Here is a 72,089-nt window from a genome sequence, read left to right on the forward strand (position 1 = left end):
GATGATATCCAGTTGGGAGGGGATCTATCAATGAATTTGGACTTTAATTGATGGAAAATAGAAGAGTTAGATGAACAGACATATTGTCTAAGGTCAAATCAAAAGGTTGAATTTTTTTATAGAAGCCGATTTAGGTGTCGGAGTATTCACAAGATTCCTATTACTACTCATGAGCTTTCGAATGCCATGCGACATGCATAAATCAAAGGTTTGACGAGGAAGTTATGACATGTGAAAGTTTTGATCAAACTTAAAAGACTCAAGATTTGGTGTCGAAAGTTTATTTTTTTTAGGATTAAAATTAGCCTTAGAAGTCTTCATTAAAGTTAAACTTCTCTTTATAAAGGTTCCAACCCAATAGACATGCTCAATTCTGATGTTGAGCAAAAAGTTATGGAAGGTCAAAGTTTCGAGGCCGCCTACATTCCTCTGAAATCCTCACCAGCTGCAGCTGGGGAACTACGGAAGGCATAAGTCGTGGCTGGTCCCTTAAAATACTTGGAAATATATCAAAGTTTAAAATATTCCCATTTTGGATGCTACAAATTAGCATTTGAACCCTCACATCTCTGGAAATCAGTGTTATCTAATTAGAGATGATTGGGGTGCATTCAAAATATTTTGTTACTTGATTCTTGTCCTTTTTTCATCACCATTCCCCTAAAAATAGAGGAATACAGTTTTGAGGCAAAGGTTTAACAATTGGAGTATTTTCTAATTTTTCATTTCATTTTTAAGTGCTCTTAAAGAAGTCACATAAACACAAGGTCTTAAGAGAATTTTACTATGTTGTATGAAACTCTTCTTTATTAGCGATACCAAATGTCATGAGGCCATGTCTGAGCTAGGCCAAAATCTCGTGTGGCGCCTCGATTTTCCTCAAGTCTCGGCCTGCCAACTCCTATTGAAGGGGTCTATCCCCTTTAAGCTTTCTGTCAATACATATGTCGATATTCCATTTCGAATGGTCTTCTTGTGATTAAACCTTGCCCTAGAATGGGCACACACTATAGGCTCTCGATGGTCCCATATTATCCATAGAGCTCCCCTTTATGGAGACATCTATCTCCCTTCACGAAGGACATATGCTCGAATCTCCTATACCTAGTGGATGAGGGTGGATTGCTCAAGCTAGTTCCAACTACTAATCTAGGGGATGGCGAAGAACCAACGCTAGGTAGTCTTTGTCCTATATAGTATTGCTTATACCAACTCGGTCTCTACCATCAGTATACATTGATATGTCTCATCCGCCACTCCATACTAAAACCTTCTCGTAGCTTTGGCAATGCTGGGGGTTGAGTTGGCCTATGGTCAAAGTCCCCTGCGTTTCGTGTTCGTTTCCTAGCTAAATTTTCTTAGAAATAACGTTTTTCAGTGTCTGTTTACGTTTCTGTTTTAGTTTGCGTTTCCATTTCCATGCAACATAAGAATTCTATGGTAATCATATAAAATCTTATAATTAATCAATTCATCTAGGTGTTTTCTTCAGTCTAAGAAAAGCAATGACATCCTCGTCAATCTGTGGAGCATTCTCACCTATAGAAAGGTAAATTTGTAAGGGTAATTGATAACTTGCTGGATCCGATTTGATGATCTCCGCCGTAGTTACCTGTAAAACAGAACCGGAGATAGGATCTCCGGGAAAACTCTCCGACGATCAAGTCAGTTTTTGTAGGAGGGTTGGTAAATTGACAATAGTATTGTGTGAAAAAATGTGAATATACCTTTCCCCCTTTGGCCTTAGGGCTTTTTATAAGTGTTCTTAAGTAACCGCCGATGGCGGTTACCCCTTCCAGGCCATGTTCCGAGGGCGGTTACTCCTTTTTAGGTCATGCCCCCTCTCGTGGCTTTCGTGGCAACAAACGTGGTATCGTTTGTCCTGAGTGGGAGTTTTAGTGCTCCATTTAGGAATTCGGGGCGGTTACTCACTTCACCCGCTTCCTCTATTCGGGTCCCATCCCATCTTAGACCATGGATCTAAGTGTGGGCTGGGCCCGTGTAATGAATTCGGCCCGGTTTGGCTTCGCGGGTCATCACATGCCTCCCCCTTAGTTTGGCAAGAGCCCTTTAGGGTCTTTTTTTTATAGGAGACTCTTCGTTTTTGTCTGGATTTTCAAAATTCAAAAATTGTGACTTTCCCTTTCCCGTCGTTTCTTTTCCGGCATCCACCTTTTGCGTCGTTTCTCTTCCGGCATCAACCTTTTTGCGTCCATTCTTCTCTTTGTCGTCTTTCATATGTAAGTGTTCCTTTCCAGAATTTGTACCTCGTTCGATTCTTTGCTTCTGTTCATTTTCCTTCATCAATATGTCGAACCCTGACCTCGACTTCGCACCATTCGATGAAAATTACGTCCGCGAGGTCTCCCATGAGGTCGAGGAGATGGTTGATGAAGCTTCAACCAGCTCTCCTGGGTCTGATTCTCATCCCGCCGACTTCCTCCACCTAGCGAATACAACCGATGAGGGCCTAGGTTTTGACCCTAAAAAGTTGATTCCGCCACCTGTCCCAACCCCCCATTTATTACCGAAGAAGGACAGGTCGGGAAGTCTAGTTTGTCAAGAGACAATTGACGATTTGCGGGAGCAGTATCCTTGGCTCCAAGGCCTCGAAACCCTTATTCCCGGGGAGGATAAAGGACCGGGCGACTACCCAAAGGGGTATTTCACCATTTTCGTCGCCCAGATCATCTGCGGCTTCACGTATCCGCTGGCGGATGAGGTTGCCTCCGTCCTTGGCGGTTATGGAATCGCACCCGGTCAGTTGCATCCCAATGGATGGGCCGATTTAACTCTGGACAAATTTCTGGCGGATTGTCTGGAGGTTCCCTTCTCGCTCAAAATTTTCTCCAAGCTTCATCATTTCAAAAGTTCGGCGGGGTATTTTACTTTCATCCGTCAGAGCGGTTACTATGGTTTTGACGAGAAGCTTAACAAAATCCGCGAGTGGGACCGATCTTATTTCTTCATCAAGTTTCACGAAGGGAATCCGAACTTCCTTCGCCGTTGGGGCCGACCAAATGTAAAGAGTTTGAACTTCGGTTACCCCAGCGAGGAAGAATCCACTGTGATCAAGTTTTTGAAGGGTACTCCTCCCTTTGTATGGACATATGATCAGGCTTTCCACATGCTAAGGAGCCGAGTGGCGATTGCCTATCGCGAGGGGGATCACGTTGTCTATATCCCTTATCGCGTTTTTGTATAAGGTACTTTTTATTTCCAAGTTGATGATTTCTTTTAACCCTTTGCAGGGGTGATCCTTTATCTCAACTCGCTGCAGATCGGGAGGCTAAAGCCCTAGCGAGAAGGAAGAGGCGAATGGAGGGAAACACTTCAGTCGTAGGGGCGAATTCTCCTGGAGGGGCGATTACTTCTATCGAGGCGGCTTCTCCCGCAAGGGCCTCCATTTCACAAGGTCCAGCTTCTGCTTCCGAGGACCTTCCCTTAACTAGGAAGCGGAAGAATACTGCGGATACAGAGTCTTCTCGTCCCAGAAAGAAAAACGCTTCTGTGTCCCTCACTGTTGGCGGTACACCTGTATCCGCCTCGTCCAAAGGAAAAAGCAGTACACCAATCCACGAGGTATATTGATCTATTCCCCTTTTTTATGTTGTTAATTTTTCCTTAAGAGTTATCTGTTGTTCTCCTGATCTTTCTCCTTATGCATTCGCAGCCAATTCCCGATATCAGTGGGTGGTGGACTAGGACCTTTGGCATGGCCGTGAGCTTCTCGTGTAGGGACATTGTTTCTTCCATATGCAATGTCCTTGGGCGACTCCCCTCTGCTTCCCGCGTGCGAGAGCAAGTGCCGCTTCCTACTGCTATGGAGGGGATTGAGAAGCGGGCCATAGAGGTATATTGTTACTTGTGATATTCTCTTTCAAGGATCTTACATTTGTAGTAACCGCACATTTCTATCCGCTCTTATTATCTGCGAATCATCTTTTATGCAGATTATTAACTTCGCGGAGGGTGCTCTCCTAAGGGACGCTGAACGCGCTAAAGAGTTGGAGAACCTTGGTACTGAATTGGCGACTCAGAAGTCGCTTTATGATGATGTCCAAGGGAAGGTAAAGGCTCTTAAAGGCGCTTGTCAGAAGGTTATGAGCGAGAAGGAGGAAGCTCTCAGATCCCTCCAGGCTAAGTCCAACGAGCTGCAAAAGGTCCTTGATGATCTAAATTCATCCAAGGAGGCTCTGGAGATGCAAAAGAAGAAAGCTGAGGAGATTCTAGCCGAAGATGGTGCTCGCATCTATTGGTATGGGGAGCGAATTCATGCTGCTTATGAGCATGGGCATCCAGATCGAGTACTTAACCGCCCCAAGGTTCCCATCCCCGAAAAGGATCTAACTGAGAAGTGGGACAAGCTGGAAGCCGAGGATGCTGATATGGATGAGGTACTCTTCTTAGATTGGCAGAGTTTTCAGAACCCTCCAATTAGCTGCGAGATCCCTACTCAGAACGCGGAAAAAGAGGCACCACAAGACCTTTCTCAGCCTGAGCAAGAGGTACCGCCCTCTGAAGCGGTTACTGATTCGAGGGTTGAGGATTCGCTTGAAGCAGATCCGCCCACTAGAGGAGATGAGGGAGCCGCTGAAGGCGAGGAGGGCCATAGGGGTGAAGGAAAGGAAGCTGTAGCATAGTTTGATTTATATCTGGACTGTTGTATGTAACAAACCGCCCGTATATATATATTTTCTTTTGCTTGCCGCTTTACCTATACGTGCGATTGTTGCTTTATTCCTTATTGCCCTTTGTTTTCATACGTGACCCTTGCCCTTTTGCCGACTCCATATTTGTATTTCCTCGTAGTTTAGTTTCGTTTCCGCTAGGGTGGCCAGACCCTTTTTGCAATTTTTTGAGTACTCGTTAATTCGCTTAATTTTATGCCTTATCTTATAATTTTTCTTTCGAAAATAATATAATCATAAGGTTTTGCGAGTGATGCGTAATCATGCATCCGCCTTTCTTTAAGAGGCAACACATTTATGTGTTTTTAAGTTCAACCATAAGGTTTTTGCGAGTGATGCGTAATCATGCATCTGCCTTTCTTAATAGGCAACACATTTATGTGTTTTTAAGTTTAACCATAAGGTTTTTGCGCGATTTACCCGCCTTTTGTTTGTAGATAACACACTGAAGTGGTTGTCCTAAAAAGGATCCGCACTCAAACGCCGTATGCAACAATTAAACATCTTTATTGATAAAAGAAAAGACTTTTTGTTACATTGGTATATGAAATGTGCGGGATCAAAGCCTCATTAAAACCTTTTATCAGAAAACCCAGTGGGAAAAAACTCATAAAAGGAAAAATAGTACTCGTCATTTCCCTGAACTACCCGACCCGTTTATATAGGCACAGATTTTCTAGATTCCAGGTGCGCGGGAGCTTTTTTCCGGTCATTTCTTCTATTTCAAAAGTTGATGGTCCCAGCTTCTTGGATACTCTGTATGGTCCGATCCAGTTGACGCCTAATTTGCCTTTGCCATCTCTGGATTGTATTTTGTCCGCTTTTTTCAAGACCAAGTCGTTCTCGTTGATTATCACTTTTCGCACCCTTCTGTCATGATATTTCTTGATTCTATTGCGGTACAATGCCATTCGCATGTAAGCTTTTTCTCTTCGTTCTTCGACAGAATCCAATGCATCTCTAATGTTGATAGGATTTTGTGTGTCTCAATAATAAATTATTCGATCTGTAGGCGACTTGATTTCAACAGGTAGGACTGCTTCGGCTCCATAAACCAGCGAGAAAGGTGTTTCGCCAGTTGCTGCTTTTACAGAAGTTCTGTATGCCCATAACATATGGGGTATCTCATCCGCCCAACCTGTTTTTTTATCACCTAGCCGCTTCTTGATACCTTGAATCATGGCCCTGTTGGTAACCTCTGTCATACCATTCGATTGGGGATGGTTTACGGAAGAAAAATGATTCTTGATCCCCATGCTTTCGCAGTATGCTTTGAACTTGACACAGTTGAACTGGGTGCCGTTGTCAGTTATAAGCTTTTGCGGGATTCCAAATCGCATGATAATGTCTCTCGTAAGAACTCGATCATTCGTTCAGGTGTTTGAGCGGTTACTGCCTCCGTTTCTACCCATTTACTGAAGTGGTCAACTGCGACTACCAAGTACTTCCTTTTCTTTGTCGTTTCTGGGAATGGACCCACTATATCGATTCCCCATGTTGCGAATGGCCATGCCGTCATTATAGAGATTTGTTCGGCTCCGGGAACGTGTTTTTCATTCGCATGGATTTGACAGCTGTGACATTCCGCTACCATCTTCTGGGAATCCTCCATCACCTTTGGCCAATAGTATCCCATTAACTTGACATTTCTTGCCAACGCCGCGGATGCTTCATGTGCGCCGCACATTCCTTCATGGAGTTCTCGCAGTACGTAGTCTCCTTCATTGCGGCTAACACATTTCAACCATGGACATGTATATGATTTTCGATACAAAGTTCCATCTCAAATTGAGTATCTCGCCGATTGCCCAATTAGCTTTCTGGCTAGGCTTTTGTCATCTGGCAAATCTCCCTGCTCCAGATATTGGCGGATAGGTATCCGCCAATCTTCATCATCTTCCAGCTCTTCAATGACCATAATCTGATCGACTTCAAATGCCGGTGCGGATCTTATCTCCAAATTGCATGCTTTTTGATTCCATGGTTCTCTACTCACCGCTGCTTTTGCCAGTTCATCAGCCTTTGTGTTTTGGCCTCTTGGAACATGCACCATTTCCCAGACGACTCCCTTGTGTGTTAACTCCTGCGTCAATCTGCCGACTATCTGATGGTATTTGACCAGATCTTCTTGTTTCACCAGATAGTTTTTTGTGATCTGATTTATCATGAGTTTAGAATCGCTGTAGATCACCACTCTTTCTGGCGTAAGTTCATTAAGCAGCTTCAATCCGCATATCATTGCTTCATACTCTGCGGCATTATTGGTAGTTTTGAAAGTTAACTTTGCCGCATAGTACAGGCGAATAACCTCCGGGCCTTTGATGACGACTCCCAGTCCAGCCCCATCTGTGGATAATGCCCATCTGTGAACATGCTCCACTCTTCTTTTTGTGCCTTTGGACGTTCATCTTCATCCCACGTGAATTCATTCACGAAATCGGCAAGTACTTGACCCTTTAGTGCTGGTCTTCCTTCGTAGCGAATATCGAATTCCCCCAGGCGAATTGACCATTCCATTAATCGGCCGGATGTGTCAGGTTTCTGCAGTACCTTCCGCATTGGAATTCCGGTTCTCACAATGATAGTATGCGCCTGAAAGTATGGTTTTAGCCTAGCCGCCGTGGTTATCACCGCGAGAGCCATTTTGTCCAACTTCGAATACCGAAGTTCTGCATCCTTCAAGACCTTGCTCACATAGTACACTGGATATTGTTGGCCCTCTTCTTCTCGCACCATTACAGTGCATATCGCCATACTGGTGATGGATACGTAAAGAAATAAATCTTCTCCGTCCTCCGGCCTGCTCATTAAAGGCGGATAGCATAGCAGTCGCTTTATACCCTCAAATGCCTCTTGACAATCCGGCGTCCATTCAAAGGACTTAGATTTTTTGATGGCATTGTAGAAAGGTAGACATCTTCTAGCCGAGCATGATATGAATCGCCCTAATGCCACCAACCGCCCATTTAGTCTTTGTACTTCTCTTACGTTCCTCGGAGTTTTCATCTCCATTACTGCTTTAACCTTCTCAGGATTCGCCTCAACTCCCTTGCCACTAACAATGAAACCCAGGAATTTTCCTGCCCTTGCTCCGAACGTGCATTTTTCTGGGTTCAACTTGAGGCCATATTTGATTAGCACTTCCAGGATTTCTTTGATATCCTGCGGGTGGTCTCGCATCTTCTTGCTTTTGATGATCATGTCATCTACGTAGATTGAGAAGTTCTCGCCTGACTTGTCTGAAAATATCTTGTTCATCATCCTCTGGTATGTTGCTCCTGCGTTTTTCAATCCGAAGGGCATCACCTTGAAGCAATAAATCGCCTGATGAGTTATGAATGATGTTTTGATTTCATCCGCCTTCTCCATGGGTATCTGGTGGTAACTGGATTTCACGTCGGTGAACGATAAAGCTTCAAATCCTGCAGTTCCATCTACCAATATATCAATGTTAGGTAGCGGATACATATCCTTCGGACAAGCTTTATTCAGATCCTTGAAGTCGACACACATTCTGTACGTTCCATTTGGCTTTTTGACTAGCACCACATTGGCTAGCCACTCCGGATAGGTGACTTCTCGAATTGCATCTGATTTTAGCAAATCCGCCACAGCTTTTTCAATCGCCTTCTGCCGCTCTGGAGCGTGTCCTCTCTTTTTCTGTCGCACTGGGGTTGCACCTTTGTCCACATTCAAACGATGGGTTGCTATATCTGGACTTATCCCTTTCAGCACTTCATTCGGAGCGGCGAATGCCGACTCGCATTGGATCAACACCTCGGTAATGGCTTTCTTTGTTTCCTCGGGGAGTCCTGCCGCTATTCGTACATTCTTGTCATTTGAGATGGCGAATAGTTCTGTTTCTCCTAATGCTTCTGCCGGCAACTTCTCATCAACTTTATCCTCTTCACCTGGCTTTGGTTCAAGTGACAATGTATAGGCTTGTTGAGACACAAGTTGATCACCTTCAACTATGACTCGCCCTTGGTGTGTTGGCAAATGTAATGTCAAGTGCTTTATTGAGATGAGCGATTCCGTTTTCGATAGGAACGGACGCCCCAGAATTATGTTGTAGGCCAACGGGAGATCAACAATTGCGAATTCTAGATCACCTCGCCATTTTAGATTCTTATCGCCCATTTCTGCTTCCAACACCACTTGTCCACTTGTTTGAGACGATTGACCTCCAAAACCAGTTACATCCATGAAGGTATGTTCCACTCGCTCGTCATTAATTCCCAACTTGTTGAATGCAGTCCGAGTAATAACATTACAAGAACTGCCAGTATCAATAAGGACCCGCTTGACGTCCCATCCTTCTACAGCCATGTTAATCACCAAAGCATCCGCATGCGGCTCCGTGATTCGCGTAAATGAGTAATTGAGGGCATCCCCCCTATGCGTGTTGCTTTTTCGCTGTTCACGGTGAGCCCTTTTTGTTGGCGGCTCATAGATCCCGCCAGCTATCATGTTTATCACCCCTTTCTTCTGTTTCTTTTCGGGCCTTGCTTCTCCCTCATGCGGGAGCGTTGTTTTCTCATCAATCGTTTCTTTTCTTACGAATTGGCCTAGCTTTCCCCTCTCAATTAGCCTTTCTATTTCCTTCTTCAGTTCATAGCAATCGTTCGTGTCATGGTCGTTCAATCTGTGGAACCTGCAATATTTGTTAGGATATCGCCCCAAACTAGTTCGGCCTTTCGCCTCGGGGAACCGCACATCCTTCTTCAGGGGGTTCTTTTCGATCCAAAGTAACACCTCCTAGCGAGTCGTATTCAATGGTGTTTGATATCCTCCCCCTTGAAAGGAGCGATCGCCCCTGCGAACAAAATTACCCTTGGACTGGGTCTGGCGTCGATTGTCCGAAGTGGATCTAGCAGCATCTCTCTCCCTCCGGGTTTGAGCTCTATGTTCTCTGTTGACATCGTCCACTTCCATGAATTCCTTTGCTATCTTCATGAGTTCAGCCACTGTGGGCTTATTGCGGATGATTTCCTCCCGCATGCTCCAATCCGTGGTTCCATCCGCCATGATGTTGCGGATGCTCACGATATTCGGGTTCTGCAACCGCACCAGAATATCGTTGAATGCGACAACAAATTCCCTTAGGGAATTATAGTTCCTCTGTTTGATCTCCTTCAGCTGCCTATCCGTCACATCTGCCGCTTTACAACCCACGAACTTGGCACAGAAATCACGACTGTATTGATTCCAGTTGTGAATAGATTCAGCAGGTAAAGACCGAAACCAATCAGATGCCGCTCCGCCCAAAGTGGTCGAGAATAATCTGCAAATTATACTTTCACTCGCTCCCGCAACATCCATTAATTCTCTGTAGTTCCTGACATGAGCCTCATGATCAGAATTAGGATCCCCATAATATTTAGGTATCACCGGGGCCTTTATCCTGTGATCTGGTATAAATTCTCGCAACGACGGAGCAAAAGGCGAATCACTCTGCACCTCTGCTCTCGCCCTAGGCGTGTACCCCATTCGCTCCATCATGTTCCGTAGGTGATCTTCCAACTCAAGATTGGGTATTCGCCGAACCTCTTCCATCCGCTGCTGGTGAACTCTAGGTGGCATCCACCTGCCAATTGATGTTGAGATTTGTTCTCGCCGTGGTTCTAGCCGTCGTCCGGTTATAGGATCAAAGTTCCAGGTGTGCTCCTGCCCAAACGTATTCGCCCCAGACGCCATTAATTCTGAATGCCCGTTAACCAAGGGTTCCGTGTGTTGTAGTGGAAGGATTCCTGGCATTCCCGATGTCGGTTGGGATGTTTGCCAGGACGGATGGATCGTCATACTAGGATCGTGGTACGAGTAGTTGCTGGGATGGCTGCGTGGGTTCATGCGACTACTCTGACCTATCTGGGTTAGCTCTCGAGATGGCTGCGGAAGCGCAGATATGGCGGCAGTAGTCGATGGTTGTGTGGAGACAAAAACAGGTTGTTGAGGAGCAGCCGCCACGGCGGTATTATGATCGGCCATTGTGGTTAACAAACTAATCATTCGATCCCCCGCCGCTTGGCTCATATTTGAAGCCAAGACTTGTCCTGCCATTTGTACGAAATCGCTATTGGACATCTCCATTTCATTTTGCACTTGAACCTCCAATAAGGGACTCAACTGTCCCGAAGGGCTTGACGAGCTAGGCACCACAGGCTGCGTACTTGCAGGTTGCGAATTCGCAATCCGTGGACCCCTTGAGTTCATACTAGTGGATCTGGTTGTAACGCCGGTCGTTCGTGATGGTTCTGACATGTTCTTTGTGTACCTTTAACCAAATGTTGGTAAAAAAAGGTCCACGCTCACCGCACCAATGATAACTTGCTGGATCTGATTTGATGATCTCCGCCGTAGTTACCTGCAAAACAGAACCGGAGACAGGATCTCCAGGAAAACTCTCCGACGATCAAGTCAGTTTTTGTAGGAGGGTTGGTAAATTGACAATAGTATTGTGTGAAAAAATGTGAATGTACCTTTCCCCCTTTGGCCTTAGGGCTTTTTATAAGTGTTCTTAAGTAACCGCCGAGGGCGGTTACCCCTTCCAGGCCATGTTCCGAGGGCGGTTACTCCTTTTTAGGTCATGCCCCCTCTCGTGGCTTTCGTGGCAATAAACGTGGTATCGTTTGTCCTGAGTGGGAGTTTTAGTGCTCCATTTAGGAATTCGGGGCGGTTACTCACTTCACCCGCTTCCTCTATTCGGGTCCCATAAACATATTTCTTGTTCGATTTTGATTCATTTCTTTATTTTTGGATGTTTTCATCATTTTCAGTTCATTTTCTTTCACGAGTTTAGACATTAGGATATAATAAGTTTCTATTAGACTACGAACATGAAAAAAGGATCACATATCTTGAAAAATACATTTTTGACAAAGAAACAAGAATTCATAGGCTCTAGTAGTGACCAGCAGCTAGTCCCCCTTCTAGGGCACACTAGTTATGGCTGGGGCTTTTCTAGATGCCTAATTTCTTTTGTTCTCATCTGTTTTTGTGTTTTACAAAGCGTTTTTCTTATAATATATATGCGTGTGCGTGTGTTTAGAATTTTTAAAAGTTACCAACATTTGTGAGTGTTTGGAGGAGTAGAAAACCTTGTTTGAGGCCAAAAGGTGGAGGATAGGCCATATGGCATATCCCCAACCATGAATTGTGCCCTCCAAGGCACCATTAGTCACAACAACACCCTCTCCAAAGGAGATTTTTGTATTGTTCTCCATCATTTTGAGTTTCCTAACTCTTTTTATATATATATATAGAGTTATATTTAGTGACATGGAAGGAATGAAGGCTTAGGGAATGCCTAGGGGTGAAATTGTAAATGTCCTTGAATTTATTTTTTGGGGTTATTACTTATTAGTTCCTCATTTACTTTTATTTGTCGCTTCTAACGTGTTTGTAAACTGAAAATAGAGTAATATGCTAAACAACTCAGTAATTTTTATTTGAATTGAATTGTGATATGTCATATTGTTTTATGCACATCAAGCATTATTTTAATTGTCATAAGCTTCAAAAAGAATAACGTTGTTCTAAAAGGTGAACACTAACAAGTACATTAGGTACGTACCTTTTATGGTATTTTTTACTCTTTGTAGTCGTTTTATTCCCTTTGTGGCATCTTTTGCTCTTTGTAGTCTTTCTATTCCCTTTGTGGATTTTATATTAGGCTTTGGCCTATGTATGGGTAAGGTTTTAATCCTTACTATTTTCATATACTCGTATCTGATTATCTATTGAAATATATATGCATTATTATCAAAAAAAAAACAAGTACATTAGGTACAACTAATAAAATGATGAGTAAATTACCGTCTCCAAGGCGATTGAGTGAATAATTTTAAACACTTAATGGGTCGAACAATCAGTTCATATAGGGTTTTCATTAATGTTGGTTTAATATAAAACATGTATATCCTTATGAAGGTAGACTAGGAAGTAAATCTGAATAAAAAGAGAACAGGTTGATAAAATAACAGAGGAATAAACAAATATATAAAGAACAATCAGACTACGGCTAGAACATGTAGTTCTCAATCATTTACTTATTCAAATGAATAAATTATAAGGATATAAAGTATCTTTCATTAAATTCACATGAGTCAAGTCTCATCATGTCTTCCCATTATCTCTTAACCATTTACCAACCAAGCCTCCTTGCATTCCTAATGATTAAGTACGAGAATAGGAAAACAAATTCCTAAGGATCGCCTTTAACATTTAGGCCTTTGAGGTCTCCAATCCTAGCGTAAATATGATTAATGAGTTTTCTACCTTTTAATCTAAGTCTCCTTGCAATTAATTAGTTTTAATATGAACCGACCCGTTTCATACATTTAAGTTCCTCAATAACTAATCTCTTAGAGGATCTCCAAGAGACTTTTAGTTCACTCTCTAAAAATAATATAAATAATTGACTCTTATTGATTTGAGGGGTGACTAATACATATCATCTCCAATAATATACTCCTCATATTCACTCATTATTTATTATTTTATCATTAAAATGATTAAGTATTGTTATATTTACCAATAATGAGAGAAGAGTGACTGCTCAATAATAAATTATTAATAAAAAATGAAATAAGGAGGTACTAGAAGCTCATTAATAATAGAGAGGATGAAGATGCTATTGGAGTTGGTTTTTAACTCCCTCCTCAAAGTTTAACTTAAGAATCCAATTAAGAGGCTGTTAAAGATTCTCTTAATAGTTATTATACATTAGAACAAGAAGAATAACATATTGAACCACCAGCCATTGGTTGGTTTTGCCTGAAATGAACTAATCCTCCATGGTTAAGGAAGAAATTTCTATCATGGAGAAAGAAGCCATATATATCAATTTCAAAGTAAATAAGGAAAGAAGATGAAAAAAAGTAGGTGAGAAAATTAAATGATCAAATTAATGATATGTTTACAAACTACAACTGCCTTTATATAAGGACCGGAAAGCAATAAAAACTAATTAAAACTTACAAGTTGTATAATATCAACTAAATCTAACCCAAGTGATTCTAGTATGCAGGATTCTACATACAAGTAGCCTACTTATTAGGAACAGTCTGTGGCACCGCTTAAGTAAACCAATAAGATCACAATTCTATTTTTACATTAAATTAATAAGATTAGAGCCAATGGATACTCTACTCAAGTGATGAAGCATGTGTAAAGTCATCTTCCACTTCCAAAGCTACTAATTGAAAAAATGGTAGATAAAAATCAATACACTATCCCAAATTAGGCTTAAACTCCTTTCCGTTTTGGTTGACTTTTAAGGTTCTGGATCAATTCAATGTACCAATCACATTTGAGCTTCCTCACAATGAATTCCTCTCTGATTTTCTTTACTTTTTTATGAGAATTGCTAGATCCAGATACATGTATGACTATTCAGTGGACAACATGCAAAACATATAGATTTTATGAGATTATTTTCTACAGTTATGTGCTCATGCCCAGTTGAGTTGATTGTGTAAAGTTACAATTCTTTGGTCTACTTGACGTCAGCAAAATGACAAGTTTTGCAATGGAATTCGCCTTTCCCCACCATACTTCTAACGAGCAAAGCTTTAACTTTCCCAACCTTCCAGCTTTAGCACATTAGCATAATCATTCATCTCACAAGCTCATTTGTAATGTTAATGTCGCCAATTATTTTATTTTTTGCAGAAAATTGTCATGGATGGGGCGGGGTTATAAAGGAAGCAGATCGTCATTTTGTAAGTTGTTTTAGTGGTTTTGAGGAACGACATATAGATTCTAAGACTGTAGAGGCTCTTGCTTTTACGGTTCAATATAAAACATGTTATAAATTTAGGTATCCATGATGTGATTATGGGAACAGACTCTGAGACTATGGCGGATAACATCTCTTCACACAAGGATGGCATCTCAGAGTTTAGAAGCATTATCTAAGATTGCAAAGATCCTGTTCTTAATAGAAACAACATTTTAATGTCTTTTTCTCCTAAATTAGCAAATAAGGTAGCTGATACTTGAGTGCTCTTTCCAGTGATAAATTTTTTACTTCTTTTTTTTTGTTCCAAGCTTTCTAAAATCTATATTGTTTCAAGACTCAATTTTTACGGTTTAATGAACTTTTCCAATTTCTCTTAAGAAACTTATTGGAGTAATTTGTACCTTATCTTATTAAGTGATTGGCTATTATAGAATTTAGGTTATTGTGTTATTCCTCTAATTGATATTGAATTTAATTTTTCTTTTCTATTACATAACAAATAAAATTGAAATCAATCCTTATGAAATAATGTAATAAAAATTAGAAACTTGTTGATTCTTGAAGCTTGAAGAAGCAAAGATTGCAAAAGCTTAGGTCTCGGAGAAGAACATCAAAAGATGGAGTGTCCTCTTTCAATAACCTCCTCAAATATAAAATTAGGAACCAATTCATGTCCCCTGAATACATGACAAAGCATATGACATACTTTAAAATTATGAAGAACATTCTCGAAGAAAGTAGTTTTTTCTTGAGAACCGCAAAAGTCTATACTAGTCTTAAAACATTAGGTTACGCTTATAAGGGGCTTTTGACGATGAATGTGAATATTTTAGTTCTGGCTTAGATGGTATTTAATTGGATCATCTTTGTTAGACCAAATATTCCATTTGATATTCTAGAAGCACATCTATTACTATATACTAAAGGAGAAGTATCTAATGATGATGTGTCATCTCCTGGAACATCTAAAGCTGACGTGTCATTTTCTTACATTTGTAGGATAATGTTATTACACGTTAATTCATTTCCACAAAATTCCCTCAACTGTTCCTCCCCCCAGTCCCTCAATCCCCCCCTCCATCTCTATCAACTAATCTACATTTTCGGAAACACTCTCTCGGTGCCTATCTTCATCTTCTCTACCCATTTCCTCAACTGCTTCTATCTCCCTCTCAGTAACTGCTCATCCTCCACTCATATGGATCACCGTTTCACTTCTCCCACCCCCCCTCTCTCTCTCTAACCATCTGCAACAAATGCTACACACATTCATACTCGACATTTTCATCTTTTTTCGGTGTGAACAATTGCTTTGCTTTTTGATTTCTCTTTCCAACTCTCATTTCTGAAATTATAGTTTCTACCATCTCCATCAACTGCTAAATTTCTCTGAATTGTCTTTCATCCCCACACGCACTATTGCCGATCGTGCACATTATCTCCATCAACTGCTAAATTTCTCTGAATTGTCTTTTATCCCCACGGGTACTATTGTCGATCATGCACATTATTTTTCCAATTAGTCACTGGTGAGATGAATTTCTTTTTCTATGTTTATCCTAAGATTTGGAATTAAGCTTTTATTTATGCCTTAAGTTTATTGATTCACTTGCTTTTTACTTCCATTTACATCTACTATGTTGAAATGTGATTATCCGACCAAGTATTGATTCTCCCCAATTTTACTAATTCTCATTTTGCCATTGACATTAATCTTGATTGCATCCAAGTAACAAATCTGTTAAGACTTCCGTTCTCTGTTCTTCTTCTTCAATAATTGGGGTTGTTCAATTCATATACCATTTCTTTTGTGTGTGATATTTCCTTCTGGTGAGTTTAATAGTTTTATTTTACACATATAACTTCCTTCTAATCTTCATCATCCTTCAAGAATTTATGGTCACATGTTTGTTTGGCTTAGATTTGTTGTGACTTCTTTTCCTCAGTTTATTTTTTGGACCTTTGTTAGTACTTATTTGTGTGTTTTTGTTTAGGGGAAGTAGTGTGACTTATGAAGGCTACTCGAGGGGCCCAAGTCGTAACTGGTACTACAAGAGCTAAAGCAGGAGCAGCAGTCAGGGTTTCAATCACAACAGTAGTGGTAGCTATAATGACATAATGAGGCATGGGTATTTTGATCTTTAAATTTGCGAATGTGTAAAGCTGGTTCGCTCAGTAGTTTTGATGATTGGCTAATAGAAATGTGTGTTCCAGCATATATCATACAGATAAATTATAATTTTGGTTCTTTCTCTAATTCATTTCATGAGAAAATTTAGGAATGAAATAAGGAAATCTTCTTTTTCTTTATTTGTTAGTTAAACACTGATATTTTTATTTGATGTGAGTAATTTGATGTGTTTTCATTTATAGTTCCAGCTGATGTTATGGTTTTAATGGATGAGAAGGTGGTTCATTGGTACTTCCATATATAGTATAATGAATTAGCTGCTTAAATAATAGAATTACCATATTTCTTTGTACCTTTTATTGAAAGTGTCTTGAGATTGGTTAATTTGGTGTAAACATTAAAATTTTGAGGGCATAATCTCTATCATGCATGAATCTCAATTTTGATATACGCTACGGAGCAAAACCAATTTATTGGTCAATGAATACTATAATGGTGTTTCTAATATTCATTGTGGTTATGCTCATAGAAAATTCTCACGTAATTCTTGCTAGAATCAAATTTTAAATAATGGCATATTATGTCAATGGTAACACTGTCTAACTACTGAATTTTGTTGAACAAGATGAAGGGGTAGAGGCCTCGAGGGATCGAGCAGCTATCCATTAGATGCATCAAGGGGTTGTTTTTGGCGGTCCAAGTTTTGGCAGTGACTGTCATTATAAAGGGGTGAATGGGGTACACCAAATCAAGATGATACAGTTATTACAGGCCAACTCCCCACTAAGATAGAGCATCTTCATGTTACCAGGTATTAAGAAGCGTTGAAAACGAATCAGATTGGATTAGTTTTTCATAACAAAAGAAGAGAACAAAGTCTTGCAACTTCAGCATATTCACCGCTATTGGATTTAAGAATTAAGAGTGATAAATATATAGTTGAAGGAGTCTGATTCATTTAGATTTGTTTGGCATATAAAATCATGCAGTTGTTTCAAACACTAAAACAACAGGTTGTCAATTTTGTAGTTTATGAATATTATGTGTTGATTTGACTGACAAATGTTTTTCTATATATTTAAAGCAACTTACAAAATGTTGATGTTGCATACTAAGATTTTTTTATTTACGGTAAGTTGTTTCATTTTCTTTCATTGAATTAATTATCTCTCATCTGTTTCATATCTATAGATTTCCTCAACTGCTATTCAATCACTGTCGATCCTTAACCCATTACAGTTTGTGTCTATCTGCATCATCTGGATCTCTCTCTTACCATGTGTGTCAAATGCTAGATGATATATCACCGTGGGGAAAATGCCAAGCATTCTTTGTCCAATTACTTGGACCAGTTTGATTTCTCTTTATGCGTTTAATTAGCGGTTTCAAATTATGCATTTTCATTTGTCTAACAATTTTTTATTCAACCAAAGTTAAATTTGATTTACATCTGATTTTTTGAACTATGATCTGCCATTCTCGACCATTATGAAGATGAGCCATTTCCATGCCTCTCAATTTTCGACCCTTCTCCCTAAACTATTTTGACTAAAATCTTATGTATCTTGCTATTACAGTTGATTTTGATTCACTCTATTCTGGCGAATTTCAATATTTCTATATCTTAAGACCTGTGGACATCAGTTTAATGCGGATAAAAAAATTGGAAAGATTTTTTAAGACCATAGACTTCCAAGACTATTATTCATTTCCTACCCCACGAATGCAGGTAAAAATGGAATCAAATTTCTTAGAGTGATGTAGGTATAAGTTTTCGACTTTGTTATTTCTTATCTAATATCCATTTGACATGGATTCTGGAATCCTGTCTTCACTTGCGTTTATGATTGCCATATAAAAATAAAAGTTGTATGAAAATTGAGTGTATTTGATAGAGATTCTGGAATTCTGGGACTGTCTGATAAAGACATAAATTTTAGTTTAGTAATTATGTAAAGATGTTGATTGGAAATGCTTCTACTATCATTTTTCATCCTCAATTAATTCTTCATATTATTCCGTGCTTTAACAATAGCTTCATTATCATTTCTAAACACATCTTTAGAGAAATCAATGTTTGATTACATAACTATTGGAACATGTAAAAAATGCATGCAATAAAGATTAAAAAGTATTATTTTACCAGTATTATTTTACCATTCTTACATCTTATCTCTCAATGGCAAAGTGAATTAAAGATTATTCATTTTCCAATGAATTGTGTTTTCTATTTAGAAAATAATCAAGTGAAACTATATTGTTTACCATTGAAGTAAAATTCGACTATTTAGTACAATAGAAATGAAATTAATTTATCCTTATAAGTTAACTAAAGTGGCCTGTAATTCATAATTTCTCACAATCTAGCCCCTCTTTTTGCATTCAATTGGCAATTTATAATTTCGGAGTATTTATTAATTTACTTTTTGAATAAAATAACTTCACCGGGATACTATTTGCAAAGTTAAAAATGCATTAAGAATAGTAAATGTTACTTAAATTGAGATACTATCCATAAAGTTGAAAATGCATCGTATGTCAACGAATATGTCTACATTTCGAAATTTTTATGTGAAATAAATTCATCGGGATTTTAAATTACAAATTGATATTGAAGGTTGGAATACATGGCATGTTAATATGCATTATAGATCAACTTCTGGATTATGTAACGACGTTGAATTAGTCATTACTCAAATAGTAGAACATGTGATCAAAAGTAGAGAAAATTATGGATTGTAACATTGGACAGAAGGTTTGCATTTTTCGGTTTGCTTTGACCTCATCCGATGTGAAATCACCTTTTAAATTTCAAAGAGACAAATATCCTTTAGTTGTATCTGTTGCAATGACAATAAATAAAAGCTAAGAAAACACATGTTGGATTATATCTTTCTCGTCGTTCAACAATGGTCAAATATATGTAGCCATTTCAAGAGTTACCACCAAAAAATGATTGAAATTTTTCACTTGCAATGATGGTGGAAAAGCATGTAACCGTACTCAAAATGAAAATTCTAAAGAAGCGTTTTATAATACTGACTGAATTGTTTATTATTCTTCAATATTTGAAAACGACATAAACTAAGAAATGATTACACTAAATTTTCGTACTTAAATATTCATTAGAGTTTTAATCTGTAAATTTTTTTTTAGAAAAAAATTAATCTACAAATTTCTACACCCAATGGTGACAAAATCAAATAAAAAAAACTGTGCAGAGCACGGGTGTAAAACTAGTTTCTTTCTAATTTGAGTATCCTAGTCCTACTCTGGTTAGGAGTCTCTAATGAGCGTGAATTCCTAAATAGATAAAATCTTGCATTGTTAGAATTATTTTCTATATAGAATAAAGTCATATTATTTCTATTTAGAATATGACTAACTCTTATATGAATTACTCCCTCAATAGGCCCCTCTAATATATTATGCAATATTACTCACTACTTTGCTATTATTTAGGTTCTTTATAATTAGAACTGGCTTGAGGGTCAGATAATCCCTCGTTGGGATCCAACCAAGCATTGTCTTGCATGAACACTCGGGCAGTATTAAACTAGATATTCCAAGAAGACTGTCATATCCTTTGGTGATTTTTTTACCAACGTTATCACACAGTTACAAACAGTCAGTCAAAATATCAATAATTAAGTCTGCCACATATACATTAATAATAAATATCTGACTAAAATGTTCACTATGTTATTAACATAGTTATATACAACATGTCAAAATATACGAAACTATTTCAGTTTTTCAACAAATTTATTTGGAATATCCAATATAACAGTCAAATAATTATATTTTTTTGTTAAATATGAATAAAATTAAATTTACTTGGAAACATTAAGAGTAAATATATAATTTCTTGGAATATTTTGGAACCTTATCTTAAGTGATTGACTAGCCTTGTTGTTGTTTTTTTTATATAGTTTGTCCGATTTTTCGGTTTGAGAGTCGTCATACACTTTTTAATGGATTCCACTCGAACTCGAAATCTAATTTAAGCAACTTGAGGCTCTTAACCACTCAAGTCAACCTTATTTGATGATCTGCTTAATCACTTTAAATTAAAATATTAAACACTTATTTAATTTAAATATGTTTAATAACAGTTATTTTTCCACCACTTAAATTAGGAAATTAAGTTAAAAATCACTTGTTTTGATAGTTAAAATATTTAACTTAACATCTTAAGGTCAACATTATCCACTAATATTTTTATAACAGTACATCATTTAATACTTTTTAGCATTTATAATATTTAACAATAAAAATTCAGCACTTATGTTTTAACACTTAATTTTCAATTTTAACAAACTTAAATGTAAAAAAAATGGAGGCCGTTGTTAAGCCTTTGTTTGGGAGTTTGGAGATTAATGTAGGGCTAATTATAAATCTAGCCCAACTAAAATGGTCCATTTACATATCTAACCCACTTTGCTTTAATATCACCAAATTAGACACTTTCATCCACTTTGGACAAGAATACCCTTATTTCAATTCATCTTCTTCCTCAGATTCTGAACGTCTTTCTCGTCATCCCAAACGAGCGAAAAGACGGTGGTTTATAGAGAGAAGAGATTTTGTTTCGTTCAACCTTTGAAGAACTAGTGTCTGCGGAAGAGGATTAGGAAGGAAATCTTAAAAAATGAGAAAGAAAAAAAATCTAACAATAGAACTGCCGTGATGTCGTATTTGTGACGAATTCGTCGCAAATGCGACAAGATTTGTCGCATCTGCGACAATGGTTGTCGCATTTGCGACGAAATGTGACAGCAAGTTGTCGCATTTGCGACGAAATGCGACAGCTGTTGTCGCATTTGCGACAAAATGCGACAGCGATTGTTGCATTTGTGACGAAATGCGATAAATTCGTCATAAATGCGACAACAATGGAGGAAATTGACGGAAAATAGTGGAAAATAGAGGAAATTGAAACAATACCATTACAGATGAAGAAAGAGGCAAGACTAGCAAGAAAAACATGCATATAAGCTAAAAACATACAATTTCTACGGGAAATTGAACATAATACTTCAATAATCGCTAACGATTGGTATCAGAAATTGAAGAAGAGGAAGAAGAAGAAGAAGAAGGAGGAGGAGGAGGAGGAGAAGAAGAACCAATCGAAGAAGAAAGAAGAAGAAGAAGAATCGAACGGAGAAGAAGATTCAATCGAAGAAGAAAGAAGAAGAAGAATCGATCGAAGAAGAAGAATGGATCGAATAGAAATATGGGTATTCTTGTCCAAAGTTGATGAAAGTGTCTAATTTGGTGATATTGAAGCAAAGTGAGTTAAATATGTAAATTGACCCTTTTAATTGGGCTAGATTTGTAATTAGTCCATTAATGTAGGTGGAAGTTAAAAGAGGTAATAGAAAGGAAAAGGGAGTTAAGTAAATGAAAGTTAAAAATTATCTTTATTTTAAAGTTTATAGAATTTAAATGTGATTAAAAATTTAATTTTATTTAAAAGTTTAAATATGCTGAGAAAAAGTTATATTTATTTTGCATAGATAAATTATTTTAATAAACTTTCGATTTATTTTATGGGTAATTAATTTATTAGTGTCTATATTTTGACAAAACATACTGTTTATTCTTTGTATTTTTCAAAAACACACGGTGAAGTCCTTAATGTTTTTCTCGGTGAACTGTTCAGTCTCTAACGTTTTTCTCGGTGAACTGTTTAGTCTCTGCCGTTAGACTCTCATGAAGATTTTGTTAGTCAATTTGGATTTGCATTCTTCTTTTCCTTTATTTTTCCTTCCTTTAAACTCTAATGCATCCGAAATCAACTTTGAGTGTTCTTTTTCTTGATTTTCTTCTTAATCGTTCAAATTCGTAAGCATTGGGTCTGTTCTTTTTCTTTTTCTCCATACAAATAGCTTCTTCTTCTAATTTGGATTTCCTCTTCTGAAGTTTGAAGGTAAATAGTAAAGGGTAATTTAGTCATTTCCGAAGTCATAAACGGTAAAAAAAATCTAACAAACAGACGGAAGGACTAAACAGTTAGAGATCTTACCATGTGTTTTTAAAAATACAAGGACTAAACAGTGTGTTTTGTCAAAATATAGAAACTAATAAATTAGTTATCCTTATTTTATTAATCCCAATTTGTAGATTAGAGTTTGGAGGCGGGAGGGAGTAAGAATTAACCTTAATTGGTAAACAAAATTAATGTGATGCCTTCCAAACAAGGGTTAAAAGAAGCGTGCTTGACCATAAACAATGCGTCTGGCTGGAACATTGACTCGAAGCTCTGAAGCTCTAACCATTAATTTGATATGAGTCGCAAGAGAGACAAACCCTACTTCTCCCGTCATGAACGCGCTCCCTACCCCAAACGCCGTCGCCCGCTCCCTCCTCCGGTTTCCACCCAAGACCTACCGGACAAGCGTCCACCGCCGCCAGCTCTCCTAGTTATGGGTTTGTCGCCGGATTGTTCGGTTCTCGACCTCAAGTCAAGGTTCGAGATCTATGGTTCAATCTCTCGGATTCGAATTGACCGTGATGGCGTCGGCCACATAACTTATCGCTCCAAGGACTCCGGCGAAGCTGCCATAGCTGCTTCCCTTGACATTTCCTTTGGCATCACCGTTGATTCCAAAAGAGTATGCCATTTATTTCCCCCTTATCAATTTCAATTAATCAGAAATTCAAAACCCTAGCTTTCAATTGTTACAGATTTCTGATAATATTAGACTGATTTACGCCGGGATTTGATGCAGGTGCAGGTATTATGGGCAACGGATCCGCTTGCGCAATGGAGAGAGGGAGTCGGGATTGGAGGTAAAAAAGAAAGTGGGTCATCCTCCAAATTGTTGCGGGCTGAGATACCCTTAAGCAGACATGGCCGAAGTAATAAGCTTGCTTCTGCCATTGTGAACCCGAGAAGTAGCAGTAATGATGTTCCTGGTGGCCTAGATGTGCCTTTCAAAGGCAGGGAGATAATTGCCTATGATGATATTCTTTAGCATATGCTTTTCTTCTTTTGTACCAGTAGGAGTGTGGTGATTCTTTTTGGATTCATGCCTGGGATCTAAGTGTGTCGTATGGAAGGCTATCAACTAATTAGAAGATATTGGTGAAGTGAAGAATTTGAGGCTTGATTGCTCTTTGGCTTTCATTCTAGGATTTTTTTTTTTTCTTGTTTCCCTACTTAGGAAAAGCTTTCTTTAGCCAAAATGTAAATGTGTTGTAATTTTCAAGAGTTAGATTATTGGAAATAAATTGATATTTTGGATGGTTGCACAGATTGATGGCATTCGTGAATTAATAAAAGGATGCAGTTTGAGTACGTTAGAGCTGCTATTGTGATTGTTATTATTTGTGGATGCAAAGGCTAGACGCCATTTGGAAATATTTTGGATTTGTCTATGGTGTTTTGCACCAACTATATATAAAAAAGTAGTACAAATTTGTGTTATAAGGCTTAAGTTGTGGCAAGTGCTATGTGATTTTTGTGTATTTAGTTGGTGATCCATATAGAGACAGGCAGTGTTTGATTTTAGGGTAAGAAATTGTCTGATTTGAGGAGTGTTTCAGGAACGAACGAGAAACTGATCAGTTGAATACAAGCACTATTATTGAATGAGAAAATTGGTTAGCAAAAGGATTCAAATTGCTTTATATTGTGAAGATGCTTTTGTTCTTATTTTGTTGCATTTTTTTTTACTCCACAGCCGCTATTATTGCTCTAACGTCGGAAACAGAAGACAAAACAGGTAAACCATAATTTGATGGAAAGCACGTACGAAACAAATCACTTTGTTTGCATCATGGAACGTAAATAGGAAGACAATGAATTTTTTTCTTATTACCATCTCAAGAATTTGAGAATCCAATCTAATCATATAAAGAAAGACACGGACTTTTCTTCCACAAATACTCTGGTTGGATTCATTAAATATGAAAACTTCCCTTCTTTAATATACAAAGGGAAAATCTATGATACAAGTCCACTATCCAAGAGATCTTACATGATATACGGCGTCGTATATATACATCTGCCTCTGTCACTCAAAACTAAAAAATAGGCTTCTGAACCCTGTCCGACAGAAAGAAAGAAAGTGATGGAAGAAAACTATAAAACCGACGGAGCAAAAGAACAACAAGGAGAAGAGCAGGAAGTATGGAGCTGGGGAGCAGGAACAGAGGGGCAGCTGGGCACAGGAAAGCTCGAGGATGAGCACCTCCCTCAATTACTTCATCTTCTTTATCCCTCCTCCGCTGGACCCATCTCCACCCTTGCCTGCGGCGGCGCTCACGTTATTGCTTTGACTTCTGGTACTTATCTTGCGACTCACTTTTATTCGATTGAAATCTAATCGAATCGTTGGGGGGTTTTGTGGATGTTTTGATCAAATTGAATCAATTTGCAGGTGGGAAAGTACTAACATGGGGCAGAGGTACATCTGGTGAATTAGGCCATGGAGAGTTGCTTAATAGTTTACATCCAAAGCCTGTAAATTTATTGGATGATTATTTCATAACTCACGTCTCTGCTGGATGGAGCCACTCTGGGTTTGTTTCAGGTTCTTACTCTGACTATGCTCTTCTTTCTCATTCACTGATAATGCATTTGTAGTGAGGATTTTCTTCACAATTAATCTTTTATTTGTTGCTCTTTATTAGATAGCGGTTGCCTTTTTACATGTGGGGATGGTTCATTTGGTCAGCTTGGGCATGGCGATTACCAGTCACATAGTACTCCTGTTAAAGTTTCATACTTTGCTGATAGGCATGTTGAGCAGATAGCATGCGGCATGCGACATTCACTTGTCTTGTTGAAAGGTGATTGTTTAATGAACACCAAATTCCACAATTTGTAATTGTCTTATTATGTGTTGATGCTGTTTCATGATGATTTGTATGCCATTTTTCTTTTATATAATATGTTGAGTGAGTATGTGATGATGAATAGGATTACTTGATTTGATGATGAAATTAGAAAAGTAGTATAAAATTGGGTTGTTAAAGCCAAAGGAATTAATGGAAATGTAAAAGAATTTTTCATAACTTTCAAAACATTTAGCATATACCAATTGTTTTGTTTATGTTAATAAGTAATGTCATAGCAGTGCAGATTGTTCACAGAATCTAGTTTACTCTTTTGGTGCTGGAAAGCGTCATCAATTGGGGATCTCCAAAGGTAAGGTTAAATCAGTTGGTCTTCCCCAAGTTACCTGTGGATTTGAAGATGTTGAAATCGTTAGCATCAGTGCAAATGGAGATCATAGTGCTGCATTATCTGGTTAGTGGTCATTAGGCTGTAAGAAGTACATTATAATTTCAAGTATCAATATTTTTTTATCCTAGTTTCTTATTCATGTGAAGCCACAAAAAATCATTTTTTCATGAAATAAGGTTGCATAGATGATTCGAAATGGTGTCACTTTTAGATTCTTATTCCTAAATATTGATGATTTACCTTACCTGTCAAATTAGGTGATGGCAATCTGTATATTTGGGGAAGAGGCTTTCCTGGCACTTCTGATGTTGATGTTCCTCATTGTTTGATTTCATCATCAAGGTTCGTCAAAGTCGCTCTTGGATGGAATCATGCTTTAGTATTGTCTGGTAGATGCTCAATTTCTTTTTCTTAAATCCCAATCTGTTCACTCTTTTTATCTTTCTGACTGCACCTATCCTAATATGCTTCTCTATTCTTAAAAATTTAGTATAATACCTTGTTCTTATGAATACGTTGAACAGCTGATGGGGAAGTCTTTATTCTTGGTGGTGATCGCCATGGAGCGCTTTGTGATCTTGACAAAATAAGCTCATTGAAGAATTTAACCGGTAACACATAACGTTGCCGTATAAGGAATGCTTTAAACTATATGCATCACTAGAATTCATGAATATTTTACATTATCATCTATTAGCCTTTTAGAACTAAGAAAAAGTAGTTTCTGCATTTTACTATCCAAAGTAAAATGTTAGTCCTCTATATTCATTCTTAGCATTGGCATGCTATTCTGATATATGAAATCTGTGTGTTTCGCATTCCAGCAGATTTGACGCATACTTTTTTGGAACGAGTCTCAAGTATTGAAGGGATAAAAGTTGTAGAGGTTGCTGCTGGAGCTGAGCATTCTGCTTTATTAACAGGTAAGATTTGTTTACGTTATGAATCTTAATTTTCCTTCTTATGAACAACACTTGAATGGGAGCTCATGTGTCGCGTAATATTCGAATGACAGCGGATGGATCAATAATGACATGGGGATGGGGTGAACATGGTCAACTTGGCTTAGGGAACACAAGTGACTACACCTACCCTCAACCTGTGAGTCTTGGTGCAAACACTGGGAACCAAGATGTCATTTTGAGAGTTTACTGTGGAAGCGGGTTTACATTCGCAACAAAGTCGCCCCGCCTTGTGAGGCCTGACTGCATTTTCTAATAATCTTTTTTGTTACTAAATGTTCAATGTGTTTCTACATGGATTGTATTTATACTAATATTTTTTTAGATTATATCTACCTTATTGTAGTATATTGTAAAATTCTAAAATTAAAAGAATGATAAGATTTGAATAATGGAGAATGCCATTTTGATCACGTGGACTTTTAATGATCACGTAGTATTGCTTAGATCTGGCTTTCGCTTACTTTGTTTTTTTATGTGTATTTTCACAATTGGATGATGAAAAAAGGGCGGCCCGGTCGCATTACCACAATTGGATGATGAAGCGTAAAATTAATTCAATAGTGAAAATATACAAAACAATACTTATTTTATCAAAAACAAAGTAAGTATAGCCTCTACCTGAATTCTAAGAATGAATGACCAAATACCATATGGTCATTAAGGTCAGTGGTAAGACATTGAATCTCTGCTTGACAGGTTTGAGGTTCGATTCTCCACTCCGTCAAAATTTAGCCCTAACGGAGGGAGAATTTCATAAAAAAATTCAGATCCAAATTTGTATTTATTTGTTATTGATTTAAGTAGATGATTTATATGTTTCAAAAAAAAAAAAAAAGTAGATGATTTATATAGATAAGCTGTTGCATTTAGCTTTAATTTTGAAAATGTGAAAAATTGAAATCACTCGGACGAATACAATATTCAAAATTTGAAATTGAACTATATATGCCCAATTTGTTACAATTTGAATTATAATGGCTGAAAATATCAGTTAAGAAATTGAATTATAAGGGTTAAGAAAACTGAAGACAAACCATGGAAAAACCCTATCATTAAGGAGGGAAAGGATTCTCTTCACTTTACTTCACTTCACTTCACTTGTACCCAACAAAATGATTAGAAGCGCGGTCTCTGTTAGAGGGAACAAAGGAGTCACCGCAAATATAACCGCCAACGCCGGAGATGTCAAGCTCCGAGCAGTTATTGGCAACGCCGTCTTCGGAAATGGTTCCACCGTCGACGTCGATAGTTTCTCTCTCTCACTCGACAAACCCGGCTTCTTCATAGTTGACTACGACGTCCCTAATCAGGTTCCGTTACCTTACAGCTTATGCTTTGTTTGTTCCTTGAAACAAAGAAGATTTTACAATGGGTTCGTTGGGTGCAGGATGTACGATTTCAATTTATGAATAAAGTGAATGTGTTGGAGAAACAGTTAAATTGGACTTACAGTCACTCTAGAAAGGATAATCGGACGGTTTTGGACGGGACTCTTGTACTCGACCATGCTAACAAGGTCTCTGCTAGCTATAAATTGGGTTCCAGAAATTGTAAGCTCAAGTATAGTTATGTGTACAGAGGAATAACCGCAGTAGAGCCAGGGTATGACTTTGAGAAGAATGCGTGGGACTTGGCTGTGTCGCATAGGTTTGATAGTGATGTTATTAGAGTTTCTTATGAGACTGTGAGCAAGAATTTGGGTGTGGAGTGGTCATGGAAGTCATTGCTAAATCAAGAGGGAGGAATTAAGGTATGCCAATATTTTCTTTTATTGTTCTGATTTCATTCGCATTTTTCATTTATTGACTGGGAATCCAATGGAACATAACTATGTAGCTGTGAGAAAGTTCTGCCTTGAAATTAGAATACTAAGTTTTTGAAATTTGGCTTTTGTTCTAGTTGCTCCCAAAATCTAGACATTGGTTGTTTGACTAATGGAAAAATTGGTTGTGCTAATGGTTAACTAGTATAACGTTTAGATGTCATTTTGTGTTTAGGAAGTAGAATGATTTGTGGTATACTTGTGCAACCAATTGCAGTCATCATTAGGGCTTGTTTTTTTTTTGAAAGAAGTATTGAGATTCATTAATCAGAAACAGGAGGATACATCAACTCCATTTGAAGAAAAGATGGAGCTAATTTATGAGCAGCTAAATTAAATAATCTTCTCGGCGAAAGAAAACTTTATGGGATTCACTGCATATTTCAGAGCCATACAATCTACCACCATTAGCCCGAAAGAAGAAACATCCTCATTAACTTCTTTTTGCATAGCCTTGATGATTGTCTGATTTTCTCCTTCCTCTATCCCCCTATTCCATCCTTTGTCTTTGATCCAACTTAAGACTTCTCTGCACGAACTAGCTTCTGCCAAAAGCGGAGACGGCAAAACACCCATGGGACCCGAAACTGCAACAATAAAACTCCCTTCATGATCTCTTGCAACACCTCCATAGCTTGGAACACCAGTTGACGGGATTAATGCAGCTTCAAAGTTATATTTTATCCAACCAACTGGCGGGGCATTCTATGAAGAATCTGCAGAAACTGGTTGAGCATTTTCATCGATGGGATGATTCACATTTGCAGCTTTCCACGTGGTCATAGAGTTTCATAGCATAAGAAGCAACTTGACGACTTTGATGTCTCCTACCATTCTAGATGAAATCATTTCTGGAATTCCAAATGTTGCAGTACAAATAAATCAACATTCCCATATTCTCTGCTGTCAACAATTAGAAGCTTTTCCTCAGCCAACAACGAAAATCTACTTCATTTGTGGCTTGCACCAGATGGGGAAATTGACTCCAAATATCTGTAACACATCGAGAATCCACTAAAGCATGAAAGACTGATTCCTCTCTATCTTCTCATAATTGGATTCTCTCAAGGCATTTTTAAGTGTTTTTTTTTAAAGCAGGCACTTTTAAGTGTTTAAGTAAGCATCAATATCTATCATGGAGTCTCTTAGGTTTCTAGTATGGGACACTGATATTAAATTTGTAAATGCAATATGCATGGCCTTTTGCTGTATGGTCATTACTTTGATTACCATGTAAACGTTTTCATATACCACTAATGTGCATTTTCACATCCAAAAACCTCTTTTATTCCTAGATGCTGCATTGACGAACGTTTCGGGCATGAGATTTGTGGGACAAGTTTGATCCGTTAAGTAGGATAAATTGCTAATACAATCATAGGAGGATCACTGGTATTTAAGGTAGATAGTTTTGTTACTAATTAAGGTTGATTTAAGTGCTTAAGCTAAAGATCTTAAGTTCGAGACATCTAAAGGGTGTCTAAACACTTTGAACCGCTTAATCGGACCTAATGAAAAAAAACAGTAGATTGTTCTGTTGCCTAAGGGAAGCTTATTACGGTTATAGAGTATTGTATAATTAAGTCAAATTGTCAAAATTTAGTTGATCTGTCCAGAGATATTTCATGATTTCTAGTATTAATCTTTTTACTTCTCATATGCACCTGTGACTTAAGAAAGTTGAGTTGCTACATATTCTAGCTGATGCATATATGATATGTTATACATTATTCAATCTAATATGATATTGAAATTATTCTATTTATACTTGTGATTCATGCTCTGATTTTATGTTACTTCCTATCTGTCTACCAGATTTTAGCTTCTGTCAATTTGGCTGAGGGGCTTCGCATGCCGAAGTTAACTGCAGAGAGTTCATGGAATTTTGAGATGTGAACCACCCTTTGTACAACTCCAAAGCTCTACATGTAATGGAATGGAACTGTTATTATTTTGTATGCGTAATATATGGATATTATTTTGGTATCATTGTGAACATGTGTTTCTGCATCTTTCTTTTTCACCTCTCTGACTACTCATGCTTCTACCAGTTACAAAATTGGCATTATTTGCTTGAAACATTCTTAATTAAGAACAATTGGCTGAAAGATAGTGACACCTGAAAACTCGTATCAAGCTGCAAGCTTTAACATGCTATAATCAGGGTAAATGACATTACACATTGCAAAAACAAAATTAACTAAATGAAATTCATTTATACAAATTGATGTTTTACAACAGAAAACTAAAAGCTAATACGTATGACAATTTTTCTATGTATCCTAATCCTCTCTAAATAAAAGAATGATCAATTACTGTTTACAAGGGAAAGCTGAATGTTGCTTGCTACAAGCATTTCATTCCTCTAAGTTTCGGAAGATACATGTATCTTACATTCTCCACTGCATACCTAACTGTTATGTGATAATGAGTAGGTTATTCTCATATCCATTGTTGCGAACGACAGGGCGTAGGGGATCGATCCTCCATTCGCCATCAACAATGAACTTGATCTGTACCCATAACGTAAAATGCAGTCATGTTCGCATCCAAAAATCCTGATAAACAAATACATCGCAATCAACTTCACTAATATGATCTTACCTCATATCTGCCTGGATACAATTTCATGCACAAGGAGAAAATTCCCGTACTTGACTTTTGCATCTTTCTCTACAATGTAGCAACAGAGGCATTTAATCAGTTGTCAAGCTAGACACATGAAAGGAAGTTCGAAAAACACATTCAAGCAAACAGGTATGAGATAATTGCATAGTTCTATCTCTATTTTTCTGGCTCTGATGCAATAAAAATGCATCAGATTATGCTGATAAGAGAAAGTGGCAAGAGAGGTGAAAGTAATCTGAACTTTATAAACAACTTGCAAGTAAAAATGAAAATAATGAAAGTTCCTACGGCAGGCTTCTTTTATTCTTCTACCATTCAGTGCAAATTTAGGTTGGTCAATGTGTGAATCTATCAAACATCAATATGAGGATTTAAAATAGAGTGGCCAGACTGATTTTCTCTTCTGATCTACAACCAATACACTCTATAGTCATCGCTTTCCACCTGAGTTTGGGGCAACATTCTATATACCACTCATCAGTTATCCCACAATAGCCCAAATTGACAGTAGCAGTGCAATACAGACCTAGATTTATATATGTTTGAACTTTGAGAATTTGAGTATTCTTCCTATACATACATTTTAAAATTGGGAGGTTTTTGACTATGTTATAGAAAAACTCACCTGAATTTTCTCTTGAAAAATACAAGTTGGATGTTCTGAGGTCAAAACCCAGACGAACTGGGGCCATCCTTCTATTCAAAATCAAGAAAATTTAACCCTCCCTACTTAATGTCATAATTCTGCCATGCTCAGGCAATCATCTTCTACCTACTTGGGAACATGTTTTCTTAATACACGTGAACACCAACTTCTTTTCCATATTCCCCAAGTGTTGTTTGCAACTCTAAAAACTAACCAAACCATCTGAAAACCAATCTCAAAGTAAAACTATAATAGTAGATATTTGCTAGTCTATTCAAATCAATAACCCTCCATCCAGATGAGCAGTACCCAAGTCATACAACATGATTTTTCCTCAAACTGTGCCATGGCCCCAGAATCCAACACTTCTTTGTACCAACTCTTTTTTGCAGCTAAATATTAGAACCCAAAGTAACAGCATATAACATCTTCAAAGCAAAAGGAGGAGGTGCTAATATCAATATATTTCATGGCTCAAGACTTCTTAACACTTCATTCAGGGCATCGTTACTGTTAAAAACCAATTAAATAATTTAGAGATGGGATCAAACCTTGGTGGACCATCCATCAAATGATCCAGCTAACAGAACCTCTGAGGCTGAATTAGGCCATACTATGCAGGCAGTACGAAGGAGTTGTAATGCTCTCCGAGCATTATCAATTCTTTTCTGTTTCTCTTCCATTATCTTCTGTGCATCACTGTTGAAATACAAAAATGGCATTATAAGTGGAAGAGCAAATTAGAAGTTATCTGCTATTAGATTAATAGGATTATTCCTACATTATTGCAAGAGCCATTTTTCCTTCCAATACTGCTAGCTTTGCTCGAATCGACCGTAATTTATGCCGAGCATTCAACATGTCATTTTCTTGGAACTCCCAAGCATCAGAAAGCATAAGCAATTCATCAGAAGAGCTTTCATGTACCTAATGAAGAATTAAGCAAGATTAGAACATGATAAAGTTATAGTTATTCTAGAATAAAGCTCTCTAGAAAGACTATATGCACAAAGAAAAAAGCTTAAGACTATTCACATATGAAATGAAACTTCATACACATTAATTTCCTTAAGAAATAGAGTAACAAAGTTATGATCATAGTGGATCCAATAATTTGTTGTGCCATTTTATATTTTTTTAACTCCTTGACCTTTTATGGGATAAGAATGAGAGTAAAAATTTAAAGGAAGAAAATAATATACACGAGTCACATGATTATTATACATCAATTTCTTTTCTGAATCAACTTTTCCTTTCAGCCTGTGCTAAGGCATGGTAGTGTTTAGTAAGTTAGAGACGAGGAAATGCTGGATAAAATTCACATGTAGATTACAGCACAAAAGATTATTAGCTATATCACAATTTAACACCACCAGGAACTTGGAGCAGAACATATTTGTACTATTCATGTTTTAGAATCTTCCAGACAATTCAAGTTTCACGACAATGAGGTCACAACCATGACTCCGTTTTCTTCTTTTTTCATTCCTCGAAAGGAATTAGAAAAGGTTACCACAAGATACTAAGCTGAAAAATTAATTTGCAGATAGGAGATAGAGAGCAGGTACATACTTTCTTTTGCACATTTTCATCAGCTTTTGATTTTAACACGTCGAGTATGGAGGAAAGCTCTGACTCCAAGTGCTGAAGGCGACTTTGTATTTGATTGCTTTTAATCCTTTCAGGAGAAGAAGTATCCTTCCTTCTGTTTAAAGATACAGAATATTCCCCCTTTCTTTTAAGTATTTCATCTCCAAAAGCATGTTTCTCACCTCTTATTATAGGTCCTTTAGAGAATATTTCATCAGCTGTACATTACATGCAACAGCAAAGATTAGGATATCCAGAATTTAAAGCCTTTTAAGCCAAGCAAGGGAATCCGAGAGAATACCTTCAACTTTAATTTCTGAAAAACCTGCCCTCTCAGCACTCCAGATTCTCCATGCATCTGGCTTAAGTGAATGACTGAAACCATCAATGTTGGATGGAGATCTTCCATGACTGAACTTATCACTGATTTTTCCATTATTAGGTTCATTATTTCTTTCTAGGTCAACAACTGTCTTTTTCAACGTAACAAAGAGAGAGAATGCAAGTTAGGTTTACAGCAAAGATCCAACTACTGTTCAATCACTTCCACATTAGAATGTCCATGTATATACATTCTTATCTAAGTTCTAAATAATTCTTTCTTACCGTAATATCCTTAATACTGAATAAGAAACACTACTGAAAAGGGGTATGCAGACAAAAACAGATTTTCTGCCTATGTATACTAACCACAAGGTAACTATCAAAGTTTGCCAAACAAACGGACATGTATATAACAACCTCCTTCTTGTACTTAAGTGGCATATGTTATTAAAAGTTCACCTATTTATTCTGGAGAGGGTGGAAGAGATGAATATGATACCCATAATTTTGTTTTCTGTTCTAAGATCTCAATTGACAATCCAATACCTAGATATTTAATGTGATTACAGCCAGTCAACAGTGAGACCCTTTCTAACATTGACCGCACATAATGCCATTAGGATAATGGAAAACGAGGAGACAAATAGCAACTAGCAACAACTATTAGGATCCTGTGCATGCAATGTCTGATCTACAAGTTTAAAGAAATATACAACCTAGCAAAAATGGAAGTAAAAAACAAATGGTATTTCATACTAAAAAAAGCCAACTTACCCCATTCTTTGAGCTTTTAGTCAGCCAGTCACGTCTAAGATCATTATTTTGGACATGAGAAATTTCTTTGTCTCTCTCTTTCTCCAGTCGACTCAGTATGCCCTCAATACCAGAATCTTCGACAGATGTTTCTCTGAATGCGTTAAAAAATCAATAAGAAAATGAAATCTAACAGGATTCAAATTTAAAAGGAATTCGATAGTGAAAGTGAGTTGAGTCACCAATTTGTATATTTTCCTTATTTATGTAAGTTGCTTATGCATTCATACCATGAAATGATAAAACTGCTGAATAACTATGAGATAAAATTTTCAAAATGTCATTCTATTGCATCTGTTTATGACAAAATTGAGCCCTTTAGAACCCCTCGTGGCATCCATGTAGGGGCATAATTAGGCTTCACAAACTGCTATAATACCCTTAATTCCAAGAAATATAATCCCTTTCTTTAGGCTATTTATCCCCAACATGGAGGGAGTAGCCGAATCAAGAAACAGTAACAAACAAACAAAAAAACAATGAAGGCACCTATTCGTCTGTGGAAATCATAATCATAATTTATTCTAGGCCAATCACCACAGATTAGACGTTTTCTTGATTTTTTTACCTTCATGTTCAACGCTTTTCTCCTGACGCAAGCATAAACATTTAACTGTTTATCCACAAAATTAAAAAGTTAACCAAAAAATTAGAAGCCTCACAATGATCTACCAGAGGAGGAAGCTGCAGGATATGAACCAAAATGAGAGAAAGAAGGTTCATGGCTCCGTTCTTCATCGCTCTCGTCAGCCCTCTGTTCAGTCACCGCATTCTTCCATTCTCCATCTCTCATCAAACTAAAATCGATGTCACCATTATAATGAGCTCCAACTTCCTGGTTTACATTATCATCTAAGTCCCAACCTGAAGCTAGCCATCCTCCTTGTTCCAAAATTGCCTCAACAAGATCCATCCTTCCAGCATCGATTAACTGTTTCTTGCTAGGAAACGACTGAGGATTCTCCGAGTATTTCATGAACTCCAAAATATCCTCCTCCAGTGCAAAATTTCCCTCAGTTTCCCAGCCCTTTTTACACCTCCGAACAAACCCCGAACAGCTCCAATAGAAATCCCTATAGCTCCTGTTTTTCACGTCAAAAGAACAAGACTCCCTGACAGCAACAAAATGCAAAGACAAAAGCCGGTCCTTCTTCCTCCTCCTCGAGTTTCCATCAAAAGGAGCACAGGGAAACATATGGGGTATCATATCGGTAAACGAATTAGGCAACAAGAAGAAATGGATTGGCGCGTTAGTAAAAGACAGCATGGTTCAGGCATTTCGTCGAGCACCTGGGAAGCCAAATATAGAAAGAAAGTAGCAGAAGAAGCTAATAAAGAGAAGTTAAACCCAAGAAACGAACAATGGCAGAAGAAGAAAGCGTAAAACCCATGGAGGTAAACGTTGAGCACTTAAATGGAAGATTAAAAGAGAAAAGTGACCAGAACCCATTATGAAAAAGCACTCTGGTGCAGCATATTTCCTGCTTAGGGAAATTTCGGTCGTTTTGTTCGCTATAGGATGCGTTTAACAGCGTGAAAGGGTGTGTTTGGATAAGGTGTTAAATGAAGTCTCCCGTGGAACAGGAATAGACGAAATGTGAATGAGTGGCTGTGGCACGTGATCTTCTTTATTTGGTTGTGGTGGTACTAGTATAGTAGTGAGACAGAGTCACAGAGCTCAGTCACCTGACGAAGAGCCTCTGCTGTTCTCTGTTTTATGATATCATAAAGTTTATTTGTTTGAATTAAAGTATAGTGTAGAAGAAAAAAGGATTCTTTTATGGGTAAGTATTATTCTATTAAGAATTAAATTTGATTCCAAACTTTGATAAGAGCAGAAGTCTTAAATTAATAAAGTTTTGCATACCAATGCTGTTGCTTCATGGATGGTTTTCTTGAATAAATTACCTCATTAAAACAATTGATCTTTTCAATGTTTTCTTTTTTTTTTTGTTTTGTTTTTTCTAAAAGATATTTTCAACTTGATTAGAATTTTTTTAGCATATATGGAGTGAAAGTAGTTGAAATTAGCCAAAATAATAATATACGTGGATTGTTATTCGTCGCCCCTATTTTTCTTACCGTCGCCTCCTGTTTGACATTTTTGCCCTTTTCATTTTTCATTCAAAAAAATGAAATTCTCTCAATCCCGAAGAACAAAACGAAGAAAAATCATGCCTCCAAAACAATGAAAAATACTTGAACATCTAAGTTTCGTATTAACCAATAATCTGAAATTTAACGAATTTAACTTGAAACGAACTTTTTTTTCGTTGAATTTACTCTAAACGAGTAGCCCATACGGTCCGGTCCATGGACCGACCGTATGAACTACCAGTTTTACCTAGGCAAAATCGGGTAGGCCACCCGATTTTGCCTAGCAAAATCGGATAGCCTACCCGTTTTGCCTAGGTAAAAAGGGGTAGGCTATCCGATTTTGCCTAGGCAAAACTAGTAGGCTACCCGTTTTCCTTTAGAAAAACGGATTTTTTTTAATTATAATAAATATTAAAAATTAAAGATAAATTATTGATTGGAAATAAAAAATACGGTATTGAAGTGTCCAATTAATTTTTATTTGGTAAATTATATTTATTTACCTTTTAGAACGTAAATTTAATTATACGTAAATTATGTATTGACTGGATAGAAAAAACGTATATATAAATTATTGATTGGAAATAAAAAATACATAATAACGCGTGTAATTAATTTTTATTTGTTAATTTATATTTATTTATCTTTTAGAACGTAAATTCAATTATTGATAAATTATGTATTGATTGGATAGAAAAACGTATAGATAAATTGGAAATAAAAAATACGTATTGAGGCGTCCAATTAATTTTTAATATTTATTATAATTAAAAAAAATAAATCCGTTTTTCTAAAGGAAAACGGGTAGCCTACCAGTTTTGCCTAGGCAAAATCGGGTAGCCTACCCCTTTTTACCTAGGCAAAACGGGTAGGCTACCCGATTTTGGCCTAGGTAAAAAGGGGTAGGCTACCCGATTTTGCCTAGGCAAAACTGGTAGTTCATACGGTCGGTCCATGGACCGGACCGTATGGGCTACCCGTTTAGAGTAAATTCAACGAAAAAAAAAGTTCGTTTCAAGTTAAATTCGTTAAATTTCAGATTATTGGTTAATATGAAACTTAGATGTTCAAGTATTTTTCATTGTTTTGGAGGCATGATTTTTCTTCGTTTTGTTCTTCGGGATTGAGAGAATTTCATTTTTTTGAATGAAAAATGAAAAGGGCAAAAATGTCAAACAGGAGGTGACGGTAAGGAAAATAGGGGCGACGAATAGCAATCCACTATAAAAAAAACATAAAACTTTTCAAAATGATAGAAATAAGTAATTTTCAAAATTAGTTTAGTGAACGGTTCTGTTTGTTGTTTACTCTTTGACCACGTGTAGTAAATATTAATTTATTTTTTCTGTTTATAATTTTCACCAAATGATGTCTCCAATTATGAATTACACTTTCTAATCTACTTTCTAATCTATTTTCGATAATCTAAATCAACATGAAACAGTTAAGAAAGGATCGGAATCCGACGTCTCATCTCTAATGCTTAAGTTAGTAAGATACTTAAGTACCAATACTTCCTCACGGTTAATGCTTGCAGTGGAAATTCTTTCAGTTTGGTATGAGTAGAGGCGAGACCCATTAGGAATTGATGCTAGCTTTGCTAGGTGATATGCTTCATCATTTTCTTCTTTAGAAAGTCTTTGAACCTCCAAATTTCGTCCATCTACCTTTCCCTCTTGGAACAAATGTCTCACAATTAAACAAATATTTCTTCATGATCTCATCTCTAGCCTCGTAATTCTCTATGAGTTGGCAGACTACAAGCATGGAGTCACTCTTCATAATTGCTTTGTCTAGCTTAATTATATTGAGGATCCGAAGACCCTACAATAAGACATCATATTCGACCACACTATTAGATGCGATAAAGTCTAAAGTGGCTGCAACCATGCGGGCCTTGTACAAAGACTCTGATTCCAGCATCACCTTTGTTCGAACTCCCATCTACAAATATTTCTCATTTTTTTTTGAGACTTTTGGCAGCTTGCTATCTTCTTCCGAAACTTCCACTAGAAAATCAGATAATGCTTGTGCCTTAAAATCCTTTTGGGGCTCGTATTGAATATCAAACTTTATTAACTTCAGAGCCCATTCTACTAATTTACCTGAAGTTTCAGGCATTTGCAATATTTTCCTCAAAGGCAAGTCTGTTCTAACCACGATTGAGTGGCTTTGAAAGTAATGTCGTAACTTCTATGTAGTGGTAACCACCTCAAATGCCAATTTTTCTAGCTTCGGGTGCCTAATTCCAGTATCTCTTAAGACCATGGTAACATAATAAACTAGGAATTGCTATGTTCCTTCTTCTGAACTAATACAATGTCCATTGAATCCTTTGCTACACTTATATATAAATATAGAGTTTCTCCAAGTGGAGGTCTGCTGAGCAAGGGAGGTGAAGCTAGAAAAAGCTTTAACTGGTCAAAGGACATTTGGCATTCTGCCATCCAGTCGAAGTTCTTGGCACCCTTTAGGCTTTTATAGAATGACATACACCTTTTGGCCGAACATGAGATGAAGCGTCCCAAAGCATTAGTTTTTCCATTCAGCTTCTGAACATCATTCAGCTTTTTTGGAGGTTCCATGTTGATGATGACTTGAATTTTATCTGGATTTGCTTCGATGCCCCTTTGAGAAATCATGAATCCTAGAAATTTTCGTGAAGATACGCTGAACGTGCATTTCTCAGGATTCAGCTTAAGATTGTGCTCTTGTAAAGCAGCAAAGATGGTGGCCAAATCAGTTGCATGCTCTTCTACCGTTCGACTTTTAACAATCATATCATTTGCATAAATTTCAAATTTATCACCGATGACATCTTTGAATATCTTGTTTACCAGACTCTAGTATATAACTCATGCATTCTTTAGTCTAAATGGCATAACATTATTATCCGTATGTACCTTTATCCGTTCTGAAGCATGTTCACAAGATATTTCTGGATCCATTGGAATTTGGTGATATCCAGCTGCACCATCCAAGAGCAAATAAATTGCGTATCCAGCAATTGAGTCTATCAACATATCAATACACGACAATGAGTACGAATCTTTAGGACATGATTTGTTTAAATCAGTCAAGTCAACACACATACGCCATTTTCCATTAGACTTCTTTACTAGAACAACATTAGCAATCCACTTTGCATACATAACCTCTTTAATATGGTGACAGTCCAAAAGCTTTTTTTCTTCAGCTTGAATGACTTTTTGTTTTTCAACTCCATGATGTCGCTTCTTCTGAATGTTTGGAGTGACATCCGGGTTGACGTTTAAAGAATGCTTCATGAGATTAGGGGATACCCATGTTAAATCTTCGAGGAATCAGGCAAATGTATAAAATTGGTTTTTAAAGTTGCCATTACATTTGCTTTAGGTTGCTCTGGGATTTCCATAGAAATCTGGACGGATTTCCCTCTGGCTAGCCATATTGTTTCTAACTTACCAACTGGTTTTGCCTATTCTCTTTCCTCTTCAACAACATCTTACAACAACTCCATATTCAGAGATGTGATATAAGTCTCATAGGCTATAATTTGGTTACCTTGGGCTATTGTTATGCCACCTCTTATTAGTATTTGACATGCCAAATGGTGAATGGATAAAGCACCTGGTGACTCAGACAAAAGTTGTTGCCCAATTATTACATTATATGGCAAAATAGAGTCAATTACCAGAAATTCAGCCATTGTGTTCCATTTGAAAGTGTAATCTCTAATTGAATTCTTATTTGTGTGCTGCCTAGGAAGGGCAATGTCCTGATATCCCTACTAGAGGCAACATAGTAGGAATTAGTTTCTCTAGATTAAGACGTAATGCCTCATATGCCTTACGAGTGATAATGTTCGTTGAACTTCATATGTTTATAAAGACCCTTCAGACTTTGTATTCTTCAAGCAAGGTCTCAATAACCAAAGCATCGTTATGTGCCTTTCAGGGAAAACTTCTGAAAGAGAATTCAGATCTTGACTCAGAAATTCGCTCTCGATCTTTATGAACTCTCCTCCTCTTTACTGAATGACCTTTTTCAGGCCTCCCATAATTACATTTATCACTCCTTTAGGGGCTCTCTTAGCATGATGTTTATCTTTAGGTTCTCTAGGCTTGATGGAGTTTTGAAGGAATTTGTCTAATTTTCCTACCTCAACTATCTTATTCAGCTCGGTTGCTAGCTGCATACAGTCTTCAGTGGCATACCCTTCACTTTTATGGAACTAGCAATATAAGTCATTGTGCCTTCAGCCTGATTCTTTCAACTTTGGGGAATATTGGATGTGTTGTCTATTTGACTCCACCTAATAGAGAATTTCTTTTCAATGAGCATTTAGGGGAGCATAATTTTGATCTGATTACTCCTTAGAATTTTTTATCCTTGTCCATGCTCCTGTCGTTTTTGGACTCCTTCGGCTGATGAACCAAACTTAACCTTGTTGGTCCCGTGTAACGTTGTAGAGTTAGTTCCAGGGGGGTTAGGAAATATTTCAACTTTTTATTAATTAATGCTGACTTAGTTTAAGATTTAATGTTTTAACTAAGTTTTAGGTCAACACAGCTGAGTGTGGTGTGAGACAGCTTTAGACAGACACTGACTAAGTTAGTTTCCAACTCAGCATTCAGATTACTCAGCTTCAGCGTGTACAGATTATTTTACTGAGTAATGTTAAGAAAGCAAAACATACATATATATATCAAGAGAAAGGGTTAGAAGTTACTCAGCAGACTTATCGTGGTTCGGCCTCTCCGCCTACGTCTAGTCCTCGGAATCCTTCCGAGCTTTTTCAATCCTCTACTGAGCTCTTTAAAGGTATAACACAAACCTTTTACAATAGCAACTGAGTATGCAAGAGTACCGTCCTCTATTCCTCTACTCAATCCTATCTACCACTGAGTACTATAATCGAGTACTCAGCTTCTCTCTACCACTGAGTACTATAACCGAGTACTCAACTTCTCTAACCTTTTACAAATGATACAAGATTTGTTGGTGTAAGAGCTTGCTTTTTCTTTTCAGACAGATTCTATTTTGGATTTTGCAAGTGAATTGACTTGATGAAGATTTGCTTGTCTGTCTTATGTTCTTGTATTTGATCTAAGTGATGAATTGGCCTTTTTATAGTGATCTTTGAGGTGCCAATGATTTGAATCCCGACATAGCCATTGTGGGGAAACGGTCTTCATTTGTTATCACTTGGTCAGCACTCAGTGCTGCAGGCCAATCATGTCTTCTGTTTTCGTCAGAAGCCAGGTTTGCCAGGTTTGTCTTCTTACGCCAGGTTTGTCTTCTAGTAATTATCAGATGGTCTATGCTTCTCGAAAAGGTCCTTCTGACAGATTTTTGAGTCTTCTAAATTTTGCTCAGACCTTGTCTTTCAAGTTGACGGATCATTGATGCTGACCTGACGACTACTCAGCTTGACTCGGCGGCTTCGCCTTCAAGCTTTTCTGAAGAAGACATTTCTTTCGCTTAAGCTGAGTTGCATTTTACTCAGCTTCTTGCATCTGCTGACTTCGTCTTGACTTTCTCTTATAGATTTTTAGTTCATGTTCTTATTACTTAACTTACTCAACATTGAACAAACACATTAGTACAATTAAATCAAAGCACTTAAATTTAATTGTTTAATCATGGGGATTAACTTAAATAATTTTGTCAAATCAAAATCATGTGGAAAGGTGTTTCAACAAACCTCTCCTTCAACAATTGATTTTGATTTAGCTTATGACCATCCCATTTTACAAAATCACAGGCTCTTCTCATCAGATCAAGAAATGTCTTCAGCCATTGAGTTATCATCTCCTTCGAGAGATCCTTGCTTCGGTAATTACTTACCGTTGCCTCAACTGCCCTATCCATATTTAGATGTTTAATCTGGATGGTTGTGAATTGGAATCTCTTCACCCACTTTTTCAAGGATTCGCTTGGTTCTTGAATAAGACAATTCAAATCTTGCATTGATTTACTCTCCGGGATGGAGGTGATGAAATGATCGGCAAACTCTTTAGACATTTGTTTAAAGGATCTAATGGAGCTAGACAACAACTGATCATACCAATACGTAGCTAAATCTCTCAAGGTTGTTGAAAATAATTGGCATATGAGGGCGTCGGTAGCCGTCACAGTTTGAAAAGCCCTAAAATATTTTTTCACATGAAGAGTAGGGTCAGTCATACCATTATATATCTTTGAGAAGTGGATATTTGAATCCTTTTAGTATAGGTTGACTCATGATTTCTGCATTGGGAGGAGTATCCACGTCAGTAGTCTTTGGCATCCTTGATTCTAACCCCTCATGATGAAGTTCATTTCTGATGAGATTGTACACCTCTTCTTTCAAGGAAATTTTCTTCTCCACCTTCGGTTAGGCTTTGGCCTTTGATTTCTTCGATCCGGAGACCTTGAAACCTCCGGCCTTTTTCGATTTACTTCATAATGATGAATCAAGGATTTGGTGGAATCATGACGAACACCCTTATGCCACTTTGGAGATCTGGAACTTTCCAGCTTTGGAATTTTCTTAAGAGGTGAAGGTGATTGATAAACGCCTTCACTATGAAGGACTAACATGCTTTTCCTATGATCTTCCATGGATCACTTCAAGCTGAGATTCTTTTGAGAATCCTCTATTCTTTGGACGAGTTCGGACTTCATGATGTCTTATTGAACAAGCCGTAGAGCCATGCCTATCTCCATATCTGTTTGTCTCTCTTGCCTCCTCAAGCTCAAATTCTCATCACCTTTATTTGAGAGTCATGCTCCGCTCTAAGAATATTCATGGAGTCCTGGATGGAACCGATGTTGTATATCAGTTGTTTTGTGAGCCCATCCATGAATCTACGTTGTTCGTGATCTAATGATCCCAAACAAACCTTGATTTTTTGATCTAGAGTCGGAAAAATATACAATGGTTCTAGTGGGTTATTGCTAGCATCAATGAGGCCATGATTAGGTGCAATCGAAGTGATTGGGATGTCAACAGTTTGCTGGAGAACTAGGTGAACCATAAAGCTATGTAGATGAGCCATTTGCATAAAGAATGGTCCATGTTCACCGCACCAATTGATGTCTTCAATTATGAATAACACTTTCTGATTTATCTTCCGCTTGAGCCTTCTTCTGTAATAAAAAAAAATCCAATATTTGAAGTTTAAACGTATTAATTAATTCTTGAATAGCTATGTTTAATTTAGTTTTTTTAAGAAAAAATAATTGTATTTAAAAGAGGGATAATTGTTTCATTAATAAAAAAAAGTAATATATCATGACATAAGTAATTAAAAAAATTACAATATAAAAGTATATCACAGAACTTTAAATTTACATCTTCAATATCGTAAAACGTGATAGAGCAATAGTACACGGTGCTTAAAACAATTTTTGGCATAATGACAGGAAATGTGCTCTAGAATCGATTTTAGAGTCGTTTTCTTTAGAAATAACTTCACAATCCTTCAATGATTCCGATATGTGTGATAGTAGTCAAAACTTTATGCTTTTCCATAAAGAAAAACATGATAACGCTGATATAAAGAGACATACCACAACTATTAATATAGAGAAAAATACTGAAAAACTCTAAATAAAGGAGAAACTATAAAATCTATATGTAGTAATATATCAATCCAAAAATCTAATAAAGTAAAAAATGTTTGTCTTTTGGACAATAATCTAAAATCTTGATGAAAAAGGTTAGAAGTTTTTTTAGTGGCTAATGGTTCGGTCTCTCGCTCTTTTTAATTATGGGTATGCTATGCTTAATTTAGGTATGCACTAGTATTGGTGATTGATGATTAATAATTATATGAAATTAATGAAAAACAAGGGTCATGCCATATATATATGTAATTAAAGATGATAGCAATCCTTGAATAATTACATTAATTGAAGGACTACTGTACTGTACTACTATCATTATATTTATTTGGGTAGGTTTTTTTTTTTTTGAAATGATTTGGGTAGTTATTAGGTACTAGACTTACCTCAATCATCCAAGACACATTTTAATATTATAGTACTGCCAAATTTTGGCTTCGGAGGTAACCGTGCAGCAGACGTTTTGATTAGATATGCTCAATTTTTTTAAGGAGTTAGATTTGGTTGCATTTTTTGTTGGATTTTGTAATGCTTTTTTAGGGGATTCAATAATTCCATTTTGCTTTTAATTGCCTTTCGCTTTTATTCATTGTTTTAAAAATCGGATCGAAAATCAAACTGAATTGATAATTGGATCAAAAATTAATGAGTTCAGCCGATTAACTTATATTATTTAAGGTAGATGCTATTATTATGAAACTGGCTAGGCTTTTAAATTTAAAATTTAAATATTTAGTAAATTTTTTTTATATTGCAAATATAAATTATTTTTTTAATAATATTTATTAATATATATATAAATAAATACTACTAAATAATATTTTAAATTTTTAATGTTTAAGTATTAGTATGATATATAAATATATATTATAACTAGTAATAACAAATGAAAAACTAACTTAGTGGTAAGATGTGTACAATGGTCCTTAGCGGCCCAAATTCAAATCCTACTTTCTACATATTTCTTATTTCTTAATTAAAGATGGATGAAAAATTAACTAGACTAAACCACTCAACCGAATTGGTTCACGGTTAATCCAACCGGTTTAAACAGTTCAATCCAGTTTAGTAGGCATTTAAAAACCAATATCAACCTAAGCGAAACAGTCGAACCATTCGGCCAGTTTTCATAACAGCGTTTGTAGCTTTATTTTTGATTTTTTTTAAAAAATTTTAATAATATTCAGATTCGGATTAGAAGTAGGAGTGGGTGGCTGGGCAGCAGAGCTAGTCATAAGCATAGGCAAAGTGTGCGGCTGATAAGTCCTTAACTTACGTATTTATGCATGCATATTCATATTATATTAATGCATTTAGCTTAGTCTAGGATAGGTTTTGGAAAGATTTCACTTGTTTGTTCATGATTTCTCCAGAGATAGGTTTGAAACACTTAAAAGCTCAATATGAAGGAATATCAGCAAGGAACATATCAAAGACAGAAGAAAAGAGCCAAATTAGGGCAAAAGTACCAGTCCCGATCGTGACGCCCCAGTCCCGTTCGTGATCGTGCCCAAAAGTTCACAAAAGACAGAAGACCATCTGTCGCGGTCGTGACATATGTCGCGATCGTGACAGAGAGATCTGCCAACTTTGCATGGCAAAGCAAAGTCACGAACGTGACACCCCTGTCTCGTTTGTGACTGACGTCTTCACTGCAAAAGGACATGATTCTTCAGTCTAAATACATCTCTTTCATCCTGAATCATCATCTTTCTTCACCACGGGTTATGACTCTCCATGACAACATTTGAAGAGTTATCATATTTAAGAGACATGATTCTTCATCCACTATAAAAGGATACTCTTCTCATAAGACAAATATACAGAAAGAGAAAGAAAGAAGAATAATACAGAAAAGTTACAGGAAGTACAACAAGGAAGATTCTACAGTTTCCAAGCTTCTATTTCCAACATTGAAAGAAGCAAGATCGAGAGATACACTTCCTTGAGATACAAGATACAAGATACAAAGAAGAAGACAACTAGAGGCATGACAAACCTTACAAAGACAGTAAAAGGATTCACAACCCCTATACTCTCACTTGTTACAGTCTTTATTCTATGTATTCTTTACTTTTGACAAATCATTAACACTGTCAAACACTTATTTATCAAAATTACAATTCAATCAAAGTGCAAATTATTCTATGTTCATTATCTGATTCTATTACTACTTCTATAAATATTCCAGGGAAATCCATTTAAGTAAGACATAAGAATAGTTATCATTTTATGAAGTTAGAAGAGACTCAATTCATGAAAGGATAATTGTATCACATGATCCACTTGTTTCGTTTTTAATTCTTAATTCTAATTCACTATGATAGGTCGAGGAATTAGAATTATATATCTAAAAGCATCCAAGTTATTTAATTTTGGATCGAGAGATTGGATTAAATATTTCTATCTGATACAACTGCAGTAAGTTTGAAAAGTGTTTTTGAGTTTAAACTTATTAAAGTCTATATGTATCCCGAGCTATGCACATAATAGAAACTTAGAAAATATAATTTAAGTATTATTATCATTCTTTCTAAACAAAACTATTTTACAAATCAAATTTATTTTCTGTAAACCAAGAGAAAACGAACTTATAAATTAAATTTATTATAGTAGTTAATCAGCGTTCTCTGTGGGAACGATATCTTATTATTAGTACAAGCGGAACCGTGCACTTGCGGAATTCGTCTAACAGCAGTCGCCCAGGACCCATGGTCAAAAGGGACCTAATGTTTTTATTATTATATATACATAGTGTTTTTTATTATTATTATAAATGTAGTTATAATAGTTAGGGTAAAGTTCAAATAAAACCCTTGTGGTTTCACTAATTTTCAGATAAAGGACTGTGGTTTAGTTTTTGTCAAAACGAGGACTGAGGTTTTCAACTTTAGCAAAATAAAGACTTTTTCGATTGATTCTATTAAAATCACCCTTAACAACTTCAAAAATGACATATTTTAAGAACTACTAATATTCTAAACAACTTTAATTCTTCAACTTTTTTATTTCGAGATTATTTAGATGATGTTTGGTAAAGAGAGAGAAAGTTAATGTTTAGAGAGAGAAAGTTCCAAAAAAGATGAATTTCTAAAATCGAAAATGTAGTTCCATAGAAAATATGACATTGAACAACTTTAATTCTTGAACATTTTCATTTTCAGGTCGTTAAAGATAGTTGTAATAGCATTATTAAAAGTGTGAAAGCTCAGTCCTCGTTTTGACAAAAAGTAAACCACAGTCCTTTATCTGAAAATTAGTGAAACCACAGGGGTTTTATTTGAACTTTCCCCTAATAGTTATTCAAACCTAAAAGGGGACCAAATAATATGATATTTTAGGTCTAAATGAGCTGAAATTTATATTTTAAACTTTTAAGTATATTTTTTTATTGTCAATGATCCATTATCTCTTATTTTACCTAGGGTCCATAAATTGTTAGGACTGGACAGCCAACCTAGTTAATTAGAATGTTTAGTTACGACTCTTTTTTCAAGTTTCGCATCGTTTATTAAAAAGAATAGAGAAAATGTATAAAATCACTCACAACATTAGCGGTCAAAAGTAATTTTATTTCTAACATTTGCAAGTTGGGCCAAATTTTTCTTAATGTTTGAAAGTTAAACCAATTTTCAGTTATTATTAACGAAGTACTTTATGAAGTTATATATCTCGTTATCTCCACTTCACCTCTGGGCTATATTCATCATCAGTAACGGATCAAAGATACGTATACACATGAGAAAAAAATTTATTTCATGCTCTGCACCAAACTAAAAACAAATTGACACATAATATTTTTCTTTTTGATATTTTTTTCTTACACGTGTGTACACATGTGTTTAATCTGTTTTTTTTTTTTGACAATGTGTTTAATCTGTTGTTAATTAACATACAAGTGGAGTAGAAATAACGAGATTGATTACTACATAGAGTAATATTGTAGTTAGCAATAAAATTAATCCAACTTATAAACATCAAGAAAATAATTACACTATTTATAACGACGGGAGTAAAGTTATTCTTAATTGCCAATGTTAAAACATTTTCATACTTTATTCCAAAACATTTTCATACTTTATTCCAAAACATAATTCCGAACACTACAAAATTATTTTTTGAATTGTTAGTTCAAAAGTTTACTAAAAATAATCGTTTTTTTTTTTCTTCACACGAAGGCTAAGAGCATGTTTAATGATTGTAACAAAGGTTTGCTACAATTAGGTATCACTTAAGCATAAAAAAATATCCATAAAAAATACTCCACTATAATCCTTTGTCACTTTAAAATTTAGTAGGATTCACTTGTCATAAATACTATACATTCACTTAATTAATATATAGTTAAAATTCCAATAAAATAATTAATTCAATACTTATTAATAATTTCATAAAAAATTATATGTCCAATAAAATAATTAATTCAATATTTTTTTTGATAAATTGTCCAATTACTCGGTCAGAGGCTCATCAGACACTCTGTAAGTGGATAATCTTCCAATTAAAGCTTTTTATATATGTTAGGACTCGAACTCGAGATCTGCCTTAAGTGCCATTAACCACTCAAATGAACCTTAATCGGTAATTAATTTAACATTTATTATTATTTTTTTAAAATTAAAAAATTAATTAAATACTTATTATTGACAAATCAATAAAAAAAATTGACAAATAATAATTAAAATTTATAGGACTAAAAACAATTAACAAATCAATAAAAAAATCACCTTAAAAGAATAAAAAAATCATTTAATAATATTTTTTTGTTGTACTTTTCTTTATTACAAAATGTAGTAACTTACTGCATTTTGTAATAAGAAATCTATTGGTCCTCTAGTGGTTGGATGTTACAACTAACAAACTTGTAAAACCCACTAAAGGTGCTCTAAGAAGTTAAAAGTGATTTTTTTTAGCATTATTTAGTTTCTTATTAAGAAACGAATGAGACTTGACAATAATAAAACCACATCTTTTATATTGAAATCTCATAGTTTAGGTTTTAATTTTCCAAATAAAAAGTGTAATTGGTATTATTTAAGAAAATTAGCTAAACTTGATTTGTCTCTTATATGGCTGAAATTTAATTATACAAAATTATAGGGACTAAAATTGGTATTTTTAGACAGAAATGATTACAAATTACACTTCAAGTCCTTAGTCAAGATGATACATCACCACTTTTCATTTGCCTGTAGATAAAGAGTCACTTCTCATTCTGAAGGTTGGAGGAAGAATTCAAAATTATCGGTGAAGAGAAGAAAACTCCATTGTTGAAGAAGCTCCATTGTTGTACTCAAAGCTTTGCTTGTCTTCTATTCATTCTTCTCCTATTCCTAGTGAGATAAAAGAGATAAAAGTGTTAGAATACAAATATACATTCATTCTGTGAGAAAGATCAAATGTGTAGCTTGGGTCTTGTTAGGTTCTCACCATCTCCTAGTAAAAGTGTGTTAAGTTCTTAAGCACTCGTAAGCTCAAGGTAGTAAGAGTTTCTCAATTAAGCTCTGTAAAAATTGAGGGGTGCGCTTTTCTTAGTATAGCTCGTTAAAAATTGAGAGGAGATATTCTCAAACACTCGGTAAGTTTTGAGAGAAGTGGATATCAGGAAGATATTCACTTGGGTAGCTTTTAGGTTGTAAAAGGCATGCAGGCTTGATACTTGCCCGTTAAAAGAATCACAATAGAAAATCTCGAGAGGTTCTCTCGGGACAGGACGTAGGCCATAGTTGCCGAACTTGGATAAATTGTGTGGTAAGCTTTTCTATCCCTACTCTCCTTATTCATTGTCTTTATATTTTGGTTGCAAATATCCCACCGTGATAACTTTTATTATATTTGCTTAAAAGGTTTTAAAGACAATAGCATATATCTTTTATTAAAAAGTACTTAATTTGCACACTTGTCTAATTCCGTAAATATTTGTGTAAGAGTGCAAATTAATACTATTGAGCATATTTTTAATAAGCAAAAAATATAATTTTTAAAAGGCTAATAAATACTATTCACCCCCTCTAGCATTTATATTGTCATATTGGACCAACACAACTTTCTTTCTTTGTTTTGCATTCTACATATTTCTTTTCTATTTGAATCCTCCACCTTCTTTTGATTATTTCTTTAAAATATTAGATTTGAGTCAAGATGGGGAAACTCTCCTCCTTGGGGCCAATGTAATACCGAAATTGGCTGTGGACTCTTTAGAAATCCACTTTGATCACTGAGATCCTTCAAACGAGAAGGCGCATTTGATGGAGAAAATTCTATTTTCCAGGGGCAATAAAAGATGATTAAGTCTAGGATTCCTAAGAAAAAATGCATAATTAAGAACAAACTCCTATAATTCAACATATGCCGTCAAAAGTTACCGTTAAAATCTTATAGGATATGTTCCCTGGTTGAAGGAGGTAGATTATCAGATTCCTTCTCTACAGGCTGAAAAGATACATTTCATCCATTCAAATAAATTAGTTAGTTATTAAAAAGAATTAACAACCAATCTCTTCTTATCGTTTAGATAATCAGGAAACATTCACTAACTACTTCTAATCAATCAAACAATTCTAAACAAGCTTCATAATTTAATTTGATTGAAAAGCATTAAAGTGTGAAAGAGATGCTAACTCTACTAAACAATCACACAAGTGAGATTATTTAAAGTATATCAATTCCAATTCACAATATAAATTAAAAGTTTGTCCATAATTAATTATGTTATTTGCTACTTGTATCAGATGATTTAAACGATTACGTATTTAAGCACCTAATTAGCAAATGACTAAAAGTAAATAATCAAATCAAGGATTCAATTAAATCATGCAAATGTGAATAAAAATGGAATAGAAATTGATTACTTGAAATAGATGAAGACAAATAGTATAGAATGATCTCACAATTCCATTGTCCAAGACTTAAATTCTCTAGCTAGAAATTGGAGTTTATTTCATCACAGAAGAGAGAATACGCTAAGAAAGATGAAGAAAGATGAGGAAAAATCGATGTCTACCAAGAAAGATGAAGAAACATGAAGAAAAATCCTATGTAGAATTAAACTCTCATTAAGATTCTTTTTTTGAAATCCTAATAGAATTAAATCCTATAATAATGATTTGACATATGTAAAATTAGTAATGAAAGTTACAAATGGTAACATGATTTCCCTAGTAACCCGATCTTTGATAAGGAAATGGTTAGGCTGAAATTCAAAATAATGAATTATTATCTTTAGTGAAATTTTGAACTGATAATAAACACTTTGTGAGTTTAAGAATGTGAAGTGTATCACTGATTTTCAAATTTTGAATTTTAGTATGCCTAGAGTATGAGATATTCAAACCTTGCCCATTTCTAAATTGAACATTGTCATACTCCTGACAGGGCTGCATTTGTTGCAGTTGATTCTGATCTTCCATCATATGAAGAGTGGCTCCAGTATTAGGGCACTAGGGTTGATTTGGCCTAGTGGAATCGTATGGTTGTTTCCACGAGATGAGCCTGAGGATGGGGTCCATGACTGTGTTTTCGAGGATATTGTCCCTGATATTTCTTGCTTACATCTATTATTCCAATGGTTCATATCGCCACGGAGAAAGTAATCTCCTTATTTTTTGTGATTTTTTTTGTATCATGAGTTTTGCTACTGACTTTAGCCATATGTATGACTAGAGTCAGCGACTCAGGTGTCACCACAAGGGTCTGTGTACTTGCTATTAGTGTATTATATGATACCAGGCGATCTTGGAGATAATAATAGTCAATATTAGTACCCTTTTGTGTTATCACTGTCTGAATATTCTTGTGGTAATCCTCCCCAAGATTTTAAAACAACAAAGGTAACATATGCATCAAGAACGAGTTCCTTGATGCTTCCAAATCGTCAATTATAGTTTTAATGTTTTTTCATGTAGACAACAACATATAAGTCATTCTTTTTTAAATCATATGGGTCAAGGCTTAACTGAAATTTACGATTACCCAAAACCAACTCGTACTCTCAAGTGCAATCCAAATATCATAAGAAGATTTAAAATATGTATAACTGGAAATACCTCTTCATGTATCGAACTAAGGAGAAGTGCACATACCGTACTCTTTATACCAGTCCAGTCACTAAACATAAGGTTGAGAATGAAATCAGCAGTTGTGGTAGCATATGGAACCCTATTAAGATATTTCTACGATGGCGGAGGATCATTGATGACATGATCATAAAAGCGGTGAGACTGAAGAATTGCCTCCATTTCCCATAAGCCAAAATTATGGGGTTTTAACTTGATATTGATTGTGATGTTGGTAGGCGTTGAGCAAGGAAACATTATTGTGATTGGGGAATTATGGGCGGAAATAAGGTTGGCATGGTTCATGTTGAACGGTGAAAGAGGGATGGGATTTGAGAAAATTTTGGTGTTTGGGATTTAGGCAGCGGTAGAGGAAAGACAGTTATTTGAGGTATGAATTGAGCATGGTGGTTGAAATTTTAGGCGAGGCACACCCTTACCAACCGGTCGAAGTTTGATGTGTGGTGAAGGAAGATGGCTCGAGGTTGAAAGTTGAAAGTATGGGTTGTTTGTTGTTCGGGATATGAGTTTCCATTCTAGTTGGAGAAGATATACGAGCTGGTGACAAAGGATTGTGGCAGCTGATATGAGGTGAACAACAACTCGAAGTGCTAGGGTGAGAATAGGGTTGCATGTTTGATGAGGTTGTCGTTTATGTGAGCAGAGTGAAATTGATCTCACCATAAGCGAAGAAGTCTGTTATATGGTGATCAGTCATTGGAAGGGTGGCAATGATGACCGGTATGAAAATTGCAACCGTTGGAATGACAATCGTAGCAGCAGGAGGCATGGAATCAATAGCAGTTTCGACGATGGAAGCAGCGTTAACTGAGTTTTGTGTCTCTGATGCCATGTTAGATCAAGAGATATATTAGCAGAAGATAAAGATTAATTAAGATTGAAGTAATTCCATTGATTAGGGTTTGTATTTCTCACAGATATAAATACAAGAGGAAACTTATAGGATATACACAAGTAAGAGATAAGTGAGAGAATAATAACTAAGTACTAATGATCACACTAATAAATATATAATTATCCAAAAGATAATTACTGGATAATTATCTCTAACAAGAATTAGATATTAGAGAATGTGCATCTTCACATTCAAGACGGAGAGTTTTCTGGAATTAATGCTTTTAGAAGCAATAGAAATAAACCATGACATATGACGTATAAAATGAGTAAAGTTAAAGAGATGAAGCATTTGAGAGTTGATGTAAAGAGCATGGCGATTGATTTGAAAAAAAATACTATTCAGTTAAGCAAGAGAGATTGCATTAAATTCTTAAAACATTACAAAGGTGGGGATGAGGACGAATGGTCCAAACTCCATGACCAACTAAGGAATCAGTAGCCCCAGGCAAGAACATGAGTCACATGATTTGCTGATCGATGAATATAATTGATAGAACAATTATTAAGATCCATTAGAATGGATTTACAAGCAGAGATAAAAACACCAAACAAAGAAATATACTCTTCTGAACTTTGAAGCGTCGCCACAACTGAAGTAGAGTCTGTCTCAAATATAACATTAATATATCCTCTCTTTTTAGCCTAGCTTAAAGTTTCTCGAACACCCATACTTTCCGCAAGCAATGGATCCACAAGACAATTTAATAAATCTGCTTGAGTTGCCACAAAGTTACTATGAGCATCACATACTATACACCTAAAACCGACCGTAGAAGAGATAGAGAAAATCACAACATCAACACTACACTTTAAAAACCAAGTGGGTGGTGGGATCCAAGCAGAGCTCGATTGAACTAGGACGATGCATGGCAAGATCACCGATCGGGCTTGCTTCCAACTTGACCACAGAGCAGTGGCACTAGAAAAGATTAAACCCGTCGGAGAAGACTTCCTATTGCACACGAAATTATTCCGATTATTCCAAATACTCCAGCATAACATGACAATAATACATAAAGCATATGTATTTTTATTATTCATAATAGAACACCAAAAGCTCATAAAATCATTAAAAGTACCGCTCAAATCGCCTATATCTGACAACCGCCATGTGGAAGTCATCTTCTCCATTTGAAAGACAAAGAGGGCAACTAACATCTATCGAAACATGACGATGGATTAAAACAAAGAGCGAATGTAGCGATTTAGATAAAACACGCCATAATAAGTCCTTCTTTGGGGGGGGGGGGGCACATGTAAATTCCAGAGCTTATTCCACATTGTCGAGGATGAAGCATGGTCAATAGCAGTAACAGCAGCAGTTTGAAGCCTCTGATACACAGATTTGACTAAGAAAATACCTTATTTTATCCCAAAACCAGTACCAATTATCAGCGGTAGTACGATTACTAAGCGAAATTTGAAGAATGTGTCTGACATCTCTATCATTGAACAAATTGCTAACAATATTCACATTCCATCTATTCCCAACTGCAAATTTAAGATTATGTACCATTAAATTATTAAGAGCATGAGGGCAAGATGTTTCAACGTAAGGATGAGCACCATCTGGCAACCAAGGGTAGGACCAGACATTAATACTGTTACCAGGACCAACTAAACATCGAGCATCATCTCTTATAATGTCCTTGGCAGCTAGAATACTTCTCCGGACAAAGCTTGGACTATTTATCAACTTCGCCTCAAACAAAGAACAATCATTAATCATTATAGTATCTAGCTTTATAGACCCGAGCAACGAGAGGACTAGGAGCAGTTAACAAGTGTCATGCTTGTTTGGCTAGGAAAGTAATATTTAGTTAATTCTAATTAATCTAGCTTTTAGTTAATGTATTTTGTCCCAAAACATTATTATTTAAATTTTAAATATTTCCAGATTACTCCCCCTAATGTAATTAAAAAAACGTGAAGGAGACGATGAATTTATTAGTCTCCAATATTAATTCCCAAAGGACAATATCTTAAATTGTCCCAACTTATTTGTCCTATATAATATACTCTATTATTTTGTGTATAAATCAGACCACGCCCCCATACTGATAAACCTGAATATTACAAGCACAATCCCCATCAACAAACCTTTCCGCTTCGAAGCAGCGTGGCTTCAGCATGGTGAGATTCAAAATTTCTTCCAGCAAAAGTGGAAAAATGATGTTCATATCACTGAGGGTATCGCTGCTATCACCCTGGATCTGAAAACCTGGAATCTGAATGTATTCGGAAACATTTTCTATAGAAAACAGCGGCTGTTTAGACGCATTGCAGGGGTTCAGAAGCTCTTGGCGAATCGATTTACTCAGGGTTTGGCACGGTTAGAGAAGAAATTGCTGTTGGAGCTTAATTCGACGCTGTTGCAGGAGGAAACCCTCTGGTTCCAAAAGTCCCGAGTTAAATGGCTAAGATTTGGGGATAAAAACTCATTGTTCTTCCATACGTCCATAATTATTCGACGATGGAGAAACAAGATTGAGGGACTCAGGGATGAAGCAGGGAGTTGGGTTTAGGAGAAAGGTATGATACAAGAGCATTTTATAAATCACTTTGCTACGCTTTTTACCGAAGAATCAAGTGAGCCTTCATTGCACACCTCCTGCACGTTTCCGTCACTGGCGACGCTGTTGCAGCAGTAAGGGGTGTTTCATGCGCCTGAAGTTCGTGCTGCTCTATTTGTAATGGATCCTTTCAAAGCTCCTGGCCCTGATGGATTCCAGGCCGGCTTTTACCAGAAGCTTTGGCAGATGATTGGAGCGCAAACCACAACCGTTGTCCTGGAGGCCCTGAATATAGGCATGCTACCCGCAAGCTGGAATGACACTTTTATTACGGTGATTCCAAAAACGGCAAATCCGGATAGGATCACACAGTTACGCCCCATCAGCTTATGTTCAGTTTTGTATAAAGTGGTAACGAAATGTATTGTTAATCGGATGAAATCCTCGCTTCGCTCTATCATTGGCCCTACACAAAGTAGCTTTGTGCCAGGAAGATAGATATCTGATAATATAATTCTCTTACAAGAAACGATTCACTCTTTCAAAAGGAAAAAGGGTCACAAGGGGCTCATGGTTTTGAAGCGGGACCTGGAAAAGGCCTACAATAGGATCTCTTGGGATTTCTTACGACATACGCTAGTTGAGGTGGTCTTGATAACTCTTTGATTAAGCTAATTATGGCATGTGTCTCAGGTTCGAATATGAGTGTCTTATGGAATGGGAAATCTCTACTCGGGTTTCGCCCAACCAGGGGACTTAGACAAGGTGATCCCCTATCACCCTACTTGTTTGTGCTCTATTTAGAAAGACTCAACCACATAATATCGGATGCGGTTAATGAAGGCCTGTGGAAACCGGTTAAACTCTCCAAGGGAGGCCCAGCTCTATCCCACATTTTTTTCGCGGATGATATTGTTCTTATGCCGGAGGCCTCGGTTAATCAAGCCATGATAATTCGTGATATTTTGAATAAATTCTCTAACTACTCTAGACAAAGAGTTAGCCTCATGAAATCTTGAGTTTTCTAGTCAAGCAATGTGTCTGATTCCGCTAGCCTGGATATTGGAAGAGTGCTGGGAATTGCAAGAACCACAAACTTGGGTAAATATCTAGGTATGCCAATCATTCATCAACGAGTTAATAAAGAGCTGTATGGATCTGTTGTGGAAAGGGTACAAGCAAAACTGGCTGGATGGAAATCAAAATCTCTGAACCTGGCGGGCCGGCTAACGCTTGTTAAATCAGTCATAACTGCCATCCCGAACTATACTATGCAGACTGCGTTACTTCCCAAGAGTATATGTGATCGTCTTGATAAGTTGAATAGAGGGTTCCTCTGGGGCTCAGTAGGGAAGGAGAGAAAGATGCACTTGGTAAATTGGAATTTAGTGTGCAAAAGGAAATGCGAGGGAGGCCTTGGGGTCAGAAAAAGGAGGAAATTTAATGTTGCAATGATAGCAAGACTTAGCTGGATTGCTCTAACTGATCCGGATCCGCTTTGGGTCAGAATCCTTAGAGCCAAGTATGGTGGTAACAGATGTGGCTTTGATATGTTATAGGCGAAAGCTCCAAATTCACCCACCTGGAAGAGCATAGTTGCAGGTAAACTAGTGTTGCAGTATGGAGCTGCGAAATTGGTTTACAGTGGAAGCTCTACGAAATTTTAGAAAGAAGTGTGGTGCGATTTTGAAGTGTTGAAATCGAGCTGTACAGCAGGTCTAGGGATGGAGGAGTCGAGCAAAGTTGTTAGAGATTACTGGGATCCTTTGCGGAATTGTTGGGACTGGGGAAGCTTAAATGGCTTGCTGTCTCCTTCGGACCTGTTAAAGGTAGCAGCTTACGCCCTCAGCCTGGACAAAGATGAGTCGGATGGTTGGTTTTGGCCCCACAGTGCGTAGGGGAGCTTCTCTGTTCGGTCCGGATATGATCTGCTGGTGGAATCTTTGCAGCAAAGACGCAGCCCGGTATGGGAAAGTATATGGAAGTTGAGCATCCCGGAAAAAATCAAAACTTTCATCTGGTCGGTTTTACACAAGAGCATCCTGTGTAACACGAATCGAGTTTGTCGAGGCCTTGCGAGTTCCGATGAGTGCAATAGCTGTCGACGAAGTGAATCGATCCTACACATTTTGCGGGACTACAGTGTTGCTCAAAGAATGTGGACCTTGTTCATCCCCTGGAATTTTTGCACAGCTTTCTGCAGCGGTGATTTAAAACACTGGATCCAACAACCTCTGCTGTAGTCGCTCTTTCCGGAAGGTAACTTGGCCGACTGTGTTTGCGTATATAATTTGGGATCTTTGGAAAGGAAGAAATGCCTTAATATTTGGAAGAAGTAGCACCAGAGAAAAGGGAGTTGAACAAATCTTGTAGCAGTGCCTGGAATTTCAGCAAGCCCAAGTGATGCTCGCCGACTCCGCTTCAACGACCACCCATAGAGTTTGGATTGGTTAGGCACCTGTAGAGGATGACTGGGTAAAATTAAATACTGATGGAGCTTGCAAAGGAAATCCGGGCAAGGCTTCCGCGAGAGGTTTAATTCGAGGAAGACATGGGGATTGGCTTGGGGATTTTGGAGTCAGTATTGGATGGTGCACAATGACGTTAGCAGAGTTATGGGGATTATATTTAGGGATGAAACAAGCGTGGGAAAAGGGCTTCCGGAAAGTTGTTGTGGAAGTGGATTCGTGTGTTATTATCAACCTTTTAGCGAAAGAGTTGGGAACCTCCCACCCTTACGCATGGATTGTTGCTCGTTGTAAAGAGCCGAGGGATAGAGACTGGGCTAACTCTTTAAAGCACACTTATCGTGAAGGCAACCGTGCCGCGGACTGGCTGGCGAACTTCTCAGATTCTTATCACATAGGGTTTCATGAATTTGATACACCTCCTGCATGCCTCCAGGGAATCCTCAGTGAAGACTGTTAGGGTTCGACTCTTAGCAGAGTCATCCGTGTTTAGGTTCAGTTTGCTTTCTTCTCTCCCCCGGGCCTTGAGCCTTCCATGTAAACCAAAAATAATTATTTTGTGTATATTATCACTTAGCTTTATTATTCAGCTTCAAAAAAGATTTATTATTCAAAATATATAAGTGATATTTATAAACTAATTAATTACTACTGGGTTTTTGACTCACCTTTGTCTTCTCCGTTGAGAAGTTTCTAGTCTTCTCCTTTGAGAAGTTCTCCTGCTTTGCTACGTTATCTATCGCCGCCGTCGATCCAAGGTCATATAACAGTCTTCAATCTCTCCTGTTTTTAATCTACAGCTGCTGACTTCTTTAGTTTCTTGCGCCACCATCGGTTCCGTTCAAATCGCAGTCTTCAATTTTCCAGGTTTTCAATCTTCAATTGCTGGCTTCTCTGGTTTCTAGCACCGCCGTCAGTTCCGATCAATCCGCGGTTGTCAATTTTTCTCAATTTCAACCTTCTATAGTAGGTTCCTTTGTTTCTACTTGTGGGTTTCTCTGTTTCTTCTTGTGATTTTTTTATTTCAGCTCCCGTTTTGCCCGTGTCTGCTGTGTCCATCGCGGCTCTTAATCAACAGATTCCTAGAGTTATGGACAAAGGGAAAGGGGTTCTTGAGGCATATGCGAAGTTAAGGTTAGCTGGCGATGATGGGGAGGGGTTGGTTCTGTCTGCAGAAGAAGCTCCGGTGGATCAATCTTGGCATTCTCTGTTCGTTATCGGACAATTCCTGGCAGCTAAGTCCGTCCACTTTGACAGCATGAAGTGCACTTTAGCTAGAATATGGCATCCAGTCAAGGGCATGATGATAACTGAAACTGACAGGGAAGGGAGGTATCGATTTCAATTTTACCATGAGTTGGATATATCCAGGGTTTTGAATGACGGACCCTGGACGTTTAATCAGAATGTCTTGATAATTAAAAGACTGGAGATAACTGAACAGGCGCTTCAAGTGGATTTATCAAAACTATTAATATGGGTTCAAATCTCTGATCTTCCTATAGGTTTCCAAACGGAAACGGTGTGCCGAATTCTGGGCAACTACATTGGAGAGTTTGTTGAAGCTAATTCATCTAATTTTTTTGGTCTTAGGCATAATTACTTGAGTATAAAAGTGGCTATGGACATCCAGAAACCACTGAAAAGGGGTCAGAAGATGAAAAGGAGTGGAGGAGATTGGTTGTGGATCAATTTCAGATATGAGCGCCTTCCCAGCTTTTGTTTCTACTGTGGGATCATAGGACACTCTGATAAATTCTGTGTTTCTTTATATGATGATCCTAACCCTACAGCTGAGCGCGAGTTTGGTAGTATTCTAAGGGCAGTCCCGCGATGTGTCAGCAGTCAAGCAGGGAGAGAATGGTTACGGGAGATCCCAGTAGCTGAAGGAGAGGTGTGCAAGGATGTGCTTCAATTAACGCAAGGTCAATAGCAATCTTTCTCCACTGCACAAGGATCCTCAGAAGAAGCATCTGGCTTCACTCATGATCCCAAAAGACCAAGAACAGATTACAGGGAGATGGATTTGGATGTTGTAGAACCATCAGAAAATGAAGAAGGGGCGGGACCTGGTGCTCAGGCCCGCCTGAAGCAATGAGTATCCTCAGCTGGAACTGTCATGGGTTGGGCAACTCAGGTACAGTCAATGTTCTCTTGGACATAATCAGGATTCATAAGCCCATGGTTCTCTTCTTAATGGAGACAATGATTAAAGAAGAGAGAGTTATTACTGTTTGCAAGCAGTTGGGATTCACAGGAAGTCACATTGTCAATGGAATTGGTCACGGGGGTGGCCTAGTTCTTTGTTGGAAAGATTCAATCAAAGTGGATATCATATCCTCTTCACAAAATTTCATTAATGCTATGATTTCTTTGCCTAATTCTAATTCTTGCAGAATCACTGGATTTTATGGTTTTCTGGAGAGGAATAAACGCCGAGCATCTTGGGACTTGTTGCGATCCCTCAAAGAACAAGATGGGTCGGCGTGGTGCTGTATTGGGGATTTTAACGATATACTTGCTACTTATGAGAAACTTGGAGGAAGAAGACAACCTGACTGGTTACTCGATGGGTTCAAAGCAACTGTCGAGGATTGTGATTTATTTAGTGTCGACATGATCGGTTATCCTTATACTTGGGAAGTAGGACGCAGGTCAGATCATTGGATCGAAGAACGACTGGATAGAGCTTTGGTTAATTCAGTTTGGAAAGCTACCTTTGAACCTCAAAGCTCCATAATTTATTGACAGTGGCATCTGATCATTCAGCTCTCTTGTTGGAAATTCAAGCTTGGGTTCGCAAGCCCCAAGTTCGTCGTTTCCGTTTTGAGAACGTGTGGGTCAGAGAAGACTAGTGTGCTTCAGTGGTGGAAAATTCATGGCATTCAGTTGATGGGTGTCTGATTTCTGAAAAAATCGAAAGGTGTTCTTCAGCGTTGCAGAAGTGGAGCTTAAATCTGAAAAACAATTTCAGAAAATCACTCGGTTCAATGCGGATAATAATGGAAAGATACAGGAGCAGCAAAGATGAATATGTGATGTGCCTTACGGCAGTCGCACCGCGAGACTCACTAAGGGATAAGTGTACCCCGTCGTTATCTTAGATTCGGTTCTCAGCCCTCAAGGACAAATAACGAAGTTTAGATTCGAAAGAGGTTCACGGTTTTAGGTCCTAAACATGCAAAACATAAATAAAACCCGAAAAATGCAAAACTAAACTAGACACGACGTACAAAAATTTAAAATTTTTACAAGTTTTGTAAGTTTGTCTACCCCTCCTCCTCACACTAAAAATATGCAATAAGTTCCAACATTGCATCAAAAATCATAAAGAACAAGTGCAAAAAGTTAGGGTGGAGAAGATAACTTACTGATCGGCCGGGGGAGGTGGCCACTGCATGTTGTAGCGCTCACAGTAGTTAGCCGCTACGTATTCAAGGCCCGTGAGCCTTTGGTCCATGTTCTGTTCGAAGGTAGTGAATCGTTGGTCCATTTGTTGAATAATATTGAAGGTCCGAAGGTTGAGGTCTCTCATTTCTGCCATCATGGTGTTAATGGCGTGGAATTGGGCCTCCGTCCCCGGCCCTTGGTGTTCCGTTTGGTCATCTACTGCTGCAGCCTCTTCTTCCTCAGGTTCGTCGTGCTCTCCCTCTCTTAGTTGTGGTAGGTTTTTTACCCGTTTTCTTGCTCTCCCACTTGAGCTTGCCCCTCCAGATGAGTTCCTGTTCAAAACTGAATGGAAAGTAGATTTTCCCAAAAATGCGGAGTTAAGCAATCTGGGGTGGAAACCATCTTCCCGAATATCCAAATCTTTGAATTGGTTATCAAGGAAGTTGGTAACCAAATGTCCAAGGCCAATGGACCCGCGTTTTTTACTTGTTTGGCTTGAAAAGCCTTCAAAGATGGCTTTGATACTATCAACGGGTTTATGGTTGGCCACACACCACAGTATGAGCAATTCTGTCTTTGAGAACTTATTACTCTCAGATTTTCCTAACAAGTTGTGAGCCACAAACTTGTGTACAAGGTTTAGCACTGGGTCTAAGAGGTGGATTGGGCTAGCAGTGCGGGAGTCAAATTCTGATAAGCCTGTTAGTTGTTCCCAAGCTTTATCTTTTGTCATGGGTTCCTCAAAAACCGAGACTGCCTCTGGATGGTTATAGACTCCCATCAAGGCTGCTAACGTAGTGTCACTAAGACGGTAGGGTACACCGTTCAGTCTGAAAGAATGCTTACCACATCCCACAGGCAACTCCTTTTTCAAGGTGGTCAGAAATTCTACAGTGAAATTGTAATACACTAGGGTCCTTTTTGTGGCTAGTCTATGCCAACCGTGGAATTTTAGGATTTCATTGAAATCCTTTTCCAGACCTATAGATGCTAGATATTTCTGGTCAACAATGATTAGAGTGGCAAGTTCTTGCCTAGTAAACCAACGATATAATAGCCCCTCTCTCTCATCGACTAGCCCAAAAGGTGGGTTATACTTAGCTTGCAGAGCGTCACTAAATTCGATGTCAGAGTCGGCTTCATTGTCAACCGTGATCTTGGCCTTGCCTTTCCTTCCCATAGTGCCTGAGAGATAGACCAAACGGACTAGTTAGAATCTCCTCACAAACATAAACATAAACCTCCAAATAACCAAGAAATAGGTAAAACCATAGTTTAGAAACTTAGGGACCAAAACCGTAAGCTTTCAGTCCCTAAGTAATTTCACCCGTAATTCTTAAATTCGTGCAAAATTAGAGATGCCCAATGACTAAAATGTGTTAAGAATGTGATATAGAATTCTATTGGCAATTTGTCAACTATAAACTAAAGAGTTGAACTTTGAGCTAAAAATGGAGATTTTACCAAAATTGAGCAATTTCTTCAAATATTCACAAATTAAGAACAAAAATCATACCCAAATCACATATTGATCATAATGTAACTTATATATTGCAAGAATATCAAGAATTAAAAGCAAGTAAAAGGTTATTTGAGAAAAAGATAAAAACCCAAAACTTAGGTTTTGTCCCAAATCCCAAAAATTAACACCCTAAACTGAAATCTAAACCTAGAAACATATTAGAAATAAAAAATAGGTAAGAATACATACCTTGGTTGTTGAATTCGGGTTAGTATGGAGGATTTGAGGTTTAGGTTTTGTGAGAAAGGAAAAAGAGAAGAAAAGAAAGAAAGAAGAAGTGAATAAAAAGAAAGAAGAAGATAAGGAAGGGGATGATGAGTCATCCCCTATCTTTATCTTTTTATTTCTTATTTATTTATTTATTTTAGAGAGAGTATGGGTTGCAAAGCTTGACAATTTATATATAACAAAATATGAAATCAAAGACTGACAATCAAACTTAATCAAAACAAAAAGAATGGAAAAAATGCAGACACAATTGTTCAAGCTTGAAATTAAACCGAGGAGAACTCGATTTCTCCCCCTTACTCAATCCTTTCTCAGGATCTTTGGATTCTTCTCCGTTGTGCTTGGGAGAGAACCCTGTGGCCTTTCCTGCCTATCCCTATTGATCTGGGCTACCTGGTTGCTCAGATCCTTGCAGAAAGCTTCATTGTTGGCAAGCCTAGCCGAGATCACCTTTAAGAGAGTAACCACCTCGTCAGATTCCTTAGGAGGTTGCATTGGCCCTTGGTTCTGCTGTTGATATGGGGGCATGCCAAGCCCTTGCTCTCTATATTCCTGAACAAAACCGCTGAGAGGTCGAAGCACATTCTGATTTGAATTCCCGTAAGATAGGTTCGGGTGCTGAGGCCTCCTATAGTTGTTGTTGTAAGAGTTGTGGTTGTTGTGGTTGTAGTTGTTATAGTTCTGGTTATACCTCGGCTGCCCCCCAACATAATTGACCATCTCCACCCCATCTCCAGCGAAAGGGCTCCCTGCCTGACAGTCCTTTCCATGGTGGTCGCCGCCACAGTGCACACAGGTGGGAGGTTGGCTGAGTTTAGCCAACAGGACGTCCATCTTCCTACTTATATCCGCAACACTTGGATTTTATTCTTGTTCTTCCACAGCAAACACCCGCTGCCTTGTGGGGCCAGCGAGTTTCTCCTCTTGCCACTGCACGCTCTTCCTAGCCAGCTCGTTAATCATGTCATACGCCTCTGTTGCTGTCTTCTGTCTTCCTAAACAAATCTCCACCCGCTGCGGAGTCTACAATAGCTCTGTTGGTGGGTGTCAGTCCGTGATAGAAGACGCTCACCAATTGATGCTTGGGTATGTCATGATAAGGGCACATGCGCAACATTTTTCTAAATCGGGTCTAAGATGTGTGGAGCGCTTCATGCTCGGGTTGGTGGAAGGATGTGATCTCACCCCTGAGCATTGCTGTCTTCGAGGGAGGAAAGTAGTAGGACAAGAATTCCTTCTCCAATCCTGCCCAAGTCATGATTGATCCGGGCTCCAGTGTTTTCAGCCATTCCAAATCTTGCCCAGTCAGAGAAAACGGGAACAACTTCAGCCTAGCAGCATCTTGGGGAACCCCATTTGTTCTTGTAGTGTCTGCGCACATTAGGACGCGATCCAGATGATCATTCGGGCTTTCATGTGCTTCTCCTCCAAACAATCCGGTCTGTTGGATCAGGTGAATTATACTGGACTTGATTTCGTATGTGTTAGCCGGAATATTTGGAGCGGCAATGCCGGACAAATGCTGGTGCCGGTGTGGTGCCAGGATCTCACTCATCAGACGAGTGTCATTTTCTGGCCCGGTGTTCTCAGTGTTCCGTTCATTGTTCCGTTCATTGTCAGTCATCTTGATAGGCTCGATGATCTCGTCTTGCTTCAGCTTTCCGATCTGTTTGCTCCTGCGAAGAGTACGTTCAAGTTCAGGGTTAAGAGGGACACACGGTATTTTCGCTGATCTCGTAGGCATACGCTGAGAAGAAATAAATACAAGAAATAAATGAAAGCAGAAATTTTTCTTATGAAAGACAATTATACATATCATACATGGTTGCACAGTTTTATACAAGTATTCTTATTATTGACAGACATAGATTGATGTACATGGTACAGACTAGTAGGGACAAACAAGTATGAATGAGTATGACTCAGAATATGAACAAATAAATATAAGAATGAACAAGTATAAAAGGTATAAACAAGTACAGACAAAAAGTATAGATGAATTTAACAAGTATAGATACACGTTTGTATAAACAAGTATAAATAAGAATAGGTATGAACAACTACGCATGTTATGAGAGAACATGGTAGATATAAACAAGTATAGAAAGGTCATATGTACTTTTAGGTATAAATAAACAAACGAGTATTTGTACACGTAAGTATGAATATAAACAAGTATATAAACAAGTATAGATGTTATAGACAAAGGATATTTAGAATGAATGCCTAAACTAACAAATCGACCTTTGGTTCGATATTGCAGAAGAAATAAATCCCCGGCAACGGTGCCAAAAACTTGATGCGCCTTACGGCAGTTGATAGGGGTCAAAAACCCCTATCTTTGGGTACGGTTTTAGGATGGGTTTTAGCGTTATTTTGTTAATAAGCGAGCAATTCTCGCATTTAAATGCTTTTGTGTGAGTTAGTTAGAAATTGGAAACGTTTTATTTACTTTTCGTTGTTTAGGCTCGTTTTATGATCAATTTAGGCAAATACGGCCAAAATGGCATGCATATTATAATTCCGTTATCTTTTGAAGCTAATTGATCCGTCAAAAGTCGCACCAAACGAAGCGTTTGCTCAAATAAGCGATTGGCGGGTCAATTTAGCCATTGGACTAATGTCGTTTGGAGTTTATGTGCGTGTGCAGGTTAAAACATGATCAATTTCATGCAAAAATCGTGTCTCGGGGACCCCCGGCAGTCGCTCGGCGAATTGAGCATTGGCGCGCAGCCCGGGCGCTGCTCGGCGAGCAGCCCAGGCACTGCCCAGGCACTGTGCCTGCTCGCCGAGCAGGCCACCAGAGGCCTGCTCGGTGAGCAGGAGCCTGCTCGCCGAGCAGGCCGCCAGGCGCCTGCTCGGCGAGCAGGGGGCTGCTCGTCGCGAGTAGCCCTGCTCGCCCAGCAGCTCGCCCTGCTCGACGAGCAGACCTGCGGGAATTGGTCAAAAAGACCAATTTCGCCCCCACGATGCCACGATGGACCCCACGACTTCCTACATCAATAAGGACACGAATTAGGTCAAGAAAAGGGCCCGAGCCGCGTCTATAAATAGAGTTTTTCCAATGTAAATTAGATATCTTTCGTTTTTGTAAATTATTTTAGCTTTCCCCTTGTAATTCCTCTCCATCTTCCTCAACCTCCATTGAAGCTCCTTCAAAGCTTTTTCTCGAGGAATTATCAAAGTCCGTCCTTAAGATCAAGTCGCCGGCTGCAGAGTAAACAGGTTCCCTGAAAGGGATTTTTGTATCTCCTTTTATCTTTCCATGTTTGTACTCTTTGATACAGTTGCCAAACTTGACTTATTGTATCTTGTGACAATTATCTTCGCCTTTAATAATAATTTAGCTCTTGTTTTGTTCTATGATTATTTGTCTAATCTCTGTCTTACGCTTTATTCAATTGGTTTAACTCATTCAAAAGCCCCAAAATCTAGTAGGCACATATTACGAGCTGAATCTGACCTAGTCAGAGCCTAGGAGATTGACGACCTCTTAGTTGATTAAGCGCCAATTTACTGAGCCTTAGACCTAGTTTCGGCCTTAGGGAATCACGCGCTATGAACCTCAGGAGGGTAAGTAGGGTTAATCGCCTTGAATACAAGTGACTCAGATTAGGTTTTTATTCAATAGACTTGATAATCTATCTTTATTATTATCGTTCATACCATGTTCCTTCGAATAGTTTCATTAATGAAAGATCAATTAGGGGTAGAGTAACTTAGTTAGGCGTAGAATAACTTAATTAGAATTAGATAACTTAGCTAGGATTAGCATAATTCAACCTAGGAGTAGATTAATTAAAACAAACAAACTCAAAACCCCCTAAGCCTAGATAACATCCGAGATCGAGTAGCTCGGTACTTGCAGAAATAAATCCTGTGGACGATAACCTGGACTTAAACCAGAAATTTATTACTTGATAACGACGGGGTACACTTATCCCTTAGTGAGTCTTCACCGAAGACGCATCAAGTTTTTGGCGCCGTTGCCGGGGATTTATTTCTTCTGCAATATCGAACCAAAGGTCGATTTGTTAGTTTAGGCATTCATTGTGAATATCCTTTGTTTATAATCGTTTATACTTGTTTATATATAATCCTTTATACTTTTCTTTTTGTGAATATTTGTTTTTAATTTTTATTGTTATTTCTAATGATTCTTCTTTTTTGAGAAAATGGCTAGAAACAATGGAAATAAGGAGTCTATTACGCATTTGCTTAACTTTCTATCTACTCACGAAGATCAAACTGACGATTTGTATGCCTCAATTAAAAATTTATGCATACAAAAAGGGATCCTAGTTGATTCAACCGCGGACGAATCAATTAAAGAACCCAATTTGGTAGGTCAGGTTGATAAGGTAATATCTTTTCCCATTAACAATGAAGAACTGATCCCTAATTGTGAGAAACCAAAAGTTTCAATATTAATTGAGGAATCAGTTGAAATTGAGCCTCTAGAGAAGAATCCAAAAATAGAAGAGTTCGGTTTTGCTCCAAGTCCAGAAATTTTCATTCTCTTTGATTTACCAAGGGAATCAAAAAAGCAAACTAAATTTTTTCATAACTTGTTTAAATTTTATCCTTTGTTTTTATTAAAATTCTTTGAAACTGATAATCCGTTTTGCAGGTACGGATTATTTATTCAGGAATTTGAATTCCTAACGCGAATGTCAGCATACACCTAGGCGGGAATTCTATGTCGAGCTCACCGACTATAACGTAGCGCTTCTTGGGAGGCAACCCAAGTTTTAATAAAACTTTTCAGGTTTATTTTATTTAGATTATACATTGATCTTTTAGTTTAGTCTTTTTAGTTTTCTTTTACGTTTTTTTTAGTGTTCGTTTAAAAAAAATAAAAAAAATAAAGAAAAAAATATAAAAAAATATTTTTTTTAGTTGTTTAGTTTTCTCTTATTTTATTTTATTTTATTTTATTTTATTTTTAGTTTTTTTTATTTTTAAGTTTTCAGGTTTAAAATAAAATTAAAAAAATAATAAAAAAAAATATTTTTTGGCCCCAGGAGGCCCAGCTCGCTGAGCTGGGCACTCCAGCTCGGGCGAGCTGGGCACTGCCGCCCAGCTCGGCGAGCAGGGCCCAGCCCACCGCTGGGCACTGCACCCAGCCTGCCGCTGGGCACTGCGCCCAGCCCGCCGCTGGCCGCGATAAGCAAACTGTTCGGGATTTTTTTTTAAATCCCGAACGGAGCTGAAAAATAATAATAATAAATAAATAAAAAAAAAGCACCGCAAATCATCAAACTTTTGGCGATTGCGATAAAATCCGTAAGTTTTCTTCTCCGCCCTAACTTTTTGCACTTGTACTTTATGGTTTGTGATGCAATGTTGGAACTTATTGCATATTTTTAGTGTGAGGAGGAGGGGTAGACAAACTTACAAAAATTGTATAATTTTTAAATTTTTGTTGCGTTGTGTCTAGTTTAGTTTAGCGTTTTTGGGTTTTATTTATGTTTTGCATGTTTAGGACCTAAAACCGTGAACCTCCTTCGAATCTAAACTTCGTTATTTGTCTTTGAGGGCTGAGAACCGAATCTAAAATTGCATGACAACTAGTTTAGGCGTAGGACACAACTCTTGTATCTGTAAAGGCATGAGCTACAGTTTGCATTTAGACCATACTTTTGAAGAAATGCCAAAATCATTACTTAGGTAGATAACGTAAGAACTGAAGGCATGTGACATTAAACTTGAGTTTGGGGAAAACTAGTGAACACAAAATTGAAACCCAAAGAATTGTGAGTTGAATTTGAGCCTAAGAGCGAACATCAAAAAGCTCTTTTTCTTGACATTTTTGTGTGAATGCTTTGACTTGTGGAAGATTACAGATTTTGCACCTAATATTGTGTTGAACCTACATGCAATGGTTTGAGATGATAAACGATGAATCAGCCTCATTAGAATTAACCCTTTTCTTTACCTTATTTTTTTTGTTTTTCATCCACTCTAGGAAGCCCCTTTGAGCCTACATTTTTGTAGTTTATAGATTTTTCTTTCGTTCTAACCTGTTTTTGCAAACCACAACTTGGTTTGCTACTTAACCCTAAGTTTTTGCAAAGCTCACATCGAGCCTTTGTTTTCCTCTAGCGCTTTGTCTTTGTTTACGGCATCATAGTAGCAAGCCAAAAGGCTAAGAAGTGAATGAACATCACTATCCCAAAAAGAAAAAAAAAAAGAGAAAAACAGAAAAAAAGAAAGAAAAAGAAAAGAAAAGAGACGAACAAAAGGGAAGAACTTCATTCCCCAGTTCTTAAAAATAAAAAAAACGTCTCAAGAAAACATCCCAAAAAGAAAATAATAAGGGATGAATAAAAAGCTCAGTCACTTCATATTTGCTAAAGCCATTTAAACTTAGTTTTTGTAGCGCTAGAACTATTAACCCTTGTTGTACCTTTAACCCTCTAACCACATTACAACCCCGATTAGAGGCTGTTTTTGATATCATCGGAATCATATAGCATAGTAGAGGAACGCGGATGAACGTGCAAAATCAACGTAATCCTAAGCAAGAACATAAGCCGAGAGTAAACACTTTAGCCACCAAAATTGTGTGAAATGAGTGAACTACCTATGGTGAGGTGTTTTACTCAGCGATCCCCTCAAGCTCGTTTAATTGAACATGTGTCCTTTTGCTTAAAACTATGACCTATGATAATTGAAATGCGGCTTTTTGATATCGTGTCTCTACTTTGTATTTCCGAATGCATGTAATTACAAATGCTCGAAATTGTGTCAAGCACCTAGTCAAACCGGGAGGTTTTCTAGCTTGCTTGTGATTGCGGGTTTAGTTTTTTTAGTTTACTTGGGGACAAGTAAAGTTTTAAGTGCGAGGAGGTTTGATAGGGGTCAAAAATCCCTATCTTTGGGTACGGTTTTAGGACGGGTTTTAGCGTTATTTTGTTAATAAGCGAGCAATTCTCGCATTTAAATGCTTTTGTGTGAGTTAGTTAGAAATTGGAAACGTTTTATTTACTTTTCGTTGTTTAGGCTCGTTTTATGATCAATTTAGGCAAATACGGCCAAAATGGCATGCATATTATAATTCCGTTATCTTTTGAAGCTAATTGGTCCGTCAAAAGTCGCACCAAACGAAGCGTTTGCTCAAATAAATGATTGGCGGGTCAATTTAGCCATTGGACTAATGTCGTTTGGAGTTTATGTGCGTGTGCAGGTTAAAACATGATCAATTTCAGGCAAAAATCGTGTCTCGGGGACCCCCGGCAGTCGCTCGGCGAATTGAGCATCGGCGAGCAGCCCAGGCACCGCCCAGGCACTGTCCAGGCACCGCCCAGGCACTGCCCAGGCACCGCCCAGGCACTGCCCAGGCACTGTGCCTGCTCGCCGAGCAGGCCGCCAGGCGCCTGCTCGGCGAGCAGGGGGCTGCTCGTCGCGAGTAGCCCTGCTCGCCCAGCAGCTCGCCCTGCTCGACGAGCAGACCTGCGGGAATTGGTCAAAAAGACCAATTTCGCCCCCACGATGCCACGATGGACCCCACGACTTCCTACATCAATAAGGACACGAATTAGGTCAAGAAAAGGGCCCGAGCCGCGTCTATAAATAGAGTTTTTCCAATGTAAATGAGATATCTTTCGTTTTTGTAAATTATTTTAGCTTTCCCCTTGTAATTCCTCTCCATCTTCCTCAACCTCCATTGAAGCTCCTTCAAAGCTTTTTCTCGAGGAATTATCAAGGTCCGTCCTTAAGATCAAGTCGCCGGCTGCAGAGTAAACAGGTTCCCTGAAAGGGATTTTTGTATCTCCTTTTATCTTTCCATGTTTGTACTCTTTGATACAGTTGCCGAACTTGACTTATTGTATCTTGTGACAATTATCTTCGCCTTTAATAATAATTTAGCTCTTGTTTTGTTCTATGATTATTTGTCTAATCTCTGTCTTACGCTTTATTCAATTGGTTTAACTCATTCAAAAGCCCCAAAATCTAGTAGGTACATATTGCGAGTTGAATCTGACCTAGTCAGAGCCTAGGAGATTGACGACCTCTTAGTTGATTAAGCGCCAATTTACTGAGCCTTAGACCTAGTTTCGGCCTTAGGGAATCACGCGCTAGGAACCTCAGGAGGGTAAGTAGGGTTAATCGCCTTGAATACAAGTGACTCAGATTAGGTTTTTATTCAATAGACTTGATAATCTATCTTTATTATTATCGTTCATACCATGTTCCTTCGAATAGTTTCATTAATGAAAGATCAATTAGGGGTAGAGTAACTTAGTTAGGCGTAGAATAACTTAGTTAGAATTAGATAACTTAGCTAGGATTAGCATAATTCTACCTAGGAGTAGATTAATTAAAACAAACAAACTCAAAACCCCCTAAGCCTAGATAACATCCGAGATCGAGTAGCTCGGTACTTGCAGAAATAAATCCTGTGGACGATAACCTGGACTTAAACCAGAAATTTATTACTTGATAACGACGAGGTACACTTATCCCTTAGTGAGTCTTCACCGAAGACGCATCAGCAGTCGCACTGCGAGACTCACTAAGGGATAAGTGTACCCCGTCGTTATCAAGTAATAAAATTCTGGAAAGTCCAGGTATCGTCCACAGGATTTATTTCTGCAAGTATCGAGTTACTTGGTTTTAGGTGTTATCTAGGCTTAGGGGGGTTTTGAGTTGGTTTTTCTTAAGTTAATCTACTCCTAGGTTGAATTTATACTACTCCTAACTAAGTTATCTAATTCTAACTAAGTTATTCTACACCTAATTAAGTTACTCTACCCCT

At 37.5% G+C, this 72,089-nt stretch overlaps 4 protein-coding genes across 5 annotated transcripts; 3 read left to right on the top strand and 1 right to left on the bottom strand.

Moving 5' to 3' along the window:
• The first annotated feature begins 22,788 nt into the window (after positions 1-22,788).
• LOC136218076 (uncharacterized protein At1g27050) lies at positions 22,789-23,823 on the top strand. The gene is made up of 2 exons (XM_066004821.1): positions 22,789-23,181; positions 23,299-23,823. The coding sequence occupies exons 1-2, from the start codon at positions 22,855-22,857 to the stop codon at positions 23,542-23,544; spliced, it is 573 nt and encodes a 190-aa protein (XP_065860893.1). The 5' UTR covers positions 22,789-22,854; the 3' UTR covers positions 23,545-23,823.
• A 529-nt stretch (positions 23,824-24,352) lies between these two features.
• Positions 24,353-27,141, top strand: LOC136218077 (ultraviolet-B receptor UVR8). Of its 2 annotated transcripts, none has more exons than XM_066004823.1 (8): positions 24,353-24,856; positions 24,952-25,104; positions 25,205-25,363; positions 25,656-25,823; positions 26,018-26,149; positions 26,285-26,371; positions 26,588-26,683; positions 26,776-27,141. In XM_066004823.1, exons 1-8 carry the CDS (start codon positions 24,643-24,645, stop codon positions 26,976-26,978), a joined length of 1,212 nt encoding a protein of 403 aa, XP_065860895.1. In that variant the 5' UTR covers positions 24,353-24,642; the 3' UTR covers positions 26,979-27,141. The 2 variants fall into 2 exon arrangements, with proteins under 2 accessions (XP_065860895.1, XP_065860894.1); XM_066004822.1 differs by having other exon boundaries at positions 24,357-24,856; positions 26,585-26,683.
• A 569-nt stretch (positions 27,142-27,710) lies between these two features.
• On the top strand, positions 27,711-30,582 carry LOC136218078 (outer envelope pore protein 24A, chloroplastic-like). Its single transcript, XM_066004824.1, has 3 exons — positions 27,711-28,035; positions 28,113-28,475; positions 30,363-30,582. Exons 1-3 carry the CDS (start codon positions 27,838-27,840, stop codon positions 30,441-30,443), a joined length of 642 nt encoding a protein of 213 aa, XP_065860896.1. The 5' UTR covers positions 27,711-27,837; the 3' UTR covers positions 30,444-30,582.
• Positions 30,583-30,743: 161 nt separating this feature from the next.
• On the bottom strand, positions 30,744-36,253 carry LOC136218079 (protein PTST homolog 2, chloroplastic). The gene is made up of 8 exons (XM_066004825.1): positions 35,211-36,253; positions 34,510-34,642; positions 33,713-33,884; positions 33,394-33,629; positions 32,603-32,748; positions 32,373-32,520; positions 31,152-31,220; positions 30,744-31,060 (listed from the first exon to the last, which is right to left on the bottom strand). Exons 1-8 carry the CDS (start codon positions 35,813-35,815, stop codon positions 30,965-30,967), a joined length of 1,605 nt encoding a protein of 534 aa, XP_065860897.1. The 5' UTR covers positions 35,816-36,253; the 3' UTR covers positions 30,744-30,964.
• Between the last annotated feature and the right edge of the window lie 35,836 nt (positions 36,254-72,089).

The sequence above is a fragment of the Euphorbia lathyris genome, chromosome 2 (genome assembly GCF_963576675.1).
Source record: "Euphorbia lathyris chromosome 2, ddEupLath1.1, whole genome shotgun sequence".
NCBI classification, from domain to species: Eukaryota; Viridiplantae; Streptophyta; class Magnoliopsida; order Malpighiales; family Euphorbiaceae; genus Euphorbia; species Euphorbia lathyris.

What these genes read in the sequence shown, in the direction of transcription:
- LOC136218077 (XM_066004822.1), top strand. Translation starts at nt 24,643, where the DNA reads ATGGAAGAAAACTATAAAACCGACGGAGCAAAAGAACAACAAGGAGAA. An exon ending in TCATAGTGCTGCATTATCTG is followed by an intron (nt 25,824 to 26,017) that starts GTTAGTGGTCAT and finishes CTGTCAAATTAG; the next exon opens with GTGATGGCAATCTGTATATT. An exon ending in GCATTCTGCTTTATTAACAG is followed by an intron (nt 26,684 to 26,775) that starts GTAAGATTTGTT and finishes TTCGAATGACAG; the next exon opens with CGGATGGATCAATAATGACA.
- LOC136218076 (XM_066004821.1), top strand. Translation starts at nt 22,855, where the DNA reads ATGAGTCGCAAGAGAGACAAACCCTACTTCTCCCGTCATGAACGCGCT. An exon ending in TCACCGTTGATTCCAAAAGA is followed by an intron (nt 23,182 to 23,298) that starts GTATGCCATTTA and finishes GATTTGATGCAG; the next exon opens with GTGCAGGTATTATGGGCAAC.
- LOC136218078 (XM_066004824.1), top strand. Translation starts at nt 27,838, where the DNA reads ATGATTAGAAGCGCGGTCTCTGTTAGAGGGAACAAAGGAGTCACCGCA. An exon ending in ACTACGACGTCCCTAATCAG is followed by an intron (nt 28,036 to 28,112) that starts GTTCCGTTACCT and finishes CGTTGGGTGCAG; the next exon opens with GATGTACGATTTCAATTTAT. An exon ending in ATCAAGAGGGAGGAATTAAG is followed by an intron (nt 28,476 to 30,362) that starts GTATGCCAATAT and finishes TCTGTCTACCAG; the next exon opens with ATTTTAGCTTCTGTCAATTT.
- LOC136218079 (XM_066004825.1), bottom strand. Translation starts at nt 35,815, where the DNA reads ATGCTGTCTTTTACTAACGCGCCAATCCATTTCTTCTTGTTGCCTAAT. An exon ending in TCCTCCTCTGGTAGATCATT is followed by an intron (nt 34,643 to 35,210) that starts GTGAGGCTTCTA and finishes TAACGCATTCAG; the next exon opens with AGAAACATCTGTCGAAGATT. An exon ending in CTAAAAGCTCAAAGAATGGG is followed by an intron (nt 33,885 to 34,509) that starts GTAAGTTGGCTT and finishes ACGTTGAAAAAG; the next exon opens with ACAGTTGTTGACCTAGAAAG.